We start from the raw sequence: 72,089 nt of genomic DNA on the forward strand, positions 1-72,089 counted from the left end.
CAATTTCACAATAAAATGTTTTTAAAAATTGCTTTAAAATCATTTTTTATTATTATTAGAAGCACTAGGAATTAGAACTGGGAATTAGAAACTGTTTATTTACCTTCCAACACAATTTCTTCTGAAACTATCCTTCAAATATTCTGACCATTTTTACTAAATAACTTCCAGAATCTGAAGAATAGGGGCTGCTTTATTTCATGCTATTTTTTCTGACACCGGTACACATACACATTTCTAAAGCTGTAAGTTAATTATATGCAGATTCAGCAGCTTCTTGTACATGCAGAGTTCTAGCATGGATATAGAGCCTCTCAATATGCAAGGGCTTTCCTACTCGTTTAGTGTCAGGAACACATCCCACGGAAAGCATGGAACCACCTACATTGATGGGTTGGATGCGATCAACCGAGCCAGCTGGGAACTCTCTGCATGCAAAGAAACCAGAGGATTCTGGACTGGTCCAATAATGTGTGAACAGTAATACACAGAATTATTCCCTCCTAAAGAAAACTTGCAACATCTGGACCCATTTCTGCCTTTTCTCAAATTTACAAATGGACATGTGTCATTTTAAACGACAGTACTTCAAAATGTAACAAAGATCCCAAAGAAAGCTCTCCTACAGGAGCCATCTCTAATTCCGAATAGTGCACAACTGCATCAAAATGATAACGTGTTCTATCACGTGTTTTCACCCCATAAAACATTTAAGAGTAACTATAATCCAATGACACTTTGGCCCAACTACACTTTACAGAGTCCTCAGATTGTGTCCCAATTATGCCACAAGGACTTTCAATGACATGTGAGGTGAGCGTTTTCCACTGGGAACTCAATATCCAGATGTGCAGCAGTCCAGTTTGTATCATGACTACAGGGAGAGGGTGCTTAAATTCTCTTCCCCATCTTTCCAACTTGAACTAGCCTCTGGGGGCTGCTCCTTGCTCTGCTGTGGTCTTCACAAGTACTGATGGGATACATACCGGTTTCCTCTGAGGCAATCCACAACCCCTAGGAGCCATTTCAGATCAGGAAAGCACAGAATTACCAGATGCCTGCTAATGGCATGCAGACTGCTGGTAATATTTGCAGGTACCAGCTAACGCTCATCTGATCTGTGGGCAGAAGCAGGCAGGCAAAAGGGGGGGGGTTATCTTTGTTGCCACATGATGACGTCACTTCTGGGGCAAACTGGAAGCATCCCAGCATCGCACTGCGCCAATACTCTAGCACTTGCCCAGAAACTCCACAGAGTTTGGAGGTGAGTTCTGGGTTTCACTGCAAGTGACGTTATGGCATGGTGACAAAGATCACCGCCCCACTGTAGTCGCCTCCCCTCATCTCCTGTGGGTTGCCAGGCCAACCCTAGGAAAACAGCCTGGGAAGGAGGCTTAAGCACCCTCACATTGTACACCACAGTCCCGAAATGAATCAGGCTCCTATGCGCCCGGGAATTAAGTTCACAGAAGGGGAAGGCATCACATGTCTGATTCAGAGTACTTGAGGACTGTGGAAATGTAGTGATGCCCTTAAAAAACTGGTTAGTTATAACCATGACCTTTAGAAGTTTAGTGACTGACAGGGAGAATTATTATTTTCCTCATTATGTTATTTGTCTTCTTTGCAACTTAGTTCATCAACACAAATCTCTTTAACAATTATTAAAAAAAATTTTGCAGTGCAGCAAACAGAATGAAGAACATAATATTATGCAGAAACTGATGTAATACTATTTACATTTAGTAATGGCAGCAATCAGGGCATCCTTCCCCCACCCACAAAAAACATTTTACTACAAAATTTTGCCTATTAAAAATGCATGATGTGTCTCCATAAGTGTTCGCTTTCAGCCATTTACAAACCTGTGTATAAAAAGCAAAATTACAATGCGAGTCCAGTACATCCTGAAATTAAAATGCACTTGTCATTTAGTGCTGTTATTAAGCTCAGCATTGGTTGTTTCCAAGATGAAACTTTTGTTTCCCTTCTGGCATCCAAGCTGGAGCAGGATTTTTTTGGGAGAATCCACATGAAATCATCCCTCAGTCACCCACATTCCAGAGTTTCTCCTGCTTTTACACGATTGTTCTTAAAACTTGGCATGATAGACAATTTTTTTTTTTGAAAGCTCAAAGTACCTTTGCTTGATGTGTGGATAGGAAAGTGCATATTTTTGATGGCCCTGCCCATGCAACAGCATTTTTCTTGCCTCAGGACCCATGCCCCCCCCCCACTCTTAGGGTTGCCATTTCCAGTTTGGGAAATCCCTGGAGATTTGTAGGTGGTACCTGGAGAGGACAGAGTGTGGGGAGCGGAAGAGACCTCAGCAGGTCTGCTGTGCCACAGAGTTCACCCTCCAAATTCCTCCAGGGGAACTATAGTCTGCAGATTAATGTAATTCCAGGAGAACTCCAGATCCCAATTGTTGGGTTGACATCCTCATTTCTACTGGATGACTTTTGGGGGCCTTTTAAAAAAAATATCAGCAACTGATCGATCCCTAGCAAAAGCAAGGTAATATTATAACGAAGTACTGCCTCTGTCTACAAGCTCCTCTGAATCCCCAGCTTTCACTTTTTAAAAGTAATTGTCTAGCTATTGACTTTTTAAAAGTGAAAGCTGGGGATTCGGAAGGGTTAGTAGGTCATGGCAACAGATCATTATAACACTGTTTGCTTTGACTGAGCAATTGCCCATTTATTTCTAAAGCCTGAAAAAGCCTGGTGGTGGTGATGATGTAAGGAGATGAGGATGTAAGGACAGCATGGATCGGTGTGCTTTTTCAGCAGCAGCAGGGCTATTTTTGGGCAGGAACGCACAGGAACGGAGTTTCTGCTGGGCTGGCTCCTGAGTTGGCCACGCCCAGCAGGAACTCATTAGCATAATAGGCCACACCCAACAGCAGAAACTCATTAGGATTGGCTACATTAGGGGTGTGTGGCCTAACATGCAAAGGAGTTCCTGCTACAAAAAAAGGCCTGGGTTTTGACAACAAACAAGCTAAACAGAATAAGAAGCAAAATGTGGGTGTGGCTGGATGACCACACATTTGGTAACATGGGGGGGCGGCCAAATGGGCTAATGAGCTGTGCTGTCAGGGGTGTGGCCTAATATGCTAATGAGTTTCTGCTGTTGGGTGTGACCTATTATGCTAATGAGTTCCTGCTGGGCTTTTTCTACAAAAAGAGCCCTGACAGCAGCAACAGATACACACAGCGGCCGAGAGAATCTCCACTGAGTGGAAGCAGCCATGGCTAGGGTGCCTTCAGAAGTTGTGTGTGAAGTGCACCCATGCTTCCTCTTTTTGCACTACCAATATGAAAGTTTGGACTTAATTTTAAATGTAGGTTTCTAGCCCTCACTGTTACAACAAAAAGCTCGAAGGATTATGGCAACACGATTCTAATACTTAGAAACCAGAAGGTATCAGATAAACTGTATGGTTATCACTTCTGCCCAAAAGAGCATCATAGCTTTCCTTTCTCTCTTTTTCATAATCCGTCAAGGAGGAAGGAGATGCTGTGGGGCATGTCTGGCTTAGGTAATAGCATGGTTTTATGTTCTCTCACTGCTTCATGTACAGGCCAATGTGCAAACTACACATAAAGCATTTTTTCACTACTTCTTCACAAATGGTTACAAAGAAATACATCATAGGCTCTGCCACCTTCAATAGAGGCAAGTTATGATACTGTACAGTAAAAAATATTCATCTCACTAATTGGCCCTTTGTACCTCAACAAAGGTGCCCGTGACCTAAAATTTATATATAAAACATTATTTCATACTAAAGATTATTCATCCCTGAAAACATCACTTTTTATATTTCAGATATTTTAAATCAGAAGCTTTCCTTCTTCTGTACATATCTGGTCTCTTACTGAGATAAAACCCATCCTCCCATAAATTAGTATTCTTTGTGATTTATATAAAAATACTAAATCAGTTATCAAGACATTGAAGGGCCCAGTACTCCATGATATTACTGCAAGGGAAGAGAACTCTGCACGCTTGGAAATTTCATATTCCGTAGCTGCAGAAATATATAATCACAACTGGTTGACCAGAGTCATGTTTTGTTTTTTTTCTGGTCAAGTACCTGTGGAAATGACTTTTCATCAGAGGGTTCACACATTCAGCTGTATCATGGGGCCCTTCCCTACTTGCCACAGTTCCAAAGATGTATAATGGCTGCTAGTGCTTAGCTTTCTTCAAGCCTGGAAACCGCCCTGTGGCTGCTGATTTTCACTGACAAGGACGAAGGACTTAGAACAACAATGACAGGAGACCGTTTCAATAACGATTCTACATCAGCAGGCACAAGTTATTAATTTTTAAAAATACCGTTCTTTTACCATTTTTCATAATAATGTTCGTTGCTTGCATGATTTGCAAAAAGAAAGCATAGGGTTGGATCTCATGGAGGACCCCCATGCAGAGAAACTGGGGCTGTTTTAGCCAATCCCTTCCACTACAAACCTCCAAGGCTATTCCTGGGGAGGTCCCCTTTTCCCCAGAAGCAGCATTTTGGGCTGCAGCAGGAGGGAGATTCCACTCCATGATCAGGAATCTCTCCTGTCCACAGAAATTTCTGGTGGATCCAAGCCATTGCATGAATATGGCAACATGCACAGCTTTCTTAAAACACAGCACACAGTGCTGTGAAGCTGTACCACATTTATGTGATTTGCATTCTTTACCTACCACCTCTTGAGCATTTTTTAAAAAATTCAGGTATGCAGAATAGTTGTGTGTCTAATAACCAGGTTATTAGAGACACCTCTACCACCACATGACTCCAGAAACACAAACCAAGATGTTCCGGACAGCCCACCTTTAAGCTCTTCTTAGGAATTAGTTAACGGTTGTAATCGACTGCCAATTCAAGATGTCGGACTCTACTCAGAAAAAAAGTCACCAAAATGTTTAGCATGATAGACAAATCAGCCAATTTGAACAATTCCCTTCCCATCACCATCTCAGTTGTTATCTGAAGTACAGCCCCCACTACCACCACCACAGGGAAATCACTTCTGGATAAGATCTCATCTAGCAGCCGCTCCAGCTCATCATTCACGCTTTCTAGGAGACATTTTTGTAAAGCGTACGTTATTGTTAATTCTTCATCAGCAAGGTGTTTGACTATTTCTTTTAGCAACTCCGTTCTTTTACAGTTCATTGCTTGATAGACACACATGATGCAGCAGTGGGCGGCTGTTAACATTCACTTGTCCTTTCACTGGTAATAAAGTAAGCACTTTCACTTGAATTCTGGTTCTCGTTGGGCCCTCTCAGAGGATTCTTCTCTGGAGTTGCACTTTTTCCCAAGCAGCTGTCATCATCCCCGGGATGGTCATCCAGGCTATCTTCATCATCTTCCCGAGGACGGCCCTCTTTACTATGTCGTATACCATAAGCAAAATAAATAAGGAAACCTACCAAAAAGGGGAGGAAAAAGAGTTTTTTCCAGGCCTGTCAAAAATCACACAATATGTCTATATTACCTGTGCCCAGGATTAACAGACCAGATCTCAAACACACTGTTAAATAAGGAGATCAGGGTAGTATACATAATTCTCCATCCGTTTTATCCTTAAAATAGCCCCCTGAGACAGGTTTGGCCAAGAGAGAGAATAACTGGTCCGTGGCTAACCAGTAAGATTCATGGCAGTGCAGGACTTCCCAGCCGTAGCCCAACACCAGTCACTACAATGGCTCTCAACTGAAAGTAAAAGGCAAAGGTAAAGGTTCCCTTACTCGAAAGCCAGTCGAGTCCGACTCTAGGGCTGCGGTGCTCATCTCGGTTGCAAAGCTGAAGAGCCAGCGCTGTCCGAAGACATTTCCGTGGTCATGTGGCCGGCATGACTCAACACCAAGGTGCACGGAATGCTGTTACCTTCCCACCGAAGTGGTCCCTATTTATCTACTTGCAATTTCTTGCTTTCGAACTGCTAGGTTGGCAGGAGCTGGAACTAGGGACGGGAGCTCACTCCATCATGCGGCACACTCGGGTCTCGAACTGCTGAACTACTGACCTTCCACAGCCTGCAGTTCAGCGTCTTAACCACTTGAGCCACCGCAGCTCCTCAACTGAAGGACTGAGACACAAACTCTCAGTAACTGTCAACCCAATATGGATGACAGTGAATTTAAAGCAAAGAAGGAAGTCAGATAAGGTATGGGCTGCACTGCACATCACAAAGGTGACAGAAGGGAGATGTTAGAGTTTCTATTTTCTACCACCTTTTCTAACATGTACAAGGCAATATGTATTTCACTGTGCATCAGCCGTTAGGTAGGGATCCTTGCCACATGGAAACACTATAAAAATATGTTTGTCCTTCAAACATGCAAGGCGGTCCTTAGCTAAAGGCTCAAAAGCCTTGCTCAAGTACATTGGTGAAAAGATGGGCTATGCCACTGCGTGAATGGAAAGCTTCCTCGCTAGTCCATTTTGAGATGCATAATGGAAGGGGTGGAGGGATAGTGGTATAATTAATACATTGAAAATAAATTCCTGCGGCTCATTTTCCTCTCCATTTTCTATATGCAGCTTTGGCAAGAATGATAAAATCAGTTTCCTCTTCATTTAGAGCAACTTCACACATTGGCACGGACCACTTCAACTACTATCCAACTATGTAATCGTATCGATAAGTGAAAATGCCAACGTTTTGTCACCGTATGATAAGTTCAGAAGGCGGCATTTTCCTTTGCTCAGAGGCACATCTATACCACAACCCAGCACAATGCTAGAAACCTGAGTATGTGAAGCTGCCCTTACAGTGCTACTTAAATGTTTATTCTGTGACACCTACAGCCAGGAACACTTACCAAGAGCCATCCAGATGCTAAAGCGGGCCCACGTCTCTCCACTTAACTGTACCATCAAGTAAATATTGACCAGGATACTAAAAGATGGCAAAAGTGGCAAGAATGGAACCTAGGGACAAGTATTTCACAATTCAGCACTTTTAGCGAATACTGACCATACTCATTTTGTTCATGTCCATTACAAATGCAATTAAACAGACATATCCATATACCCATATTTTTTTAAAGAAAATAATTCAATCTTCAGCAAATCCTAGCTCCTAGTACAACTCTTCCCACTCCCCAGGCCAAAGCAGAACTTGGGACTTTTGCTCTCATTATAACTGTTAGCTATATTAGGAAAACCTGGGACTCTGCCCATAACACCTGTTAAAACTATCTTAATCTCTGTATTTTTTCCCTTAATTATATTTGCATTTCACCATAATTACTTCTCACCCTTTACTTCCTGCATTTCATGATCCTTTAAATCTGCTTTTGCTTATTTTTTTAAAACCTTCTAAATAGATTGATTGTGTAGTGAGGATCTGCTCATTCCACCTGAAGAAACAGACAGTAGTCCAAGAAAACGTATGCTGCAATAAGATTCCGTTGATCTTTAAGGTGCCACAGGACTCCTGTTTATTTTTTGCAGCCACAGACTAAAAATGCCACGGAATCAGTCTCTAAAGTAGACCGAATACATGTTCTATAAAAATATGCCATAATTAACTACAGCAGTCCCTGGCACGTTTATTTTTACCATTAAAGTTCACATGGGGCTTTCTCCAAAATGTCAGAATTACAGCTAGTCACAGAACACACACACACCCCCAAAGTGTATACGGACTCAAATTTGCAACATACCATAAACGTTACTTTTTGTTGACTTTGAGGTTGCCTCCAGATGGCAAATATGACAATGGCGAGCAGTGCTGCGAGAGCTGCAAGAAGGCCAATACTCCAGAGCTCCAGATTAGCAAGGAAATTAATCCCATAGGTGATCAGAATGCTTAAGCCACAAACTACAACGGCTATGTAGGAGTTGACCAAAAGAAAAAAGAAAGATAACGTTTCAGTATTTCAAAATCTTACAAAGTCAACCCTTTACATAATATGCAAGAATTTTAGCACTGTGCTAGCTACTTTCAAAAATTAAATCGAATGGATTTGAGGTAGCTCTCTAATGCTATTTCCAGCCAGTGCGCATACCGCCCCCCCCCCCTTTTCCTCTCTCAGTCCTACACTTGAAATTGAGGATAAGCTCCATGATTGTGACTGTGCCTTGTTCCAGATTTGCTCTTCTGTTGAATGTCACCATTTCCATCCAACTTACCCAGCAAGCCCACCAGAAAGCTGACCATGGTGGCAGACTGTTCGGTTGGCAGACTTGACGGATTAATCAAGGTTAAGAGGCTGAAACTGTGCCCTTGCAGCATACTCATTTGAGATTCACTTGCCATTGATTCCCTCTCTGATCCTGCAAGAGACTCTTTTTCTGTGGAATATTTGGGTTGCTCATAATTTAAACTGGGTTGGTACCTGTACACAAATACACAAAAACAGATGTTCCAGTATCACCAGGCTCAAAGGAAAGAGAAGCAAGACCAAACCTCAGATCACGTCAATACGTTATAGTCTAAGAGCTATTTCTGTTGTGGCTCCCACTCTATGGAACGGCCTAAATGAAATGACCAGGAAAGTTCCCAATCTTCTATCATTCTCCAAAATGTGTAAAATGTTATTATTTAGCAGGGCATTTCTGTAAAGGGAAGTAGGCTGTAGTAATGTCCATGATTTTAGCCTGTTCATTGGATATTCTATACCAGTGGTGGTGAAACTTTTAGAGACCGAGTGCCCAAACTGCGACCCAAAACCCACTTATTTATCGCAAAGTGCCAACACGGCAATTTAACCTGAATACTGAGGTTTTACTTTAGAAAAGACAACCCATACATTAATTTAAGATGATCCAAACAAAGTAAGGAAAGCAATCCCAAATGCTTTCATTTACTGAAAATTATTTGGCAGAGAATTCAACACTTTAATGATGGTCTGGGCCTGGCTGGGGCGATGGCATGCATGCCCACAGAGAGGGCTCTGAGTGCCACCTCTGGCACCCGTGCCATAGGTTTGCCACCACTGTTCTATACTATTGGGCATGTGTTGATCTTCTTAATCTTATGATCTGACACCATTGCGTTGTTTGTTGTTTGCATTATGCTGTCCTTATTTGCATTGTGTTTAAGTGCATAATCCACCTTGCGCCCCAGTTAGAAAGGCAGGCTATAAACGAAGCAAATAGAAAGAGCCTTCAGAGCCACTCCGCCAGCAAAGCGAAAAACACTTCTTATTTTGTGCAGCATTTCTTCAGTAATGGACACTTGATTTAGAGACCATACAATCTATGCAGTGAGGACGCCACCTTCCCTTATCAGACACAGCCGCCCTCGTCACAAATCCTATAGGAAGGACAGAGTCCAGGCTCTCTTAATGTTGCAAGATATCCAGCAAACAAGGGAAGAAGAACAGGTAGGAGAGGCCAAAGGCTTCTTAAAATACACGTATTTTAAAGTGGGAAATAATGTAGGTGTACAAACAGCCAAACAAAAGATCTAGCTGCTCCTGAGTGCAGTGCTGCAGAATTTCAACTGTCCCTAAACATCCAAAACCACATAATCCAACGGGGAGATAAAAATCAGTCTCAGAAGTGGAATGCAGCTGGAACATCACCTCCCCTCAGCAAGGCACTAGGCATGTTTGCAGGCGACGTGAACTGGGATTAAACAGTCCGTGAGACAAATTTTCCACTACTGATGGCACATACTGTTATTGATGAATAAAGGTATCTTGATGGCAGATACTTTACACACATAGTTTAGTAGGTCATAGTCAGTTGCACAAATCGCTTCTGTCTGATTTAGACAACTAAGAGTCTGATGGTGTAATAACGATTTTTTAAAATGTAGTATAAGCTTTGGAGGGGCAGATCTTACTTTATCAGATATGTACCTAATTTATAGGTCAACCTCAGTAGTAAGGGGTGTCTGGACTGCACTGTAAACCATTTTTAAGACTACATTTAAATGATAAACAAGTGGGACTCACCTAAGAATGAGAACACAGGCCGCAACGAGAGAGTAGGCAAGAAGCGTACCAATAGACATCATGTCTACTAAGGCTTTTAGGTCAAAAAGAAAAGCCATTAGAGCTAGAAAAACCAAGACAGAATTTGTATTAAAATGCACATATTAACAAAAACGTGGGATTTTGCTACCAATAATCTATTAACATTTAATCTTTGCCTTAAGAGCAGTGAAAGTGGTTATCCAATTTGGGGGGGAATCATCCTCTGACAAACTATGGAAAATGGGGGAACACAGCCAAAATCAAAGGCTGCATCATGGTAGGATTTCATAACATTTTGTGACACATATATCTGGAGACATTTTACTGACCTAATTCCACCTTTCCTTGACCTGGATAGCCCAGGCTAGCCCAATCACGTCAAATTTTGGAAACTAAGCAAGGTCAGCCCTGGTCAGTATTTGAATGGGAGACCACCAAGGAATACCAGGGTCCCTATGCAGAGGCAGGCAATGGCCAAAACACCTTTGAATGTCTCTTGCTTTGAAAACCCTACAGGGCCACTATAAATCGGCTATGACTTGAAAGGGAAAAAAAAATCCCCCTCTGAAATTTGGCAACCTCAGTGTTTACCCAGCCAATATTACTGTTAGTTTTCATAAAAGAAAAGAACTTTTTATTTGCATAACGCACATCATAAATTTAAATGCATGCAAAACATGTAAGGGCAAAATGGACTAGGGACATTTCCTATGCAATCCATGGTAATTGTACAATCTGTGTCCTTGTGCAAATCCAATCTATTTTTACAGGGTCTGGACAGGAAATGTTCCTGGTGCCTTGTACCCATATCAGGTGTCTCTCCTTCTGTTTCCTGCAGAAAGCTCATGCAAAAGGATTTTGAACCCCCAAGCACTCATAAAAGACAGTCCCTCTTTAAACAGTGTTAAAACTAATCAAAAGTATTGGAGAGAGGAGAAAATGCCCAAATCATAAAATAGATTTACTTGGATAGACTATAAAAAATGAAATCCAATAATACTAGTGTTTTATGCAGACATAACCCTGGCTTCTTGCAGACCATAGTTTACAAACTAGAAGCCCACCTCCTCCAAAACAATTCCTTCTGTTCTCAATGTTAACATCAACGTAACCTATAATGAATGCCCGTCAGTTTCCTACCTAGCCCCAGTTTGCAAATCCACTGCAAAACATGGTTCCGGGCAGAGGTCATTTCGGGGGGGAACGCGGTTCCCCCGGGTGAGGTGCAGGGGGGCGGGGCACATGACGAAGCCCCGCTCCCTGCTTCCGGCCGCCCCGCTTCCAGCCCTCATTCAGCCAGGAGGAGGCAGGAGAAGAGGGAGGGTAAGTTGCTTCCTCCCCGCCTCTCCCCACCCCTGCCTGCCTGGAGCCAGGAAGGGCCTTGGCAGGGCTTCCTCGCACTCCCGCTGGCCTTGCAGGTCCACCGCCGGGCCCCTGATGTCAGGGGGTGTGGCATATGCTAATGAGTTCCCCTAGCTCTTTTTCTATGAAATGACCCCTGGTTCCGGGGTCCAGTTTACAAAGACACTGCATGTTGGTGCACATGTAATGTAATATGGAAATAAAGGGAAAGCTACTCTGGAGAAGGAAGAATACAATTTCCCTCTCCGTGCACATTTTAGCTTTCATCTGCGGGAAAAGTAGTTATCTGAATTTGCCCTTAACTGGCAACCTTTCTTAAAAACCTTAGCATCTAAACCTCTGAACACTGTTTAAAATGGAGAGGCTATCCATAAAAAAATTAACAGAAATGCAGTATAAAGCTTTCATGCCACATGCCTTTTGTTGGGAACATCTTAGGCAGAAAGAGATTTATTTAGGAAGTTCTTAGATGAAATTGCACCAGGGAGCAGAACTCAATGTCAGTGTTGAAAAAGGAGGAGAGTTTATCAAAGCATTCGCTTAACACTTCCTTCCTGACACATGCACACCACAGCATCCTTTAGCCCACAGGAGGAAAGCTTAGAGAAGACATCCAAGGAGTCTGACTTCTTCCACCATCACTACCACCACCACCACCACCACTACAATTCAGAATTGCTATGCCTTCTGATTAGTCAGCAACTGCATTCCTAATTTACATGCATGGGAAATTAGCAAGCAGCCTCATCTTCTCACAGGGTTATGCACATAACAGGGCTTAGGTCCCAATTAAGCAAGACCTGAATGTACCAAGCTTACCAGAAATGCACCCTGCTGTCAGCGTGGCAGCAACAGGAGACTGCCTCTTGCTCACTTTGGCAAGAAATCTAAAGAGTAAACCATCTCGTGCCATGGCAAACAGAATGCGGGGCAAAGGGAACATAGAGCCCAGAAGACTAGAACAAAAGAATTTAATTGTTCAAGTGCTACGGTAACAGTATTATTCTCCATTTCAAAACCAAACACAAACCAAGGATGGGGGGGGAAAAATTCCCGGTAAAATGCACATGTTGTCAAAAGAATCCCAATAACCAAAAATAAGATTTGCAAAACACAAAAGATTAACTAGCTTTACTCTTAAGGGTCATGTTTTATTCTTCCAGCCATAACAAAGCCCTAACTGCCTGCCAAGGAGGTATTTCTGTATTGAATCATGGGTGAGTGTGTCCATCTTCCTTAAAATAAATTAGTTCCCAGCCTCACCTGCTACAGCCCCGGACGATAAAGTAGCAACAAGCGGAGTCTTCGTTTTGGGGTTGACTTGAGCTAGACATTTGAAAAGCAACCCATCCTTCGCCATAGCATAGATTACACGTGGCATTGGAAAAATGGATCCAAGGAGACTGAATAAAAAGCAAAACAACATGCAACAAGACCAACACAACTTCATGCGATGCATTGAAGAAGCAAGAAACCGCGCTAATTAAAAGCATGTAGTACCAGAAATATAACCTAGAAACATGAGCCACTACAGTTTAGAGGCAAGATTTTCTTGAATCTTCAATCCAATTTTATGATACCTATTTTAAATATGCAAAGTTTGTCATATGTTTTCTGCCTCAGAGAGCGTCTTCATGAGATGGAGCAGCTCCTTCAGCACACAGATAATACCATGTGAGACAGGTGCTGTCTGTGGATATACCATTTTTTGCTCACAAAAAGTAGAAGACCATATAAGTTGGGTATCTGTACAACTGGACATCTGTATAGCAGAGGCGCATCTACCTGCTCCACCACTACATGAGGACTATCACTGACCCAGTAAATATTTGAACCAGGCCTACATTTCCTTGCCTGATAACAAATCACAACAGGTCTGATCCACAGTTAGCTGCCCTTCTAAAGATGGGGAAATTTAGTCTAAAAGATAGTGGTGTGGGTGGGGACAACCAATGAGCCTACAGAATAAGGCCACGAATCTTGTTCTCCCAGGTTCTAATTCATTACTTTGTCCCCAGCCCAAATTAATGAACTCTATCCACACATAGCATTACATATGTCTTTCTCTCATCATTTAAGACAGAATGTAAAGGAGACTTGTTTAAAATATAGTGCGTATTCCAGCCAATATCAATGTTATGTCCCCTTTGCAAGCATACAAAATGCAAAGTGCTCCAGTTTTCTTTTTCTTTTTGGGGGAGGAGATCTGATTTATGATAATATAGTCATCCTACGTATGACAACAATTAAAGCGACTTGGGTCTTCACTGTAGCTCTTTTGAAATGTGAAATAAGCAGAACAAATCTGGTAATACTTGCAATGCAATTAAGCTTTACTGAACCTTGGAAGATTATGTCAGGCAGCAGGAGGAAATCAAAACAGGCAACAGCACACCTGCAGTCAGTAAGTACTTGCAAAAAATAGCAGTAACAATTTATAATACATGAAATACATTAAACTTAAGTTGTATTACTGTTTTTAACTGCAGTCTCTTTGCCCAACCTATATTAGAAGGAGGTGCCATATGGTAAGTTGCATCAATTGATCAAGCCCAGTACTGTCTACTCCAGCTGTTAGTGGCTCTCCAGCGTCAGCTGCAGATATCCTTCCTAACCCAATTGCCTTTAGTCATTTAACTAAAGACATCCAGATTTAATCTGGGGCCTTCTACATTAAAAGAATGAGCTCGGTCCCTGACTTACGTTTCCAGTCCCTGCCTTACTTTCCACTTTATTTTATTCAGAGATTGCCTTCAGAGGAAAAACAAACAAACTGCGATTTGTTTGCAGTGTGAATGAGCTTCAGATTCTTGAGCTCCAACACACACACACACACACACTCGTTCTCCTCATAACAGGGAGCTGTGAGACCTCCTAATCTCCAGTTAGTTACAGTATCCTCATTAGTGAACCTGAGCAAATTAGCTGTTCTTCTCCAGGAATCAGGATTTTAAAGCAGGATTAAACTGTGGTTTAGACAACCAGGAACAGAACAAACCCATGTTTATTCAGGCATCCACATTTGGATACTTTAAAAAAACTGGAATTTTTCTGAAGATTTCCTGAAGCAAGCAGTCTTCATCAATTATAGGTTCATGAATGAGGAAAGAGGAAGAATAAAGATGTAGATGAGCCCAAGAACATGAAGATCACAGAAATATATCGCTGTTTGTTTGTGTCATCCAAGAAGGAAAACTCAATTGCTTCTGGAATCTGCGGGGGAAATGAAAAATATTCTCCGAAGTCCCTCTCTAATAGATCATAAGACGTTTTACTGTATGATCAGGGGATGGGTCCCCCCCCCCCATGGATTGTATGAGATTCAAATGAGCCTACCGGACACAATGTAGTCCATAACTTTCCCCAGACAAAACCATTCTGTCAACTATATAAATAAGAACTTCACTAAACCCAGCATTATTGTTAAGTGCCAGCACACTTTGTTTGATTCTTTAGAAAAGTCTTCCCTATGAGGACATGCTTATCTATCCACATATTAAGAAGAGGCAAACAGTCCCACACTCATCATGTAGGGAATAAAACAAAACTATTGGGGCTGGTGAGAGTGACAGAACAACTTTTAAATAGCCGAGAGGGCATTTCGACCTGGCACAGATGTAATGTTTCCAGATTCCAAACCCTGGATGCATCTATTCATAGGTTATGCCAATTTTAAACACCACAACAGCGAAGCAACCTCAGCAGTTAGTGAAATGAGGATAAGCGAAATGTTAGGATGCCCGCATAGCAATGCCAGCTCTAAATGCTAGAAATACTTCAAATCACTTAAGCCAGACTTTGGTGCATTTAAACCATATTTACTAGAAACAGAATAGGGGAGGTGTATTGGCTTTGACTGTCTTTGGGTCCCTTTCAATATAAAAGCTGAAACGATATCCTATGACAAAGTCACTCCAGGTTGCAATACAGCCAGCTTAAGTGATTTGTGGAGCACAAGTAAGACCCAGACCAAATGTAAGCTCTCAAATTATATCCCATTTTAAGTAAGCAAGGATAGTTCAGACAAATCTGGGCATAAGCGCTCACCTAGGTTCAGCCCTTCCTGACTTTACTCCCAAATTCAGTTTGGCATGTGCATTTTCAATAGCTGCGGTGTCTTGAACTAGGGCTGGAATAAGTACTTACAGGTAACTGCTGTGGTTGCCTACACCGTGACATATACTTTCATGCTAGTCAAGTGCATTCTAGACAACATTCAACAAATTGTGATGCTTGGGAACTGGCACCAGTTGAAGGAGACAGTGGACTGATAAACATAATAACTTTACTTCTCATAGTAAGAAAAAGGTGCACAGGTTGAAAAACAAGCCAACCAACCCTGGGCTACACATTCACATTCTTGCAATGCTGCCTCCTTCTACACCTCTTCAGAATGGCATGTTTGAATGTTCCCCCAGATTTAAAAAAAAATCATATAGAAATTAGGAAGGAAGCAAGGACTGGTACTTTTGCTTCAACTACCTAGCTACCTACAGGCAGGCAGCACTGGACATTCAATTATGCATTTCCCCACCTGCTTTGCAAAGAGATAGGATACCAAAAGGGCAATACTACATGACTCTCTTACATAGCTGAACCCTGAGGCCAGGATCCAAAGATCTATATGATTAGTTCCACAGTCTGAAAGATCCTTTGGACTCGTGTTTCTTGAATACCAGCCCCTCAAACCAGAATGCAAACAAGTTTTCAAGCGGTGTTTGTGATAAGATGTGGGGGGGGGAGGTCTCCTTTCCAAGTCAATTACCCAACTGCAAACAAGTCCTTGGGCATATCGGAAATGGCTCTTTGGATCCTAGGACCTTTGTATTCCATACCTTCAGCTTACAGACCTCAAGGAGCACCAAACAAGACTACAATCTTTAGTTTTTAAATAGGGGATTTCCCCCCCTCGTTTTCCCAGGTGCTTGATTAGAGGTTAAATCCTTTTTAACTTGAAAGCATACAAAAAGGATAACTGGGGAAAAGTCACAAAAGGCCACAGGGAAGGATGAGAGTCCACACTGAACGCAGCATTGCAGTTTCCTTTAACTCTGCACAGAATCAAGATTTTATTTTATTGAAAATGGAACGAACCCTAGCCCACCATCAAGCATTGTAGAAACTGTTCAGTAAATTACGCAAACTTTCTTGTATTAGTGCACAGATGGCATAACTAGGCTGTCTTGAATGCCTCACATTACATATATCGTGTTGGCTTTAATTATTCTCTTCCACTAAACATGAAGGGGGGGATCCAATCATCCTTCAAGTAGCCTTCCTCCAACCTAAGGAGACCTCCTCCTCCTCCCCCCATGGAAGAGCCATTTACATTAGTGGGAGGCTCTTTAGATTGGAAGAAAACATCAAATGTGACCCAAAAAGAAAAGGTAGGGTATAAATACATAAATAAGTAAACTTTTCTCAGTGGAGTGGTAGGATAGGGGTAGGATTTACCCCAGCATCTACCCCAGTAGCACACTGGCACGGAGTGATAACAAGCATGGACTAGCCTGAAAACTATCTTGCTCTGTGCCTAAGCAGTAACAACCTTTATTATCCATGACATCTCTCTTTAGCGAATCTAATAAGCAAATAAAAACTTCTAAAAAAATTGTTTAATGGCATTATTCCCAATAATGTATTCGTTTGTCCTTATTTTTTTACCTTGTGGATAAAGCGCACAGAGATCCCACTGCTACAAGATACTTTGCCGGTCCCCATCCAACATATTCAAATGCTACAGGGAGAGGACTCTTCTCATCTATTAAGTAGTATGGCATCATGAGAGTCAAAGCAGCTGAAACACCAAAATAGGCCATAAAACAGACCAGTAGGGAAGTTACAATTCCAATAGGTATGGCTTTCTGGGGATTCCTGACCTCTTCCCCTGTAGAAGAAAACGCACAACAAGAATTTCTCAGTGTGTGAATAAAAATATGATCAAATGTCCGTTCAGATGTCCTCATGTAGAATGAAAGCGTTCTTATAAACTAGCACATTTGTTGCAATCTTAGATCCATAAATACAAAAACAAAAATTTGAAAAGATTTACATTCTTGGCCTAAATGGAAAGTGATCAACTGTGACAATTTTTATTTGTTTTTTTTTTTTTACCAGAAAAAGAAAACCTTTTCATTCAAGATGTGCCATTTAGAGGACTATGTTATTAGCAGCAAGCATAAAGAATAAAAGAAAATTGTCAGGAAAAGGGAAATGTGGCTTTTTCCTTCTGTCTTTGTAATTTATGGCAATCCCGTATTCTCATTTCAAAGTATGGGGAAAGGTAACAAGATATTGCAATTCAGTGCATAACCCCAAAATGCAAGGGGAGTATGCAAAGTATTGAAACAAATATTTAAATCAGTGATACACACTCAGTGGGCTGAAGTGCTACACATAGCTCATGTGAGCATTGTTTCCTAAGACCCCTGCCCCATGCTTAGGCCCTTAGTCAGCAGCACCCCCTATCAAATCTTTAACCACAATCTCCCCCCCTTCCCCTTTAAGACCCCTTTCCCCCTTCTCGTCTCGTCCAGCTGGGGAAGCTGCAAAAAGCTTGTCTTTCCCCTCCCCTTTTCTGCAAAAGCTCCTTCCTGCAAAGGGGGGAGGGAAAGCGCACACTCTCTTTTGTGCTTCTTCAGGGGACTTCCGCTTCCCTTGCAAAGGGCCACCTGCTTGGATTGGCTTGGGGGGGAGGGTCTCTCTTCTTCCTTCGGCGCAGTCCAGCTTCCTGGAGACAGAGATCCATGCCAAGGCGCTGCCTTGCCCTGCCTTCCATGCTTCCTACCAGCGGTGAGCTGGAAAGGGTTCGGGCTTGCCGCACCAGACCGAAGCTGGCTGGGGTAAGGAGCTACTCCTCCTCCCCCTCTCCCTTCCTGCTCCTTTAATTTAAATATAATGTAATTTAATTTAATCAGTGCTCCCAATGCCCCAGTGCCCCCCTGAAAAAAATCCTGGCTATGGGGCTGCCCATGCTCCAGGAAAGTGGGCAATTTCATTACAACTTGGAATTATTTCATAATTACTACAGGACCAAGATAAAACTTTTATTTTAAATCACAACATGGCTTGCCCTTGATGATTATATCAAGGTTGTTCAGGTATATGGGTTTCTTGTTTGAGGGTGGGATGGGCAAACCACTGTTGAATGCTAATTCATAAAACAAAACTCAGGGTGGTGAAAACCAGTGAGGATTGTGAGGCACTCCAAAGGGATCTGTCAAGGATGGACAAGTGGGCGTCAACATGGCAAATGGGGTTCAATGTGGCCAAGTGCAAGGTAATGCACATTGGAGCCAAAAATCCTAAATATAAATACACATTGATGGGGTCTGAACTGGCAGAGACTGATCAAGAGAGAGATCTTGGAGTCGTAGTAGATAACTCACTGAAAATGTCGAGATAGTGTGTGACTGCAATAAAAAAGGCCAATGCTATGCTGTGGATTATTAGGAAGGGTATTGAAAACAGATCAGCCAATATCCTAATGCCCCTATATAAATCAATGGTGCAACCTCATTTGGAATACTGTGTGCAGTTCTGGTCACCACACCTTAAAAAGGATATTATAGCTTTGGAAAAAGTGCAGAAAAGGGCAACTCAAATGATAGAAGGGTTGGAACACTTCCCCTATGAAGAAAGGTTAAAGCGCTTAGGGCTCTTTAGCTTGGAGAAACGACAACATGATTGAGGTTTATAAGATTATGCATGGGATGGAGCAGGTAGAGAAAGAGGTACTTTTCTCCCTTTCTCACAATACAAGAACTCGTGGGCACTCCATGAAATTGCTGAGCGGTCGGGTTATGATGGATAAAAGGAAGTACTTCTTCACCCAAAGAGTGATTAACACATGGAATTCACTGCCACAGGAAGTGGTGGCGGCTGCAAGCATGGATGGCTTCAAAAGGGAATTAGATAAGCATATGGAGCAGAGGTCCACCAGTGGCTATTAGCCACAAGGTATAGATAGAGGCTCTGGGGCAAGTGATGCTCTGTCTTCTTGGTTCTTGGGGGGGGGGTCAACAGTGGGAGGGCTTCTAATGTCCTGTCCCCATTGGTGGACCTCCTGATGGCACTGGTATTTCTGGCCACTGTGTCACAGAGTGTTGGGCTGGATGGGCCTTTGGCCTGATCCAACATTGGCGTCTCTTATGTTCTTATGTAAAACTCCTAGTAGTGGAGAAAGATTACTCTAGCTGTTCAAAGGTGCTCTGGTAATTGAAAGGGTTATGTTACATATTCTTGTTTGTCTGTGTTCGGGATGATGCGCAGGGCAGACAGCAGTCACATAGCTCTTTTGGTCTATGGGAACTGCTAATGGGGCTCTTCATGAACAACCAAGTGAATACCACTGATTTAGACGAATGAAGAATCCACATCAGAATGCTTGGTAGCTTGTGCCCTGAATCATTAAGTGAGAAAGGTACTTTGAGCTGGAACATTCTGCATGCAAAGCAGGTGTTGTACCACTGTGCTATAGCACTAACATGCACAAGAACTCACTGCTATAGCTTAGCATGTATATACTACAGCTCTATAATATACAAACTGCAACTTTGAATGAGTACCCAAACTGTGTATCTTACCAGTTGTTGCAATGCAGTCAAATCCTATAAAGGCATAGAAGCAAGTAGCTGCACCAGCCAGTGTTCCTGTAAACCCATATGGCATGAAGCCACCAACTCCAAATGCACTGGTCACATTCTCAGAAGAGGATAGGTTTCTAAAAAGATACAATAAAAATACAAGAATGTCAAACAGAGTTTCCCCTCACCTACCAAGGCTACTTAACTAACAAAAAAGCAATTTCTAATGTTACCTTCTATAAATATGGATCATAAAACCCATAAATTAAGATGACTGCAAATGCAAAGTGGATAAATGGCTCTCGACAAACAAATATTTCTTATACAAACCAATATATTCTAGACTCGGTACCAAAGATAAAATTCATACATTAGTCCTTATTTGCTCCTTTACCATTTCTTCTAAATGTGAGCATTACTTCTCATGCCCTGACCTGGATAGTTCAGGCTAGCTAGATCTCAGATCTCGGAAGCTAAGCAGGGTCGGCCATGGCTAGTATTTGGAAGGGCAACCTCCTAGGAATACCAGGGTTGTGACACAGAGGAAGGCAATGGCAAACAACCTCTGAAACACCTCTTGCCTTAAAAACAAGTCTAGCTCACCACCTCGTGCTGCATAACACTAAAGAGCTAGAACTTTTGGCTGCCAGACAATCTTAGGATCTCCTGGCTATTCTACACACAATGCCAGATGATGATGATGATGATGATGATGATGATGATGATGATGATGATGATGATGATGATGACAATGACGACTTCTCATAACATTTAATGGATCAGCACCATAATTTTTGCTTATATGCGGTATAGACCGATACAAGCTCTGCAGAACCCAATGCACAATAGGCCATATGGTTTTAAACTGATGCAGTCTTCATCTAGTAATGTACAGAGATGGCCTCATTTTGACTGGCTTTGCACAGGGCTATATGTTGTCATCACAGGGACCAGCAGTCCTGGGGAATTGTTTAGCAGGCAACGTATTGATGCAAGGCAAACCCCTAGGACATAATTTGCAACCTGGACCTTAGTAAAGACTAAACATATGAACCTGGAGGGCAGTATATTTTCAGGATTTTGACAAAGCAGATGTGCAGAAGAAATAGTCTAAGGCATCTCACAAAAACTGCCTAGAAGTGCAGCTCATATCCCCTCCAGTTATTCTACTTAAATGTCTCAACATTCTCACTAACAGTGCAATCCTAAACAGATTTTCATCCTTCTAATCTAAACACACTGACTACAATGAATTTATAGAATGGTTAAGATTACTCGATAAATAACGTTCCCCCCCCTTTAGTGGCTACACAACAGTTTTAGTAATGCATCAAACCTACATTTTTACTTATTTTATGTTAACAGACCATCAAGCACACATATAATTATATGGCTCATAGAAGCAAAACAAAACTTGTATTACTGTATGTATACTGTGTAGTTTATAAGATATTCTTCAGTTTTCTTCCAGTTGTTCATGTCTCCTTTCACAAAACCAGAAATCATCACAAAGAGGAGGACCAAGATGTTAATGGCAGTGAAGACTTTATTCACCCAAGCAGATTCTTTTACTCCAAATGATAACAAGCCTATAAAAAATCAGACATTATTAATGACTACATCATAAAAGCTCTGCTTTACAACATTTCTATATGGATTTACATCTGTTACTGTTTTACAATACTTTCTCTTTATGTTAGATAGCTCCTCCACTATGAAGAAACAGACACTGTTTAAATTATAGCAATTAAAGACTACAAAACTTAGAATATTATGAGAAACAGTCTGAGACTTATGAAGGAAACATTGTAGAAGCTTAACTGATATAAAATAATAATCAATAGTTATCTGTTTATTAAATTATGTACTATTTGTCTAGGAGTTCGAGGAGATGATAGCAATTGTTTAACAAGCAATCACTGGTAGTGAATAAGAAAATAATTTTATTTATATTAAGTAGACACTGGCAGTGCTATAGAGTAAAAAAGAGAAGTGAAGAGCTTGGATTTATATACCACCCTTCACTACCCAAATGAGTCTCAGAGCAGTTTACAAACTCCTTTCCCTTCCCTTCCCCACAACAGACACCCTGTGAGGGAGGTGGGGCTGAGAGAGCTCTGACAGAAACTGCTCTTTTTCAAGGACAGCTCTTATCAGACCTATGGCCTGCCCAAAGTCATCCAGCAGGTGCAAGTGGAGGAGTGGGGAATCAAACCCGGTTCTCCCAGATTAGAGTCCTCGCACTTAACCACTACACCAAACTGGCTCCCAGATTAGAGTCCTCGCACTTAACCACTACACCAAAATGGAAGGAATAGTTTGTATACCATTCCAGAACTGTATGATATTTGTGTTATGAACATGTGATGTAGAAAACAATAAAATATACTATTAAAAAAAAAAAGATGGCTCTAGAGGCCAGTCCATACATTCACCAAGTCAGAATTTCTGTTTTGGCCCAAATTCAGGGTCTCTCAGTAGCAGCCCCATCCTATGGAATGGAATGTTAAAAGAAGGGCAAGCAGCAGCACCTTTGGCAGCGTTTAGAAGGGTATTCAATTTTGTTTATTGTTACTATTGTTTGCTGGTTCCTGTTATTATGTGTTATTTGTTGATCTGATGGTTTTAATATGTCCTTTTGTTTTATGAAGAGCATTATGGGAACAGCTTTAAGCCACTGTTTTCAGCAAAGCAGTATATGAATATTTTAAATACATAAACAGATAACAATTTATGTGCACGCAAAGACATTCAAGTCCCTCCATAAACTCAACCGCTATCTGTATTGGATATACATGTATACTATCCAGTTCCCTTAGTTCTTATGGTTTTTGAAACAGAAAGACTGTTGAAATGGGATGTATGCAAATACTACCCAATGAAAGAAAAGACATGTGAATGGACTTCTGCCCTAGTACATGCTACAGGATTGCTGGACTGCCAATGATCCAGCTGAGCCTTAGCTATATTTTAAGAACTCCATGGGTTTCTCACAGGACCCGCTGCACTGGATTACAATGCAAATTCTAAAACCACACTGCATTTGTACATAAGAAATATCCACACACAAATGCAAACAAACCCACAATTTTCCACTGAAAATTACTAGACTATTTCTACTGAAGTCTGACAACAAAGTCCATTTAAAATAGTGTTTTAAAAAGTCAAATAAACTCTTCAGTCTTAATACAAAAACCAAAGTTGGGGGGTTGGCCCCCAAATTAATCAGATTATCACCATTATAAATATGTAGTGTCGGGGGCAAAGAAACATTTCATATGATCACAATGGAGTCTTCTCTTTAACTGAAGATAATAAAATGTTAATATATCTTACCTGCCAGGAGTAATATAAGACAGACTGCAAAAAAATCTGGATACTCTGCTAGACCAGAATAATTCATTCTGAAGTAGGTTCTAAAAAAATAACCAATTTGTTTCCCAAGTAGCTCATCAAAGGTGCCACTCCATGCTCTTGCTACACTGGATGTCCCTTAATGAAATAGGAGGGGAAAGTTGTAAATGTTGCAGATCAGAGCTAGCCTTTTAAAGCAAAAAAGAGTGACAATTATTGCCTAGTAGCATTTAGTTGCATTTCTTTCAAAATATGTTAACAATTTCAAATCCTAAACCTAGACCTCTTGATGATTTTGGTCCTTCTTTAGTGTATACATGGTTTTCTATTAGGTCCTCCACTATGATATGCACTCCACTTCTCTGGAAGTCAGACAAAATGTAATTCGTGCTCCAAAATCTGGATACGGTGGTAATAAAAGGCCTGGTTTGAGATGCTATAATACTAAAGTAATAGATAATGGAAAATGATGATTTCATTTTTTTCAGTATGTCACTGAGCAGATTGAGAAACTTAAAAGAAAGAAAAAAGTATCCTTCTGAATGGCCCATGCCCATCCCTTGGGGGAAACAGCCATGAGGAAGACATTATAGGTTGGATCCAACCGCCTTTTCTGTTGGGAGAAAATGGAAGGAAGGGTCCCCTACATGGACAAAAGCCTTCTAGTACAGGGGCTGAAGTAAGGAGGAGAACTGAGGGAGACTAACTGAAAAAGCTGACTGGATCCAACCCATTGCCTGACCCACGGTGTCCTGGCTTACATCTGTTACTTCCTTGCAGCCAAGCAAATCAGTAAAGTAGGTGAAAAATACGGCTCTCCATTCATGTGAACTGGTACTGTGGATTCAGTAACTGTAACCAGAAATATTTTCCTCTGTACAGCTACATTCCCAAGATTACTTGGGCCACTCTTGAGTGGAGGCATCGAAAAGGGCCTTACATGGAATGGCAGTTCTAGAATTTCATTTCTAGCATAGCTATTGCTTTCTATACCAAGCTAACTGAGCAGTCTCCAAAATGAGTTATTGTGGCACTCCACAGGATGCAATAATACACACATCCTTTTACTACTCCATGTCTGAGTGCAAAATGAAATACAGCACCACACCCTGTAATCACACAACAGTTACAGACAGGAGGTGCAGAATAGTTCCTCTAGGAAGTATTCAGTATGCTGGATGCCAGCCAGTACATCAGGAGCCAAGACTTCTTCACCAAAACCATAAACAAATGTTTTATGTTGCTCTCAGAAAGCACAGATGTATCAGTAGTTATCTAACACATTTTTATCCCACCCTTCCTTCCGGGCAATGTACCTGGTTCTCCCTTCTACTTTTCTTCTTGCAACAATCTGGTGAGGGAGGTGAGGGTGAAAAGAGAGTAACTGGCCCAACACAAACCAGCAAGCTTCACGGCAGTTGTGGGGATTTGAACTTCCGTCTCCCAGGTCATAGTCTGATATTCTAATGACCTTCTAGTGTCCTGGCCCACTGGTGGACCTCCAGATGGCACCTGGTATTTTTGGCCATTGTGTGACAGAGTGTTGGACTGGATGGGCCATTGGCCTGATCCAACATTGGCGTCTCTTATGTTCTTATGTACTCTAAACACTGCACCACACTACTATCAGATGTTTAGGAGGACAACAGTCATCTGCTACCCAGAGTAATCTCAGGCCTGTGCACTCAGTCCAGTACCCCTAGGTGAGGCCATCTATTATCCCAAGTTGACAGCCCAAGACTGGATCCTAACAACCTGCAGAGCAAAAGTTTGAAGCCTTCCTCCAATCTAAAGAGCCTCCCCTCTCTCCTCCTTTTTTGAAATGAAAGGAGTGGGAGATTATGGCTTCTAATCTGCTAACCACAATTAAGAGGCTGGGAACGGGCCACAGGATCCTCATGCACATTTTCTCCTCCAGCACAAATTCCATTATTTCATCCTTCTCCCAAGCGGAAGAAAAATGGGTGCGGCAGGGGAAGAGAAGCCATGTCTAGATTTCCCACCCATCTACTTGGGAAGAAGGCTCAGCTTTTTGCTTCTCATACACCTTTAAAGTGCCCCACAGTTGTCAAAAGAATGGAATTCCATGGCCATACAAAGCTACAGTTGAAGGCTGGTGCATTTCATAAGTTACATTTTCCATAAGCCCAAGTATGTCCAACACTTGGCAACTCAGAAATAAATAAAATAAAACCAAAGGGACTCAGTTATAAACAGTCACTCACTTTCTAGCCAGCAACACAGGGCCTAGGGAAAGGGTAATGTATGAAAGCAGCTCACAAACCTTCAATTTACAGCTACATGTCATGGCTAGAAGTATCTCCACTCGTGTTTTTAGCAGGGCTGAAACAATTTATATTTATAAACAAGGAAATAAAGAAATACTTCTCCCCAACATCCCCTTCATTAGAATTTTAAAGACATTTTCTACAATAGTTCCATCATTAATACATACTTCACATTACATATTTCATAAATACTACATACTTGTTATTATAACTTTTAATACACCAAAGTTTGAAGGAAAATCTAGTATCTATCACGCAATAAAAGCTAATAAATATTTTATTCAAAATCCATTTCCTTGTACATTTATATTCAAAACTTGTTCTCCTTTTTCTGCATTATACTACATTTGTATACCTTACAATACATTTATAGACCATTTTAAAACTGTTTCTCATTCTAAGTTTATCTCCTGCTTACATAATAGACACTCCATCTCTCCTCAAATTTCGAGATGGATCTGTTTCTCAAATAAATTGTTAATTTCACCAGTACTGCATAATCAGCAACTTTGTTTTCACATTCTTCTAAGCTTAGACAGCCATCTGATTTCCATTTTTCTGCATAAATAATTCTAACTGCTGTCACCATATATTTAAATATCTCTTCCAAAAGTTTGGTAATTTGTTGGGCAATATTCCTGGTAACGTATTCTGAGCATCCACAGAAAATTTGAATTTTAATATATTCTGCATTTCCCTATGTATTTCCATCCAGTATCTTTTTGCTTTTTTGCAAGTCCACCACATAAGGTAAAAAGTTCCGTCTATGTCTTGACATTTCCAGCATTTTCCTTTGTAATTCTTCTCTACTTTCTCACTGGCTACCAACAGCATACTGAATCCACTTCAAGGTGCTGGTTCTTACCTTTAAAGCCCTTAATGGTCAGGGGCCCACATACCTGAGGGACCACATTTCCCCACATGTTCCCCAGAGAGCATTGTGGTCAGGGTCCCAAAATCGACTTACCCTCCTGGGACCTAAAGACGCCAGGCTGGCTATAACCAGGGCAGGGGCTTTTTCAGTGGCGGCTCCATACTGGTGGAATGAGCTCCCGGAAGAGATCAGGGCCAGTTCCACAGGCCCTGCAAGACAGAGCTCTTCCACCAGGCCTTCAACTAGGAGCCATCCCCCCAATAATTAACTGTGAGCCCTGCCTGCCTTTCGGAGTCACCAACAACAGCCTGAGCCAGCCACATAAGAAACAGAATGAGAAGCAGATCAATTGGATAGGACAAAAACTTGCTGCCGCCATTGCCAAACATCATCATAATTATTATTGCCACACCAATATGTACTAGCACTTTATATCATTTGGATTGTTTTAGAAGATTTTGTGATTGTTTTAACAGACATCTATATGGTTTAATTTTCTGTAAGCTGCCCTGAGCCTGCTTCGGCGGGGAGGGCGGGGTATAAATTTGATAAATAAATAAATAGATAGATAGATATCCGTCAGAGTAATACATCATCTGAAAAACATCTTATACCAATTCTCCCAGCAACTGACTGGCTGCGAACTTAAGTGCCTTTCCCCATAACCATTCCCATGTTTATCCCCAGATATTTGATAGGTTCAGTGGCTACAATGCATTCTGTATGTTCTTAGCATTACTGAACTATTGAGGATGTAACGCAGAGGAAGTGAGCAGACCAAGTCTGAGCTCCTCATGCACTCTCCACTGGCAGCATTACTATCCACAAAGCCTTGGCATATTTGCAGTTCCCCTTTGCTCTGCATATACAGTCTGTCATCCAGTCATCTTGGTTTTCTCCCTTGTACAATACAGTGAAAATACAGCCCTTCCTTTCCATCCCCACAGCAAGAACCCTGGGTCACACTTGGGCAAACTACTGCAATCACTAAGAAGAATCACTAATCATCCCCCTTATCTCTATCCACCACCACTGCAAAAAAGAAAAAAAAAATCACTCCCCTTACTTTATTATTGTGACCATGTGCTATCCCTACCTTAAATCCCTACATTCACTTCTTGAACTCTCCTGGATCCAGCACACACTCCTCGCCCTTACCTTCAAAGCCTTCCACGATCTGCCCTCTCCTTCCCTCCTGGACACGAAACCTCCGCTCTGACATTCAAACACACCTCTCCCTGTGTCCATCACTCCTCCATCTCTATCACCCCAACCTGTCCAAAAGCCTCCTGCTCCTTCTAATGACTCCTATGACCTTCAAGAATACTTTGGAGAATACTTGTGTGCAGGGGTCATTTCGTAGAAAAAGAGCTAGGGGAACTCATTAGCATAACTCATTAGCATATGCCACACACCCTGACATCAGGGGCCCGGCGGTGGACCTGCAAGGCCAGTGGGAGTGCAAGGAAGCCCCGCCAAGGCCCTCCCTGGCCCCAGGCAGGCAGGGGTGGGGAGAGGCGGGGAGGAAGCAACTTAGCCTCCCTCTTCTCCTGCCTTCTCCTGGCTGAATGAGGGCTGGAAGCGGGGCGGCCGGAAGCAGGGGGCGGGGCTTCATCATGTGCCCCGCCCTCCTGCACCTCACCCGGGGGAACTGTGTTCCCCCGCGTTCCCCCCCGAAATGACCTCTGCTTGTGTGATGCCATCTCTCTTACCTCCCGCCACAACCTCCCTTCCATACTGAAACAAAGACTTATGGGAGGGGGCCATGGCTCAGCAGTAGAGCCTCTATACTGCATGCAAAGTTCTCAGGTGAAATCTTCAGCTTAAATGATCAGGAAGCAGGTGATTTGAAGATCTCAGCCTTAGACCCTAGAGACCCACTGCCAATCAGAGTAGATGGTACTGACCCTGATAGACCAATGGTCTGTCTCTGTATAAGGCAGCTTCATGTAATTGGAATTCTTCCCCTACCTTCCTCTCCCTCTCCTCCTTTATGACAAATGGTAAATTGTCCTCAGGGCAGGGATCAGTCTTCTTGTACTCTAAGGAACCATGAATACTGATGTCACTATGTACAGTGCCTTGGGTCCTGAGATGCTCAGGTGGATATATAAATTACTGCAAATCAGTAAAATAAACTAAATAAATCTAGCTTGACAAACTCTTCTACTTAGCCCATTAACTCATCCATCCTCTCAAATCCCAAACCACAGCATTGTCCTCTGGTGCTGTAAGCTGCTAGGCATGCTACTGTCAACAAACCATAAAAGATCAGGTCGATTTAGAGTGCTTTCAGAAGAGACAGATCTCTGCCTTGCCCGTGCATAAAAGGGAAAAGACTGACAATTTTACAGTAGCAACTGGGAAACAAAAATCCAAGTAGACCATTGACTGCCATATTCCCCCCAACTTGGCCCCAGACTCACCTATCACATAGGACAAAATGAGATTCCAGCCAGTGATAAAAGCCCAGAGTTCCCCAACGGTTACGTAAGTATAGAGATAGGCAGAGCCGGTTTTTGGAACACGCGCACCAAATTCAGCGTAGCAGAGACCTGCCATCACAGAAGCCAAGGCGGCTATGAGGAAAGAAATAACAATACTGGGCCCAGAATCAGCCTTTGCCACTTCTCCAGCAAGGACATAAACACCTGCCCCCAGGGTGCTTCCTACGCCGAGAGCAATAAGGTCCACCGTAGATAAACAGCGGCATAATTTGGAATCTTCAAGGCTGTCCAGAGTGATGATTTTTCTTCTCAAAAGGCACCGCACAAATGACAGGGCTGGTCCACAAGTTATCATTTTGGATGAAGAATGCTGGGGGGGAAATTAAAAAGATGATCACAATAAATAAGATATGCATTTTGTTAACTTCGTATTTATTGTTGTATAACAGAAGGTACATTTCAGTGAAACTACGGCCGTTCCAACCACCAGCAAATAAAAATCTCAAAGCTTTAAGAGATTGATTTTGCTTTCTAGGTTGAGGATTGGGAAACTAGTATCTGGGTGCTACCTGTTTAATATGGAGTTTTATGGAGCCAAAAGTTTGTAAAAACTAACAGGTCAAAACTTAAACTTAGAACCGGAGAGAACATAGTGTCTTAGAGTCCCTTCCCATATATGTTTTCTCTAAATCTCAATTTTATAATGAATAGGGAAACAAAGGTAATCCAGTTTGGTGTAGTGGTTAAGTGTGCAGACTCTAATCTGGGAGAACCAGATTTAGTTCTCCATTCCTCCACTTGCAGCTGCTGGGTGACCTTGGGCAAGCCATAGTTCTGTCAGAGCTGTTCTCTCAAGGACGGTTCTGGAAAGAGCTCTCTCAGCCCCACCTACCTCTGGTTGATTCCCCACTCCTCCACTTGCAGCTGCTGGATGACCTTGGGCAAGCCACAGTTCTAACAAGAACTGTCCTTGAAAGGGCAGTTCTGGAAAGAGCTCTCTCAGCCCCACCTACCTCACAGAGTGTCTGTTGTGGGGAGGGGAAGGGAAAGGAATTTGTAAGCTGCTCTGAGACTCCGAGTGAAGGACGGGGTATAAATCCAATCTCTTCTCTTCTTCCTCTTCTTCTACAGCATCAATTTTCCTACAAAATATGTGTATATGGCTGCCCATTTTAATGTTAATCTTGAAAGTGGCTGTAAGGCATGCCATGTTTAAAAATAAAGGCTTAGAAGAAGGCATATCCATCACTACACCCAACTACATAAATGTAACCATTCAGGGTCACTATACTACCGAGGACGATGCTACTGTGGACAGTGCATACCATCTATTCCTGTATGTGTGACCCTATTTTGTAATTTCTTCATTATTTAATATGCCATGTTAATACTTATGTTTTGTTTCAGTTTTGTTATAAATGTTTACTTGGTCTTAATTTCTGTAATCATAATCCTATTACTATGCTTATTGGATGTCACAGTATACAAGACTCCATTGGCTTAGACTGTGTACTCCACCTTGGGTCTGGCCCATAGCTAACATGGGGCCCACCTGGCCTGGCCCCCTAGTGTTTCTTCTGGGCCCCTCCCCCCCAGGCTGCCCCCAAAGTGCTCCAATGTACCACTTGCACTGTACTTTCATTTAATTAGCTTGCAGGCCCCCCAAGGCCCCCTCCCCCCAAATTCCCTAGCTACAGGGCTGGGTCTAAGTGAGAAAGGCAGACTATAAATACTGTAAACAAATAAACGACTGTGTGTAAATAAACTATATAAATATAAATAAACTATATAAATAGTGTATATAAACTATAAAGAGAAATGACACCATGATATCCTGTTCTCTTGGGGTTGCGAGACCACAGGTGGTAGCTGGAGATCTTCCTCTATTACAGGTGACCTCCAGGCAATAGATATCAGTTCACCTGGAGAAAATGGCCATTTTTGGAAGGTGGAAGGTAGACTCTATGGCATCATACCCCATCGAAGTCCCTCCCTTCCCCAAGCCCCGCCCTCCTCAGGCTCCACCCCCAAATCTCCAGGTATTTCCCAACCCAGAGCTGGCAACCTTATGTCCTCTTCCATAGGTAATTTGAGTGTGGGATTTCATTCTATGCACATCCGACATAGCCTCTTCAGAGAATTTTAAGAATTTTTGCATATTTTCTCTATTGTATGTAATGAAACAGAATTTAGTCTTAAGACTATGGCCAACAGAACTATATCACTGAAGGAAGGAATACAGAATTCCTTTCTATTTCATTGCTTCCGTAAAGTAAGCACGTCTTCAAATATTGCAGATCTAATTTAGTTACAAAGCATGACAAAATGAAGTTAAGAGTATATCATCTAACATATTTCATTGTCGTAGAAGCATCTTTCTACTACATGTGTTCATGGTATACTCTCCATCTTTATTTCAGCCCATATTGGAAATACTGCTTCTAAATACTATTTAAAATCCAGTCTGCTTCCTCTTTTACTACCATAGTACATTCCACAAAACTGGTTGTTAGTTTTTATTGATTTCCTTCAATGTACATTCATTCCTGTTCTCATCTGGACAGATTTTTATTGTACCATATACTTCTCAAAAAGCTCCCAATCTAAAATTACCCAATACTTTAACACTCTTGTGTCTCAACCACAAGAGAGCTCCCTTTCCTCTTACAATTAAATGACTCTTTCGCCAGACTCGCTAGTCCTACTTCCTCCTGCTAAGAGATCTTACAAGGTCAGTGCTGTTCCAGCTTTCACCACCCAACTCAGTTCCTCCCTAACCCTAACTCGAAATAGGTAAATTCAAACCCATAATCCTCTCACATCGTCATCTCACTCCATACTAGGTATTCTCTCCCACAATGCTGCCGCCAAGTTTTCCCTTGTCAGACCTCTTCCAAACAGCCACAGTTAAGTGAGCAACTGTTACTCACTTAGAAGTATTTCAGACATCTGTTTTTAAACACAGTGATTCTGTGGCAGGGATCATATCCCATTTTTTAAGTGCTCAGAACAGAAATATTGTGTAGTGATTGCAGGAAAACCCACTTGTCCTTCTGAATGCTCTTCAGAGCATAGTGGTATGTTACAGGGTCTTCTCTAGGTGGAGTGTGTGCCCTCATTTGTGACACAGAAGATAACTCTCTCCCAACCATGTGCCATAGATTTGTGATTTTTAAAGAGTTTTTAAAAAACAATTCTTCAGAGGCGATGCATTCCTCCCACCCCACTTACCACATCAGAGCAGCTGCCTATTCCTGATTCAGAAGAGAAAAAGGTAAGCCAACCTTAGCTGTCACTAACCTGGCTCTCAAACTGTCTTCTACTTTTAACACATCGTTTAAAATGCGGTTCCTGCAGGCTTTTGATTATGCTACACCTACAGAGCCCATCTGTCGTCATTTTACATTCTAGCAGTGAAACCCTAAACAGTGTTATACCTTTGTACTGAAGTCAGTGGGGTTTAAAAGATTTAACTGTTTAGAATTGCCCCGTAAACGTGGTAAAAATGGCCAAAACAGAATTTATGAAACACTGAAAGCAATCCAAGAGAAACCCCCTTCACAAAACATTTGTTTTCATTGTTCTTAACTAATCTAATTAGATTATTCATTTATTAGATTATTTCGCTGAATGGGTTTAGGCTTTCAGTGTTAGCTTATCCTCTTCCAGCTGGGCAAATCATTTGTTTTTCTGTTTTGAAAAGAGAACATTAAACTATGCTCACGCTAGGTGGTATGTTGTTAATCTACAAAGGGAAAACATTGTTCAGAAAAGCAGAGACATTCCATAAAGGGGGGGGGGGGTTGTCAAGATATTTTTCCTGTTTATATCTTCAGTACGGATTTTAAACTCAAATAATCATTTCAGTAAAGAACCCACTTCAACAAACAGTTTCTAAATTGCTAAACCATTTATACGAAAATTAAGCCTCAGATACTATACAGATTCAAAATTAGTTTTACCAGCCTCCCACTTTAAAATACCAACTTCTTTTCAGCCCAGCCTCTACTCACCCAACAATAATATTCAACTCCTGGTTATCTGTAAACGGAGGCAGCAAATGTTCAGGGTGGTTTTACTTAAATATCTGCCTTAAAAAGTGGAAACAGTAGGTGGTGTGAAGCTGCATGCTCCGAGGGGGTGGAGGAAAAGCAGCCACAGGTGATTGGATGACACGGAGCTTACCCGGCTCTTTGCCAAACCCAAAAAGAAAAAAAAAAAGTTTTGCTATTCATATAAATCATTCCTATTATATACACAAAACATGAAGTCATGGTTACTCTCCCCCCCCCTTTAAACAAAGACTCCGTCTTCTGTAAAAACACATGCCCACAAAACTAGTTTAATACCAATACATATTTATTGATGACAGACGCTTTGATCTGCTTAATTAATAGATCAGTTATAAGCGCTCTCTGTGTGTAAAGTGTCATCAAGCTGCATACAGTTTAGGGCAACCCTATAGGGTTTTCAAGGCAAGAGACGATCAGACGTGGTTTGCCATTGCCGGCCCCCTGCACAGCAACCCTGGACTTCCGGAATGTTCTCCGTTAGCCCGGCTGAGCCTGCTTAGCTTTCAAGATCTGATGAGACAGGGCTAGCCTGGGAAGTTCTGCTCTAGTTGCCTGTAAAAAATGTTATTTGCACTATCACTCATTGTATTAGAATGTCGATGGGATGCCTATCCAGTACTGAAAGCAATGTGCTGTAGGCAGAGACCATCCCCATCCACATGATATGCATCTTTTTTAGGACTTTGATTCCTAATCCTGCAAGCCATAAATGTGCAGACGTAAGCTTCTTCATGCAAATCAAGGAAAGTATCTGGACTGAAACATCAGTTCATTAACTGAAGGGGACAAATTTTGATCACAGAGAGGAGAGTTAAGTGTACTTTGCTTTTCGAGCTTATTTTATTTCTGGCGTCCTACTGGTAGGTAAGGAGCTGCGGTGGCTCAAGTGGTTAAGACGCTGAACTGCAGGCTGTGGAAGGTCAGTAGTTCAGCAGTTCGAGACCCGGGTGCCGCATGACGGAGTGAGCTCCCATCTCTAGTTCCAGCTCCTGCCAAACTAGCAGTTCGAAAGCAAGACATTGCAAGTAGATAAATAGGTACCGCTTCGGTGGGAAGGTAACAGCGTTCCGTGCGCCTTGGTGTTTAGTCATGCCGGCCACATGACCACGAAAATGTGTTCGGACAGCACTGGCTCTTCGGCTTGGAAACGGAGGTGAGCACCGCAACCCTAGAGTCGGATTTGACTGGCTTTCAAGCAAGGGAACCTTTACCTTTACCTTTTTACTGGTAGGTAGGTAAGTAGGTAGAGGTTTATTGTATAAAGCCATTGGTCATTACAAAATACAGAATACTATTGGAACAAGGAATGAAAAACCAAAGCATTCATAATTGCCTTCAAAGCTAACTCTGAACAGCACCTTCTGCTTACTAAGTTACAACTGAGCTCATAGTTCTGTCAATGGGCACTGAACTGAAGAATTACATGTGAAAAACCTCAATAAAAGGCAGACAGTTAATCCACTAATTCTTTAAATCAGCTGATATTGAGGTTTTCTGGCACATCAACAGAACAGATTCATTTTTTTCTGAAGACAATCTTCAATGATACAAGTATATACAGGCAAAATTGCCTACACCCTATCCAACAATCAAAAGCTTCCCAAACTTTTATACTTGCACCTTTTGTAAGAAGAGTGATTCACACTTAATATATTTGGTGAAGTGTTTGCAACCTTACGCCACGATCAAAAAGCAAGAGAAAAACTCAATATAAAAATGATGCTTTGTGGAACACATCAAAAATGTCCATCCACTTTAATAGGTAATAATGTACAATTAAATGTAAATATGCTCAATGTCAAGGAGCTGCGGTGGCTCAAGTGGTTAAGACGCTGAACTGCAGGCTGTGGAAGGTCGGTAGTTCAGCAGTTCGAGACCCGAGTGTGCCGCGTGACGGAGTGAGCTCCCGTCTCTAGTTCCAGCTCCTGCCAACCTAGCAGTTCGAAAGCAAGAAATTGCAAGTAGATAAATAGGTGCCACTTCGGTGGGAAGGTAACAGCGTTCTGTGCGCCTTGGTGTTTAATCATGCTGGCCACATGACCACGGAAATGTCTTCGGACAGCGCTGGCTCTTCGGCTTTGAAACGGAGATGAGCACCGCAACCCCAGAGTCGGATTCGACTGGCTTTCGAGCAAGGGAAGCTTTACCTTTTACCTATGCTCAATGTCCAACTCATGCAAGAGTACTTTTTCCATACATATGATGTGCCTGAAATCTGATTACCATTTTGGGCTGGGGGGGCACTTCCTACCTGCTTGTCCTTCCAGTCATCAAGACTAGCCTTCTGCCTGTAATCATGGAGGTTGTGTATTGATAACAACTTCTGAGAGAGTTTGAGAAGATATCATTGCCCACAGAGCAGATGTTTATTCTGTCCTGCCATGGCCTCTGGCCAAACTGGAGTTGTGCATTTCAGCAGCATTTCAAGCAGAACCTTAGAAAAGCTGAAGTTACCTCCCAGCAGCATAAGCAACACTGATGTAATAAATGCAAATACATGTTGACATGACTGTGACAGGCACTTTTGGGGCTGTGCCCACGAAGAGTAATATACGTCTACCTCCCATCGCCTAAGCACTTCTGGAACACTTTGAGTTGTTGTTCTTTTTAGCCAGTTTGGTGCAGTGGTTAAGTGCGCGGACTCTAATCTGGGACAACCGGGTTCGATTCCCCACTCCTCCACTTGCACCTGGCTGGATGGCCTTGGGCAAGCCGTAGTTCTGATAAGAGCTGTTCTTGAAAAAGAGCCGTTTCTGGCAAGAGCTCTCTCAGCCCCACCTACCTCACAGGGTGTCTGTTGTGGGGAGGGGAAGGGAAAGGAGTTTGTAAGCCACTCTGAGACACCTTTGGGTAGTGAAGGGAAGGGTATAAATCCAATCTCTTCTTGTTCTTCTTCTTTAATTAAGTGAAAGAATACATAGGTCGGTACATAAACCTATCTTAAACCCTTTGAACAGTTCACTCGAGAAAAAGTTCCTCCCATTTCTCTCTCCTCAAATCAAGAGGATGGCAGTGGTCATACAGCCAAGAGAGCCGAGGATGGTCTGGTAGCTTGAACCTCTAGCTCTTTTTGTGGTGAGCTAGGTTTATTTCGGGGACTGAGAGAACCGTGGCTGACCCAAGATCACTCAGCTGGCTTCATGTGGAGGAGTGGGGAATCGAACCCATTTCTCCATATCAGAGTCTGTCACTCTTAACCACTACACCAAACCGGCTCTGAGCTACCCACCGGAACTCACAATGCATGCAGCGCCAGATATCAGCTCCTAAAAATCCACTCACTATGTGGATTTAGGCAACGATTATCCTCTCCAGTGTAGCGTCAGTTAAAAAAATGTTTTTCCCCTTTGATGTTCACCCATTTTTAGTGGACAATTGAGAACACTATGCTAGACATGGTATTATCGAAGAGTAATGCTTTGAGCGCTGACAGGACAAGATTCAAAAGACAGCTGCAAGCAGAAGCATGATCATACATTGCAAGAGCAATACACTTGGGGGAAAGCAAGCCCCGGGGATTTTCAGTTAGTACAATTGCCTGCACCAAACATTACCCATACAAGCTCTACCTCTTCTTGCACCACCAAACAGCTATAGCATAGTGTTGTAGTTGGACATCCTGATCCCCAAAACAAAACGAACAGGCTGTTTGACTGGGCGCACAACATTCTGTATTTCCCACAAGAAGAGTACAGCACAGCCCATTAATTAGCCCATTATTTTAATGCTAATTTACAATATACCGCCTCCTTCTATATTTTGCCCCTTGAGTCCACTCTCTGGCAACTGCATATCTTACAAGGAACAATGAGAAAAGGAGGAGAGGGAAATCTCTTGTCCCAAATCATGGGCGTCATCTTAATTTGGGAAACGAACTTCATACTTTGTTTGCCCTACAAGCAGTACCTCAGGTTTACTTAAATCAAATGCTCTTAATCACGTATTTGCTTTTAAGCAATGAAAAGCAAACAGTCACTGCAGTGCTTAAACATGTTACATGGCTGTATGTCAGAAGGCAAAGCGACTGCTTTACGTAAACCATAAGGTGTAGTTTTTGCAAAATGCTGCAATTAGGAAAAGGGCGTGAACAGTTGTTCCCCCAGACTGTCTGCATAGTTATGCAACTTAACAATTCTGCTTTAAATCTATACTTTCTGTAACTCCTGTCTCTAAGACCAAGAAGGCCATGAATAACGTAACCCGATCCCCAAAACACACTTCTTTGCAGTTAAGTGCTGCCCTAAAGCTAACCAGCATTCCTCAGTTTTCACGCTGTATCAGACTGTTCTATTTCTATAGACACCATATTCATATTTCCCTCTTTCAGATATACAAGGCAGAGTCTATTAGAAGCAAGCACACACCTAGAGACAAGCAGCAAAACTATATACCTTGTATCAGATTTCAGAAACTGCTGCAACCCCTCCCAGGCTGCATTCAGCTTTAGGTAACCGCAGTGTTCGTTGCATTTGCTCCCCCCTTCCCACCTCATGCTCAATGCAAACTGCAAAACTACTTTTCTCACAACTGTGATGGGAATTGCAACTTTGATGTAAGGAACAAAGAACATTAAGTTCTTTACTGAATCCATGACCATCCCGCTTCCACAAAACTAATCAGTGCTACAGGCAAAACCCATTCCAGGGAGCCAGTGTAGTGTAGTGGTTAAGAGAGTCAGACTCGTGTCGGAGAGACCCAAGTTCAAATCCCCACTTGTGCCATGGAAGCTTACTTGATGACCTTGGGCCAGTCACATACTCTCAGCCTAACCTACCTCACAGGAGGATAAAATGGAGGAGAAGAGAATATTGTAAGCTACTCTGGGTCACCACTGGGAAGAAAGGCAGGGTTCAAATTAAATTAAATAAGTAAATTTATAATAATACATCACATTTGTAACACTCTATTCAGATTCTGCTGTCTTGACTTTAAGCAGCAGCATACATTAGAAATTTCAGTGGCACTGTTTGTACCCCATACGAAGATGGATACTTCTCCCAATGCACTTCTGCAACAGTTGCTATTCCAAAACCAGAATTCATGTTTTCAACATAAATTCTTGCCATCACCACAATCTCTACATCAATTTAACATATTCCCTTAAAATGTAGTTCATTTTTTAAAAAAAAAACCTTTAAAAAAAGTCTTCATAACAGGAAAAGGGCTCATGTAACAGGGAGCAATTCTGGAAGCAGTGGGAAGCTTACTGCCAACTTCTGCAGAGAGCTAAATTGCAATCTTTATGCCATTGGGAAATGCTCAGTTTATTTTCACGGTGACAAACACTTGCAATCACAATAACATGATAAACACAGCAATCTCTACAGAACAATCCATACAAAATTGACTAGTTGAAAAAAAGGATTTTCTTATTCAAAAGAACAACCCCTGAGGGATACAAGGTATTTCTATATGTACCACTTTTCAAAAAGTCTCTGTTTTGTAGTAGACAACATGTGATATTCAAAAATGCTGCCACTCACCTCAGGGAGTCCTTAGAAACTCTGATTCACCTTAATTTTAGGCAGGGGGAAATGATCTTGTAAATTGCTGCCCAGTGACCCGCTACGATTTTCTAAAATAACTATAGCAGTGTACTTATCTTTGTCAATAAATACAGGAACTGCCAGAGAAGGTCACAGAAATATTTCACTGGAAGCTGCTTCAGGTCTACAGAAGGGGAGGTTTAATCCACTTTCATAGACAGAAGAGCCTAGCAGCTATATAACAGCCACCAGTAATTTAATCTGGTTTTCAACAAATCCAAAATGGTTAGAGGAACGATGACTATATATCATTCTCCAGATGTTCCCAAGCAAGTTAAAGAAAGTACTCATAATCTTGTGGGCAGTCTCAGCTCTTCACTACAACAGTGATTTTTTTAAGCAATTTATGGGAGGATCTATCCTTTTAAAGGCATAGCCCTTGAACAAACTCTTGTAGTCAAAATTTAATCAATCCATTTGCAAGAGGAAATGCTGAATATAGTAAGACTGTGGTAAGGACTGGGGACAGGAAGCAGAAGGGGGAATAAAAAGTTACAGCTAATTTCTCGTCCTTACTGAAATTACTATAGAGAGCTAGAAAGTTTAACTGAAAAGTAGATGGTAAGCAAATTTATCATACATACAACTAGCCAAAGTCTAGTGGACTAGTAAATTTATAACAACCCATCCCCCTTTTTTCCTAGTTGTCATTCCCACTTTAGTAAATTACTGGGATCTAGTTGACTGAGGACACTTTTGGTAACTTTTGTACTCTGACTCGACCCAGATTACCCCAACAGGATGGATGGCTTAGGAAGACAAATATCACAACAGGTCAAAGCAGTAAAACATGGTACAAGATGGTAAGTAGCTACGTTTACCACATTTATACATCCTGAGGGGCCAGCTGTGGGGTTCAAAGATTTCTGCCCAAAAGAGCTCGAACGATGGACTGATTTTCTCTCAAGAACTGACTCGGCTACATACCTCTTCAAAAGAAAACCAAGAAGTAAATGGCTGAATTTGATAGGAAGTGTGAACACCCATTTGATGAACATCTTTTGTATTTGACATGGTTCTCTATGGCTGCGCTTATCTCTCTTTAACAACAACAAAAAAGGAGAGGACACTGGGAAGCCCCCCATGGCAGAATAACCCAGCATTCTCTGTTAAAGGCCTTAGAACTTTGTCACAGGGAACTTCCTTGAGTCAAGAAATTTGAAGGCTCTTCTGGTGACGTCCCACTTCCCTTCCACACTGCTCCCATTCCAACCCTGCAGGACAGTGTACTGCAGTCACAAAATATCTCTGAAAACAAGCTGGAACGGAGAAGGTTGCAATTACCCCCTTAATGCCAACGTAACTGTTTGTACTACACCAACATAAAGGGTCAATACACACTTTGCGTCCTTGCTCTTTCAAAACAAATGCACTAAAATCAATTATTATGGGCCAGCATTGAATCAACACTTTCTTTCTTGGGAAAGCTCCCCCCCCCCCCACTTTGGGTTGTGTAGCAAAAAAATTATGCATAGTCACCATACCAAGTAAATTTGGATTTGTGCGTCACTATACCAAAAAGGTTGGGAACCACAGTATTGAAGTCACATGGAAATGGCCCACGGCCTTTCATACTTCTTTGAGCAACAAAGGCTCTGTAGGGGTAGCATAGGTACATTTAAATAGTCAAAATAAAACCAGCCATTCCTTCCCAGTTGCCACTTCTGCACTTATTGCATTGAGAACTGGGCCCCCACCTGCTAGTCACAATCAATGGTGCTGGACACAGTTTAAAATTTTAAGGGCAAATCTGCTCTGTTAAACAATTTTGTTTTAAAAACGGAATTTTTTCCCATTCGCTTTCAGCTTTGCATGAATGCATACCTATATGGGTGAAATAATTTCTTCATTTTACTTCATAATTCCAAGGATGCGCATGCACATACCACTGCCTGGACTGAGGTATTTTATTTTCCATTTTTATATGCAACTGTTTTACACATGCAATAGTTGGATAAAATATTTTATTCTTGTTGATTGTTTTTTAAGTGCTTCTGTGTCTCTATATGGAGGCCTGTATTCAACCATGCTTTTCTGAACATTTAAGGGCACTTTTCTGACAAGGGGGTAGAAATTCCCACCAATTCTCTTCCTGCTACACCCCACTGAGCCTCCTCCCCTCTATTTTGTTCCAGGGGGTTCTAGAGACCCTTAAGTACAGAATAAAAGGCAAAATAAGAGGAGAAATTGGCAGACACTGACACCTTCTCTTAAGTAAGCCTGTGTCCTTAAGTCTTTGGAATGTGTGGTTAGAGATAGGCCAGAGTACTTGGCTACACTCTACTTTATACAAGGGTCACCTTAGACCAGCGAGAGGGGGAGAGAGATACTGGTACTACTACTGAATTTGATTAATTATCTTAACGGGAAGTATCATTCCTTTGCAAAATTGCTAATAGAAAAGCTTGTGTGGATTGCAGGCAACCTGGCCACACCTCTTGAATGGTGGGGACTTGACAGCAGTGTTCCCGCTAAGCTGAGTTAGTGTGAGCTAGCTCACGGTTTTTTAGCCTCTGGCTCACACATTTTTGTCTTAGCTCAGGAAGGATGGCTCCAGAGCAAACTAATGTATGCAGCAGCCGAATCCCCTGCTCACAACATTAATGCCAGTAGCTCACAAGGTAGAATATTTGCTCACAAGACTCCATAGCTTAGAGGGAGCATTGCTTGATAGGCGTGTTTATTATTCATAACCATTCTCTTTGGCTTATATATCAAGCAGTGCTGTCTGTCCATATTCAAAGAAACTACTTTAACTAGAGATTCTTACATCCGACAAGCATTCAAAAAATTCACAAATTCTGTAAAAAAATATTTCCCAGAGGCACATTTTGAACAAGATAACACAAAACTATGTCCAATGTTGGACCACTCATATTTTTTTAAAAAAGACGTTCTCTGCCAATATCTCATGTTGGGAAGTCCCATTTTCCATCTTACTTAGGAGAAAGACACATAATTTAGCCATTACAACAGTTAAACTAACAAGGAGAGAGTTACCAGGGTCAAAATGGTCACTTTTTAAAATGGGAATTATACTGGGCTGTCTATTATTTAGAAGACACCAATTATTGGGTGGGATCCAACCAGCATTTCTGCTGATGAGAAAAATAGAAGGTACCCTTTGACTACCCAAGAAGGCTATGCTGGAGATCATTGGACCTGCATGGACAAAAACCATGAGGGACAAGAACTGAGCATGACTGAATGATCTGACTAGATCCCAACCACTGTTTATGACTTTTTTAGATTGAACTGACCCTCCTACTAGCCCAAATTAAAGATCTCAGGAGATATGGGTCTCCAAGGCTGCAGTCCTAAACACACTCACCTGGAAGTAAGTTCTGTTTAACTCGACATCTCTGAAAGAATGCTCACGTTGACCACTATGGAGTATTACTGTGGACCCCTGGAGCATATGCATTTATATCTCAAGAAAAACCTGTACTACTGAAATGGATTCCCTTCTATTTATTCACTAGGTCTTGTTGCTTTTAATCAATAACACTATTTTACCTCTCACCTGGTGGTTAAAGTTTCTACAGTGATCTCTTGTGCAAGACATCAGCGAACCCTTCTATTTCTACTTTAGCCTCACTTACCTCCTTAAAGAATCGCTGACAAGTTAGAAGGGATGATTTATTCTCATGAACCGTTTAGTTTTCCTGATCATGTGGCCATCATCCACCTAATCTGCATGTCTATTTTTACGCTACTTCTGGAACTCAAAGTGAAGTCTGCCTGATGTAATTACCACATTCACCTTTAGCAACATTTGGAGTTCTTTTTCACCCTTTGTATTACATTTGACTTTCCTTTATACCCAGTAACCTCTTGAAAAAAATGCATTGCCATGTCAGATTTTACAGGGAGAATGTGAAAATTACATCGACAAAGAATCCCAAGGTTTCATAAAGACTATTACAGTTAAAAGTAATATTGCGTACTACAGCCCAAGTGTAATTTCTCTGATTTGAGTTCAGAATGCATATGTTACATGAAAATTCCTTGTTTTACTGTGCTGTATTCTGTGGCATCTAGTTCCAGTTGGTATGTTTAGGACTGCTTGGTTTATCTGCAACAGTAGTTTCAACAGCAACTAGCTTCAGCTTTCTTTCACTGGTTTACAACTACTATATCTTACCTATAAAATGAAAAGAAATGTCAGTGTAAGGCAAGGTTAGGCTGATGCAGCATCCAAGTGCCTCCCAGCTGTCACAGCTCCACAGCAGCCACCCATTGGTGGGCTACTGGTGTAGGTCCCAGTGCCAGTGGGCGAGTTGGGGAGAAGAAGAGATTGGATTTATACCTGACCCTTCACTTGGACTCTCAGAGCGGCTTACAAACTCCTTTCCCTTCCCCTCCCCACAACAGATACCCTGTGAGGTAGGTGGGGCAAAGAGAGCTCTGAGAGATCTGCTCTTTCAAGAACAGCTCTGATGGAACTTGCCCAAGGTCATCCAGCAGCTACAAGTGGAGGAGTGGGGAATCAAACCCGGTTCTCCCAGATTAGAGTCTGCACACTTAACCACTACACCAAACTGGCATGGCAAGAGGTAGTTGGCTCTCTAAGCAAACCATTTTAACTTAAGAAGTTTCCCCCCCCCCCCAATCAGTGGTGGAAGGTTATGCCAGCAAAAAACATGGTGTAGCCCACAGGCACCCTTGCAAGCAAAAAATGAGAGGCACCCCACTGTCTCAGCTATACCCCAAAGGCCTGAAGGAACACAGGATGACAACTAAAGTTGCATCCAATCACCTCCTTCCTCTGCAGTGGCCAAATCCCTACCCCAGCATCCAATTGCTGCCCCCAGCCCTACAAAAAAACCCAGGCAGGACACCCCAAAACTCATTAGGTAGGGTGTGTGGCATGGGACTCTGTCTCATGTAGTGCCAGTTTGGTGTAGTGCTTAAGTGCACTGACTCTAATCTGGGAGAACTGGGTTTGATTCCCCACTCCTCCAATTGCAGCTGCTGGATGACCTTAGCAAGCCACAGTTCTAACAAGAGCTGTCCTTGAAAGGGCAGTTCTGGAAAGCGCTCTCTCAGCCCCACCTACCTCACAAGCAATGTTTCCTTTAAGCTGTGGAGTCTTGTGAGCAAAAATTCTACTTTGTGAGCCACTGGCATTAACGTTGTGAGCGAGCGATTTGGCAGCTGCATAAATCATTCTGCTCTGGAGCCATCCTTCCTGAGCGAAGACAAAAATGTGTGAGCCAGAGGCTAAAAAACTGTGAGCTAGCTCACACTAACTCAGCTTAGAGGGAACACTGCTCACAAGGTGTCTGTTGTGGGGAGGAGAAGGGCAAGGAGTTTGTAAGCCGCTCTGAGACTCTGAGTGAAGGGCGGGGTATAAATCCAATCTCTTCTTCTTCTAGAACAAATTTAGAGTCCAGTGGCACCTTTAAGACCCACAAAGGTTTATTCAAAGTATTATTGTTATTTAGTTTTCACTTTGCATATCTTGATCATCATCATGTTACATGTTAATTTGCTGTTCATTCTCTGGCTATAATTTTGAACCTTGCCTGCCATTCCAGTGTATTTGATAAAGTGTTCATGCACACAAAAGCTCATACCTTGAATAAACCTTTTGTTGGTCTTTAAGATGCCACTGGACTCTAAATTTGTTCGCCTCCTAAAGTAGTACAGTTTTTCAGGATTTGTTCGGCTTTTGTTGTTGTTGTTGAATAAAATCACAATTAATTCAAACTCTGCAAGGTCCCTTGTGATAGAATTCTCCAACAGAACGTTAACCTCTGATATTAAAAAGCAGACATCCAATCCACTTCAACACACTTAATACATAATATCCCCCTTCAAGATAATGTATAATCTCCACTCTGGAGTACAAGAAACACTTATTTATAACTGAAGCAACTAATGCCAGACAGAGTTCCATTTTCAAGATGCATTCTTTACTTTAAATAGCAGTCTTGCACTTAATGTATCAGTAACAGGGTATGAAAGACTTCCCCCCCCCCACCTTCCACCTTCCCCCTCCCAAAAGCATAGTTACTTAAAGTCCTAATTTCTTGGGAAGGTCGACAAAATATAGACATAAGGAGGCTGACGAAGCCATTCTACCACTCATTTTAACGAGGGCATGCAGTTATGGCTAAACGCTGCACCTTGTGAAATACATTAGGAACTTGATCAGAGATTTTAAAACTGGCCATGCAGTGACTGCGTCAAATGACCTTCTGTTAACCCAAACATATGTTGCAACTTTCTCTACTGCTTGAAGTATGTGCTGTGCAGAGTACAGAGCGCATAGTCTGGGCAGCCAGCACAGGGCCATGTGCTCTACATTTGACTCAGACAAGTCAAGCAAGCGTTGAAGGCTTGTCCCCTTTCCCTTTATAGGTGCAGATGCTAAACATTCCACAAATTACATACAACTTACTGCGGGTACGAAGGCCAGAGCTTCCATTCCCTGGCATTTATTTTCACCGTGCAAATTAATGTTTGTCAATGTTAAAAATAGAAAGAATAGCATAGTATTGGAGAATCAGTCTTTAGGTGGAAATGAGATTACAGACTAACTAAATTGTCAAGACTCGGAAGAAACTGTGATTGTGCCCGCTTTGCAGTTGCAATCAGTTTAATATTTTCTTCTACATTTATTTTGTCTACAAAGGACAGTTTTTCAAAGACTTGCAGGCGGCACGTTCAGGTCAGCACTGCTGCTCACAACGTTTTGTAGGTCCTGTTGTGTTCCGCAGTCAAACTAGTTTTGCCAGGTGCAGGTCAGAGTCTAAAGCAGACCTCAGAGTGTGATATAAATGTGTGCAATACTGTGCTATGGCTGCTGCCAATGCCCACTGGATATTGGCTATAACACTCATTCCTTCCCCATACCAGTTTTAGAACAGGATCTCCTTGTCTCTAATTTGCTGTTCCTGGGCAAGATAATAGAACAGTAGTAGAACTACTCCATGTCTTCCAAAATAACTCATCTGCCCCAGACTTCTTTCAGTCTGGTTTCAGGCCATGCTATGGGTATGAAGGAGGTACTGATGGCCCTAGTTTACAATCTCTGTCTGAATGTAGACAAGGGCTCTGCTTCTTTATTGCTCTTAGAGAATTTATCAACAACTTTTGATACTGTGAACCATACCTTCTTGTTGAGACATTTGGGTAGACACTGGGATTCAGGGAGGTGTTTTTGTTTGCTTTAAATCATTGCTTATGGGCAGGACCCAAAGAGTTGTTGGTGGTGACCAATCATCATTGGTGTGGGACTTGCCTTGTGGAGTTTTACTTTACCTAAAGAGATTCAGCTTTAATATAAACATTTGTTAAAAGCAAGAAACTTTTATCCAACACCACCATTTTGGCCAGTGTAGTTCTTCAGTCTCAAATGCGTCCATTCTTGTAAGGCTTAAGAAAATGAAAACAGTAGAGATGGAGCAGAAGAAAGGATTAAAATAGCATGTTATTGTTTATATAATGCTGTTCAGTAGGCAAATGTAGACTATTTCAGAATGTAGAGCTCTAAAGCTTTAGATAAATTACCATCTGCAACAAAGTCCAGTATGTCTAGGTGACCCAGGCAACTTATCTTGATAAAGTTCAGCAAGGGACAATTTTGGACATCAGTCAAGACTCAACAAGAACAGTTATTTTGTAGATTCCTTGAGGGGAGTTTAAAGGCTGCCTGATGCAACTTGATTGTCAAGTCTCCCAGGTTTTCTATTATTTTGGTTTGGGTTTTTTCACCCATTTCTTTTTAAAAATAATTTTCCCCACCATATATGCTGCGGAGTAAGAATACATAAAATATTCTGGTTTTAACTGGGCTTGATTGCCTAAGAAAATGAAGTGATTTGATTGACCAAGTGCAATGTTACAAATTCATATATACACAAAAATGTTCTTAAAAGGGAGGAGCTGAATAATTACTAGGACAAACTGTGATAATTCAGTTTAAATGAATTGTACACAATTTATGGGGCTGGATCCTGCAAATCTTTTACACTAAAGGTGACATCTTCCCTCAACACAAGAAGTTCTTCCAGAATTGCCTCTTAAACCAAGGTTAGACACCACTATTAGTAGAAAAGATGTATGGTTGTAATTGTTAATCTGTTCCTTAAATCAATCTGGTATGGAGAGCCAGTGTGGTGTACTGATTGAAGTGTCAGACTAGATCTGGGCAATTCAGGTTCCCTCTGTCAAGGAAGCTTACTAGATGACCTAGGGCTAGTCATGTACTCTCAGAATAACTTAACTCACAGGGTGGTTGTTAGGATAAAATGAAAGAGACAAGAGTGATGTAAACCACTTTGGGTCCTCCCCAGGGGATGAACGGTGAGTATAAATGATATAAATATTTAAAAAACAAAGCTACCTTTAATAACAATCTCAAAACTATCATATGAACACCTATAATTAAATAATTTAACAATACAGCATATTTTTATTGCATCCTTCTTCCATGATCGAGATTATTCTAAACTTCTACTCAGTACTCCAATGTCCTGATGAGCTTATGTGATCTGGGAGAAGTTTGACAAAGGGACCATTCCTTGTGGTTTGTATCCTCATTATTATCTGGTAAACAGACAATATATTATTTCTAGATAATGTTGGGTGCACGGAAAAGCAGACAAGACAATAATATCTTTTTTTCTACAATTTTGATGGTTACCATTGTAGCACAAACAATGGTATACAGTTTGTTGCTCCATATTTGAGTATATCGCCACTTTATATATGCATGCTTTTGTCCAAATCCAATTTTTGTCCAAATTCTAACTTTATTTCTTCTTTCATAAGGTGTTATTCTTTTCCCACATAATTATTGGCCCACGACATAGATTAAGTATATAACCATATTAGTCTTGCACTAAGACTACAAAAAGGTTCTCTTCCTTCATTATTCGTATTAAAGTTTATGATCAGAGAGCTTTATATATGCAGTCTCAGGACTGAGAACAGTGTCCATCCTTTCCTTCTTTCCTAAACAAGTTATGAAACAAAGTTCAGTGATTAAGAAGATTTGGATTTCAGATTTCACCGCATCCATGTAATCTTAAACCACAAGGTCTGCCCCCTCTTCAATAAACTGAGAATAACTATGGCGTTTGTACAAGGTTGAGGAGGAACACAAGTGAAAGTAATTTAATGTTCAAACTACAGTATAAATGATTTAAAAACCTGTAAGTAGGCCCACCTTAATACACACCATGGACAATGCTTCTATGGAATTATGGCTCCAATGCATGGTTATCAAACAGTAGCTTTGATAACCCAATCAATTTAGATTGTTGTCAAAGCTCAAGATCATGGAACTAATTTGTCTGGATATATGATCTAAAAAGACTTACAGTCTAGACTTTCCATTATGGGAAAAGGAAGGACTATCACAGGTGCACATGCGGTTAAGATTCAAATCGCATAAAGTCCTCCATTTCATTACAGCAAAGCAAAGACAGAATGTTTGCCTTATTTCTCCACACAGACTTTTAGATCCTCTGAAATCCTTTTGAAAGTTTTACACAGCTTTGGTTCAGTGCCTCCAAATTACCAGCAAGCAATATATATATTCACAATGCTTTCATTTACATTGTTTATTTTGAAGTAGCTTGGTATAAAGATATCATAGGTTTTGTCTCACAGAACAGAGACAGAAGGCAGGCAATAACTTTTTATGGAAGCAGCTTCTGATTGTGAAGGAGATTGCAAGTCTCTTTAACTGCACAGGGCTGCTACAAGTTCTACATAATTCAAAAGCTTACATACTTCACCAACAGAAGTTGGCCCAGTTAAAAGCTTACGTTACCCAATTTTTATGCCACAGTTTTATGCCAAAGAAAGTGAGGCATGACTTGGGTCATCTGTGTGCCCATTTTTAAAGCTTCATTCTTGTCTAAGGGTAAATTTTCAGAATCACATCTCTTACATTTTCTCCTGCATCCTCTTTAGCCAGACTCTTTTACATTTCATAATGGAACCATGTTTAAGATGTAGGTGAGGATTCGAAGAACCAGATCACTAGAGTCACTCATTCAAGAGAGCTTTGTTGTTGTTCAGTCGCACAGTCTGACTCTTCGCGACCCCATGGACCAGATCCCGCCAGGCCTTCCTGTCTTCTACCGTCCTCTGAAGTTTGCTCAATTTCATGTTCGTTGCATCTATGACACTGTCTAACCATCTCATCCTTTGGCGTCCCTGTCTTCTTTGACCTTCAATCTTTCCCAGCATCAAGGTCTTCTCCAGTGAGTGCTCCCTTCTCATTTTCTTAGGACCAACAGAAATCACCTATTCCAGGCAGAAAACCGCTAGTGAATGAGGGTAGATTTCCAAAGTAGAATTTTATATGATTTGATGAGAGATTTATGTATAGTACGTGTTGCTTGAAGAAAATAAAAAACAGTGACAAAATTAAGAACTCTTGTGCAACTCATACTAACGTTAAAACAAACCCCTTTAAATTAAAAGTTGTACAACAAAAATCCTCTATTTTTCTACCATTTTTGTTCCAATTCCATTCAGTGATTAAAATGACTCCAAACTGTGTTCCATGAATCACGAAAAATATTAAGAAATTCTCAGACCTTAATTTAGATACTGACATTTTGAACAACAAAATGAGGCAAATATAAACACTTCATTTTCAGCAGGTTAGTTCTGTACCACTTCTGCACAAGTGAGAAGTGCAACATCGACAGTAATTTAATGTAAGCCCTGCTCTTCTTCTTTTTTGCCTCAGTGAACTAAGTGCAACCCCATCTGTCATGGAATGGGGTATAACCAAACAGATTTAAAAAAAATCCTACTCAGACCTTGCTGACATCATGTACTTAGGCAATCATTGAGTAAACAACCAAACAGTGTAGTTCTAATGCCACAGCAGATAACCATCTTGAACTTTCAGCAATAAAAACAGAATTATGTAAGGAACTTTTAACCAAATAGATACTGGAAATGGCTACTAGGTGGTAAAAAATGTAATTATGTACCTGACAAATAGAATGGCTCTTTTGAATTGCAAGACATTGTGTTTATTTTGGAATGTCAAAAGATTAAAGTATCTTTAGGAAACTTGAAAAATGTAACAGAGATACAGATTTCTAACTTTATTCAAAATCTAAAAGCCTCAACACTGAAATACAGTATGCATTCAGTAAACACTGTCATACAGTTCATTGCCGGTTCAGAACTTCTTAAATTTGCATCGAGCCGCCCAAGCCTTAAGGTCAATGAATGGGGCCTTCTTGCGTGGACCAATCTTTTCTGAAGGTAGGAACTCCTGAGAGATCCTGTTCAATTGCTGCCCCCAGATTATGGAGCACTCCCCACCATGAGCTGAGACTTATGCCATCCCTAAAGTAAACTAGATATGTATTTATTTTGGAAGGCTTCTGAACAACATTTTATGCTTGTGGATTCTCTGCTCCAAGTTAATAGATGTTATACTGCTCTGGTTGGTTTCAGAGCCCTTTAGGGTTTGTGTATTTTTATTAATTTAACAACTGCAAGCTACCCCAGATGTCCCTAGTGCATGGGAAATTATTATTCACACTATAAAACTGTATTAATGCAGGAAAAGTGACCTTCCAAATTGCACAAAGAAAATGTAATATTTCTTGTTATGCACAACTATCTTCAACATAAAGATCCTTCTCTCAAATTAAAAACAGCAACCAAAAGACACTCTTTAAAACCTTTTATTTTTAATAATAAAATGGGAGGAACACTTCAATATGTATATCAGCAGCATATTATTTTATGGACAAGCATACACAGAGGGCACATAAAAGTTAGTTCTAGCTAACTCCCTACTGAAATTGCAAATCAGTGGGCACTGCTTCCAAACTGGACTTGGTTGCAAGTAACCTTGCTGCAGCCATTATTAGAATGCATACAGAGTTTACTCCTGTGCCATCTTTAAAGGAGAAGTGCCTTGGAGAAAGGAACTATATTAAACTTGCAGTGACAGAGGACATGGTACATTCCATGCTAGGTATTTCATTTCACTGCTAGCTTAACAGCTAGAAATGACAGTGTCCCAACAGTGTCCCATGCACTAATTGTATGTTGGACTCATATAATTTAAAAGCAATTAACCGACAAACTACAAGTACAAAAATCAGGACATAAACCAGCATTCCAAACACGTCATAAATAATGCAACTTTATGTAGGTATATACGCATATAATACCCAAACACCTTCTATGTGTTACTACTTTATATTTCCTCCTTAGTAAGCATTTTATTTTGTTGAAAATTTCATTATGAATAGAAACAGGTTGTGTTTGGCAATCTCCATTTAGTATCACAGGTTTACTTATTTCTATCCATTAGGATCTACAATGAAATCAAGAACGTCAATCCACAGCAGTGGCTGCAATAAAACATAATTATCAAGTAAAAGACTAAATATTAGTTATCCCAAATGCCCCCTGAAACAACCTGTATGAAGCCCAGAATTGAGGGAGAAAGGTAGGCCCAACCTGGAATGGAGATTCCAAGTACGTAGCAGCACTGAGCAGACCCTTCTTTGCTTGACCATTCACTACACTTCAGATAACAACCTGAATGAATAGGCGGGCTTATCTAGAGGGAGATTGCCTCTGATATCCCAGCAACCCAGACCACCTGGGACTTTAAAGATCAAAATCTGAACTTGAACAAGGCCTAAAAACCAACTCATATGGATGTAAAATTAGAACTTACAAATTGGGGACCTGCAAGAATCACAAATCCTTTTCGGGGGGGGGCCTCGCTGGGTACCCACTTATCAGCTAGCCCACCTGCCTGCCACATCAGCTCTCATTCACCCTCTCCCTCTGTCTCCCACACCAGCCCCCGGGGATGGGCCACGTGCAGCCCTCCATAAACTGCCACCACTGCTAGGAGGATGGTTGAGGCACTGTTGAACCCCCACCTCATCGGAAGGCTTGCATCCTCAGATCAGGGTTGCCCCATGGTTACCTTACATGGGGGTGACTCGCCTGTCAGCAGGAAGTCCAACTAGTACATCTGTGGGCAATGGGATGGGACTATGCTGTCTGTACTTGTGCAGCCATTTAAAAAGTGTTTGGAATTTTTCTCCAAGCCTGGCTGTCCCCCCCAAATTTGTAGAAAGATCTCCTTTCTCTGTCTATGGTCCTAATCCCTGGATTTAACCATTTTCAGATTGCTCCCAGGGCAACAGCATTCTAGATTAGCCGTTGTATCCAAACACAGCCCCATATACAGCAACCCAGAGGTGTCGAACTCATTTGTTACAAGGGCCGGATCTGACGTAAATGTCACTATGTTGGGCTGAACCATGTGTGCCATAAAACATAATGGCAGGTACAGGAGATATAAACTGCAAGAACAGCAGCTGGTAAGCTCTGAGTTGGTGTATCCTCATTGCAAGCCCTCATGCGTTGGGACGGAGGTGCAAAGGAAAACCCGCATGGGCGGACTGAACAGCCAGCAGTGCAGCACTGGGCAGATGCTCCTACACTGCCTGACTGCTGCAGACAAAGCTGTTCCGCCATGCTGAAGCCACAATTGGGGTGGCTCCCCCCACTCCCCCCTGAGCAGTCTCCAGTTCCCTCCCTTACACTAGATGCTTGCGGGCCACATAAAAGCCCTGGACAGGCCAGATCCAGCCCCCAGGCCTTATGTTTGACACCCCTGCAACAACCTGTTCTGGATAATATCCAGAAATGTAACGGCAACCAGATCCTTAAGGGTACATGTAGTATACCAGGCTAAACTGATAAAAAGTACTGCTGGATTAAACTGTCACCAGGACACCTCACATGCCGTGAACCCAGATCTCTTGCCCTATCAAAACAGATTAGATACTTAATCTGCGACCAACCTATCGCCCAACCCATAACACCTCCACCTTATCTCGATTAAACTAGTTTTCTCACCCATATCCAATTTATCAGCAATCTCAGGCACTGGCTCAGGACCTTCACAGCCTCTCTGAGATATGATGAAAAGGAAACAGAGGTGGAAGTTATGCACATGTCGATGACACTATGACTCAGAATCCCAGGATTTGGGGATCTCAACCATCCTGATTGCTATAGCAGCCCAAATGCAACTTGAATTCCATCAGTTTGGGGTTTTTTTAATAATGTCAATGCATACACAGAGTTTTTGATTTTACTTTTTGCTGGTGATTTAATCCCAAAATGGTTTTCAAAAACGTTGCTTAACACCAATGTTAATATTGTTAGGCCAAATGGAAAAGCCACTGGAAAAGAAACATAGGTATTTTACAAGTAGCTGCAAGAATGTTAGCGGCAAGTTACTGAAAACAGTCCAACACACTGCTAATTGATACATGGTTTAGGAAGTGCTGGCTAATTATGGTAATAGATGAGACTGCAGTTTACAAACAAATGAGATGGGAGAAGAAATATGAACAGTCATGCTTTACGCAAAGATGATTGTTAATCTAAATTACTGGAATTGAGTTAAACTGGAGGAACTGATGAATATTGCAGTTCTAAACTACATTTAAATGGATTTATTTATTTATTTATCTATTTTGGGGATTTTTATTCCACCCTCCCCAAACACGCTCAGGGCGGATCACAACAAATCAAGTCAAAGACTAGTTACAATAAAATCATGTTCATAAAAAACAAACAATAAAATTGGTAGCAGCAAAATAAATCTGTTGGGGCCACAAGGTGGAATCAGATGGGCCCTTTCAGCAGGTTGGGAACTAAAGGAGAGAGGCCAACTGAGGTGGATGCCCGCTGCCTCAACCAAGGGAAGAACAAACTTTTAAAAATTTAAATATGACATCACTTATTTATGTTTTATATTTGTAAGCTATGGATGTTTTTGGTCTTTGTTAAAGGAAAGTAATGTGAAGAAGGGTTGGTTTTTATACCCCACTTTTCTCTACCCTAAGAAGTCTCAAAGAAGCTTACAATCAACTTCTCTTCCTCTCCCCACAAAAGACACCTTGGGGAATTTCACATTACCCTTTTTAAGCTGTTACTGTACCGTCTTGGAGTAAACCGGTACAGGGATGGCCATTTCACACAGCCTTTCCCCTAGTGGTAAGGAGCCGTCTCTGAAGCAGTTTGGCATTTCAGACTGCGCTACTGTGTTTTCCCACCCTTTTTTGCCCGCGTGGGCGATCCTCGTCTTTTTTTAACGTTCTTTTAAGAGCGCTATAGCGCTATAACACAACACCAAAACAGCACAATAGCAACCCCACTGGAATACCTGGACTCCATTGAGATACATGAGATTGGGGGATTTAAAAATAGGAAGTGGAAGCTTGGGAACGCACAATTTGAGAGCATTTTTTTAACGCTAGCTCCTTCCCAGCTTGCAAACAGCATCCTCCTCTTGATGGCCAGCATTTCGGGATGCCATGCCTCCAGGGGGAACCTGGGTATCCCCTGTACTTTCAGCCAGTGTTCCCTCTAAGCTGAGTTAGTGTGAGCTGGCTCACAGTTTTTTAGCCTCTGGCTCACACGTTTTTGTCTTAGCTCAGGAAGAATGGCTCCAGAGCAAACTAATGTACGCAGTAGCCAAATAACTTGCTCACAATTCTAATGCCAGTAGCTCACAAAGTGGAATTTTTGCTCACAGGACTCCACAGCTAGAGGGAGCATTGCAGAGTTACAATTTATCTCCTGCCTACAGATAACAGTTCCCAGGCATATAGCGAATGCTGTGGAAGGAGGACTCAATGACATTGTACTCCATTGAAATCCCTGTTCTCCCTAGATGTAGTGATCTCATGTATCTCAGTGGTCCAGGCATTCCAATGGGGTTGTTATTGTGCTGTTTTGGTGTGTTATAGCGCTATAGTGCTCTTAAAAGAACGTTTAAAAAAAAGACAGAGATGGCCCACGCGGGTGAAAAAGGGTGGGAAAACCACATCATCGGAGGAAGCGCTACGGGGGCATTTTACACAGCATCCTGTGGCGCTTCAGGAATGGTATAGAAAATTGAACACCGCTTGGAAGCAGTTTGCAGGTAAAACAGCTCAGGAATGCTTCCCTAACGGGACGGGAGCATTTGTGTCTGAAAGGGTCAATATATTCCGTTAAGGAACTGTTACTAAAACGGTTCTGTCTGAAATGTCAGTACAGAAACCGTTAATGAACAGTTCCTGAAACGGAACATATTGGCTGTCTGAAATTCCCCCTTGTGAGATAAGTGGGGCTGAGAAAGTTCTCAGATAACTTTGACTGGCCCAAGGTTACCCAGCAGGCTGCATGTAGAGGAATGGGGACGCAAACCCGATTCTCCAAATCAGAGTCCATCGTTCTTAACAACTGCACTACGCTGGCATACATGTATTAATATTCTAAAGGTTTATAATAAAGAGTTTTTAAAAATGTAATTCTTCTTCAAGCCTAAACCCCAATTCATTTTTATAGATTACAATATATTCACTAAACTTTTTTTTTTTTGCATAACATGGGTAAATACCCTTTCATTCAAAATGAATTTTGCATCAGTATTTAATGCTAAACGAAATTCTGATGTGAACACTGCTTGTGAAATGAAATGTATTTTAAATCTTTTATCACTGTGGGAAGGTGGAATGGCTGATTCTGTTATCAGTTTTGTTCACCTTGACAGAAACACCATTGTAGTCAGGTCTGAAAGATGTGAAGCACCTTCATCAGCCCTTGAAACAGACACTTGCCTGGAAAACAATGTGCACAGAGTCCCGAATAAGAATGAATCCCCTGCCTTTTCTGACCCATAATTTCCATTTAACATGAGCTGTTCAAGACAGCAGCACCAGCTGCCTGCTTTGTTGACTCACAGCCAATTTAACACAGCTAGTCAATTTTGCTCAAATTTCTTGTCAAATGACCAAAATGTGCAAACATTTGCAAGAGGGGCCTCAATAGGGGGTGACTACACTGCCTTGTGGCCTGAGAAAATACATATTGTGCCATGTTAAATGTGCCACGCTATTTGATTCCTTCATTTCAGCTTTATCCATAGCCCTGGATAGTGACAGAACAGTTTCTCTCCTGTTAAATGGAAGGAGACGTTATGCTACCACACACGGAGTTTGGAAAGGAGGAAGTTAACACAGCGAGGACTTTGGCGTTTTCCAGACTGCCCTAATGTTCTATTTTCATTCTCCTGTGTTATTGTTTTTTCTTGTGTCCAGACAGCTTCATTAACATCCCTATGCTGTCCCTGTTTTTCCTTGCCCCCCCCATTCTTTCCTAAACTAGGTTTTCCCGTAATTCTTTTTCCATTGCAGAATGAATTCGCGAGATAGCCTGTTGCTTGGAATCTGAATATTCCCCCCCCCCACCTCGTGGATTGCCACCTAAACCCACCCAGAAAGGGCAGGTTTGGGCAGTGAGCTTTTTTTACTTTTTAATTTGCATGCCAGCATTTCAATGTTTCAGCACTGGAGAGTGCCTGTGCTGAAACAAAAAGTTCAGTCCTACTGGGAGGCCTGACACCAGCAGCCAGCCATTGCTTCCTTACCATTTCTTCATTCACACTCAAGAGCAAATTCTAGAATGTTCCTGGGCGCCATTTTCAAATACATTTTTGCAGTGCATGCAGCCAGCCTAAAAGCATGCAGTTGAAGGAAACAAGCTGTTGTGAGTCGTGGACCTGATGCAAGCCAAGTAAAGGAATTCAAAAATGTGTGTGAGGGAGAACAAACAACAGAGGATGCTCAAACGTGGGGGGAAATGCAACCAATAAGAAGTGCGAGACGTACACCAGGTATGACTCTCAGGTTTGGAGTGGTGGGCGGGGGAATGTAATTGTAACAGGATTTCTCTGGCTCCTTGAGGCAGCTGAAGCACTGCAATTCTTCAGCGCAGTGCAAAAAAATGCATTGTTAAGAAAGGAACATAACGAAGCAACAGCTGAACAACCACTAACGGGTTGATGAAAAGATGAATAATCTACTGAAAAACTGGCTCCTGGCAAGCTACCATCTTGCTAAATAGAGAGTTGTTCGGTGCTGGTTGCATATAAGAAAGAATTGCAAGGTTTAGGATGGTAGCCAACCAAATGACTGAAGTCAAACATTCCATAAAATAAAGAATGTCAAAGATCCATCAATATGGTTGCCCAAGACCCACAAATGTCACACTGAGCTTTGGTGGCACTTCGGGCTACAAGACACAGTGTGACATGGGGATACGGCTCCACTTCTCCTTCCCAATTTGGGGCTTGTTCGTAGCTCAGTGAGGTATTTTGCTGCATTCTGAGTGAATCTGAGGCCATAACGCCATCAGGCAACCCTCTTACCCTTTCCAGGGCTAGTACTGTCAACGCACTAGGCAGCAGTGGCATAACTGTGCACCTCCTATTAAAATACACAAGCTCTCAGACTACACAGATAGTGGTCTACATTTTAATAGTTTCCCTGCTTCAGCTGTCTGAAAGCATTTCCTTGTTTCCCAGCCCCAGAGCAGCCAAAGACACACACATTTGGGGAGTAGTCTCCCCTTGAGTTATAACAACCATAACAACATTAAAGTAGTCCTGCATGGATAGCATTGCTATGTATTTACCTTTATTTTTAAGAAGTTCTGTAACTACTTGGGTGTAAAAGGTAAAGGTTCCTTTGCTCGAAAGCCAGTCGAATCCGACTCTAGGGTTGCGGTGCTCATCTCCGTTTCCAAGCCGAAGAGCCAGCGCTGTCCGAAGACGTTTCCGTGGTCATGTGGCCGGCATGACTAAACACCAAGGCGCATGGAACGCTGTTACCTTCCCACCGAAGTGGTACCTATTTATCTACTTGCAATTTCTTGCTTTCGAACTGCAAGGTTGGCAAGAGCTGGAACTAGAGATGGGAGCTCACTCCATCATGCGGCACCCGGGTCTCGAACTGCTGAACTACTGACCTTCCACAGCCTGCAGTTCAGCGTCTTAACCACCTGAGCCATCGCAGCTTGGTTGTACTCGTGAATAAATGAAAGCGAAGAACCCTTTTTGTTCTCATTCCTATGCATTTATTATTTGCATTAAACAGCTCCTTTTAAGAACTGCCTACAGCTTCTAGAAGTATGTAAGAAATTATAATTTAATGTAATCTTTTGTAATTAACATAACAGTTGCTACAATAAATTAATACACACATTTGACCATTATTTAACTAGACCTGAGCATATTCAACCAACCAAGATTTTCTGACCAGTCAAATGGCCAACCCATGACTATTTAAACAGCATATCCTTAATTCATACCCATATTGCTTCTGTGCCCAGGGCAGGTGCTGTTCAGGGTGGACAGGCCACTCAACACGTTTGCCAGAAGCAGAGTTCGAAACCTGAGATGTTAGGAAGCACCCCTCACCAAAGTATGCAGTGACATGAAAACTTACAGATCCTATTCATTTGTCACTATCACAGACACATAAAATAAGTGCCTCAGTAAACCCTTAGTACTAAGCCACATTCTCATTCACTCTCGACCATTTCAGAGCCATTCAGCATGCATTAAGTTATGGTGGAGTGGAACCAGATGCAGAAAAACATGGTAACCCCTTATGGAATTTATATCCCACTTTCTCAGATCAGGGACCCAAAGTGGCTTTTCACATCACTCTCCCCTCCTCCGCTTAACCCTCACAAGAACTACCATGTGAGGGTAGGTTAGGCTGAGAGGTTGTGACAGGGACTAAGGTCAACCAGTGGGCTTCCATGGCTCAACAGGGGACGTGAACCCGGCCGTCCCAGGTCCTAGTTCAACGCTTTAAGCACTACACTAGGCCAGCCCTCTTTTCGTCCCTGTGACATGCAGTAATAGAAACAAACACCACATTGTGCATGACTTCACACACACACACACCCCCCACAGCTCACAATATGGAACAGGAGTGAGGAAATACACCACAAAATAACACCCTGTCACATATCTATTACTACATCATGCATAAGAAGAGGCGGGAGAACCTGGGGTTGCCATTTTTGGCAGCAACCCACCATTCTCCATCACACCCACTTCACAATCACAAAGTGACCCAGATCAGGTTATGAAAGTTACCCCTTTTGATGACTGAAATTTCATTCCTTTTTAGATTTCAAATGTCTTCCAGCTATTTGGACTATTGAAATTCAAATTTATTACGGTCAAGACAAGCAGGGTTAAAATACAACTTTAACAACTAATACATAAAATTTAAAACCACAACGCTAATAAAATTCATACTTCAGCCTTCAGCCTTTTCTTAGACAAATGGTTCCGCTTTCTAAGAGGCAGTGCACAACACCTTGCCACCGCATAAGACACAGGTTTTTGACTGTCTTCTAAGAGGTATATCCGAAGAATTTCAGGGTTGGCCCGGCAGTTGGTCCCCTACCTTGACCGCGATGACCTGGCCACAGTGATCCATGTGACGGTCACCTCGAGGCTAGACTACTGCAACGCTCTCTACATGGGGCTGCCTTTGTCGCAGATCCGGAAGCTGCAGCTGGTGCAGAATGCTGCAGTCAGGCTGCTGATGGGTCTTTCTCGGAGGGACCACATTCAGCCTGTGCTGAAAGCGCTGCACTGGCTGCCGATAGTGTACCGGATCCGCTTCAAAGTGCTGGTTCTTACCTATAAAGCCCTATATGGCCAGAGTCCAGCCTACCTGATGGACCGCCTTGCACCATATGTTCCCCCAAGAACACTACGGTCGGGGGTCCAAAATTTGTTGGTCATCCCGGATCCCAAGGATGTTAAACTAGCTGCAACCAGGGCCAGGGCTTTCTCAGTGGCGGCTCCTACCTGGTGGAACGGGCTCCCGGGGGAGTTCCGGGCCCTGCAGGACCTTATGTAGTTCTGCAGGGCCTGCAAGACGGAGCTCTTCCGCCAGGCCTTTGAGTAGGAGCTGCCACCCCATTATACCACCACCGTCAATGTATCTTAAAGGATGCAGCAACGAGGCCCGAGGAAGAACCGGGAAACGGTACAAGATCTGATGCCGTCGTCATTGGACATGTACATTAGGGGAATACCATCTGGAACTGTGGAGTTACCATCTTGGACTTAGGACATTAGTAATGGATTGAGTACTGTGGTTTTAATGTTGGATGTTTTATTATGTTTTTATATGTTTTATATATGGCATGGCTAATGGCCTTCCCTTGTTAGCCGCCCTGAGCCCACTGGGGAAAGCGGGATATAAATATGAAAAATAAATAAATAAAATCAACATAATATTGTAATGGCTTAAATCTAGAAAGTAAGGGAATAAGTATCTGGAATCTTTCTTCTTGATAATATTCACAATGTAAGAGTATATGTGCAATTGATTCAACCGTGTTACTCAAACAAGAACAACATCGTCGCTGCACAGGCTGTTGAGAAAATCTATTCTGTACGACTGCAGATGGGAATGCATCAAAACGTGCACCTGAGAAAGCCCACCCGTACCTCTCACAGGTGATATCTGAGAGGCATGAGGGTACTGTATAACTTGGTCCTTTTTGCAAACTCCTATGGCTTAAAGGAAGTATTGCCTCATCGTTTTGGGACTCTATGGCCCCTGCCACACGGCAGAAAAAAACACGCCCAAAGTGCGGCTTTTTAGAGACGCACCAACAGACATCTGTCGCGCGGGGCACATATCCCGAGCCGCCGCACAGTTGCTCCCCGGCACGATCAGATGCCGGGGAGGAAGCCACCGACGGGAGACCGAGGCAGCCAGCTGCGCATGCGTGCGCATGCGCAGTTCGGCCAGGAGCCTCAAATGCTCCTGACGACGGAAGCGCCGGCGATCCCACGGCCGCGCTTGCTGCGGCGTTTCAGGTAAGTCCTTCTCTTTACTTGGTGTTTTTTTTGCTCCGCAGCACTGGGCCGTAGGGACGGATCAGGGACGGGTGCGCGCCGATTCCCAGATGTTGCGGCTTTTGTCAGTTAACCTTTGAGCAATTAAAGCTTCCGCTTTATTCATATTTGGACTATTACAAGCCCCCAAATCATGTCCACCTGGGGGGCTGGCTAAAGTCAGTGGCTGACAAATTTTGGCTGACATCTGCAACTGGCCGAAGTTTGTGATCGCCAAAACCCAGTGACATCAGCACCCAAAGTGCCAGTGAAGTTCACCGAAATCCCTCTTCTCAGATGGACATGGTGGCTTGTCTCTCTTGCACTAACTTCAAAAGCGCCAGTGAGGTTTCTTGCTTCTTCCCAATGTACGTCAAGGAGAACCTGGAGACATGCAGGCAGGGGCTGCTGTCCCTAAATTAAGAAACAGTTCACAAAAGCAAACACAATCGTACACCACTGACTGACATGCCTAAACGGAGGTTTCAAAATGGAAGCTTCACTCTAAAAGGGGGGGGAGTGTCATCATCCCTTACAATTCACATTGCCTACACACACACCCCAAAAATGGGGGGGGGATTCTGTTGCAACAATTTTTTCAGCTGCCAGTACAACAGGCTTTGATCAAGACATGCTATTCCCATTCTGTATGCACACAATTATATTTAAATGGATATAGGCTAGTAAAATGGGTGCAAAAAAAGACAAGAGACAGAGAGCAGGTTTGCTCCTTGCTAAAGTCTGAAATTGCTTTACAATAATCTTGGGCAAGAAAATGGTCTCTCTTCTCTCCAAGAGATGTTTTCAGTTGAAGCTGAACATTCAGGTGTATGAGACGGCCTGGTACTTTAGATGAAGACCCAAAGGATTCTTTTCTGTGGCATGTACGTCAATGAATTCCTAACAGAGGTCTTGCAATGAATGGCACACACGGTCATGAGCTGTAACTATAAATATATGTGGTTACCAGCTTGCACCAGCTCAACCCAGAATTGCCCCCAAGCTGTCCTTTACCCACATCTGTAACAACTGATCAGAGACTGCAAAGTCAACAAGCAGTTTTGAGGTTGTCAATTTATGGAGCACATCTTCCTTCTACGGCTCCTGGCAAGGGGAAATCCACAATTCAGGTTACACGCTGCAGAGTCCCACTGTCAACTTCAACAGGACTCCTCTCCCAACTGTACTTCAGAGCAAAGGTTTCATAAAACAAACCTTACAACTTTTCAAGCACCTGGTGCACCATACAAAGCCAATATTTGCTAAAGGATGTGGCAATCCGGTCACCCCTCTCCCTCCCCCCCCCTTGCCTTTTTACCAGCTACAGGACAAGCAAACAGGGCAACTTTTTCCTTGGCACGAAGCGAGAGATGGGTGGGAAACAACCACACTTGCTAAACTTTATCCTGCCCTGCAAGCCAGATAAGGAAGAAGAAACAAGCAGCAGCCTATATAGCACCTAGCCGCAAGAGGGAACGCAGCACAGTCGCCAGCATGAAACAAGAGCCGGGCAATGACATCCCCCCCCCCCAACATACAGGGGATCTCTCCAAGAAGCCTGTTGTTTGCCTTCAGTTCTATTGAACGCTTTGTGCTTACCAGGAAGGGGGGGGGGGAGACCGCCGGTCATTTAAAAAGCCCCGTCCTTGAATACTCGCGCCCACCCCACCAGTGTTCCCTCTAAGGTGAGTTACTGTGAGCTAGCTCACAGGTTTTTAGCCTCCAGCTCACACATTTTTGTCTTGGCTCAGGAAGGAGGGCTCCAGAGCAAACCAATCTATGCAGTAGCCAAGTTGCTCGCTCACAACTTTAATGCCAGCAGCTCACAAAGTAGAGTTTTTGCTCACAAGGCTCCACAGCTTACAGGGAACATTGCGACCCCACCCCTGTGCTTTGAAACTGCAAAAGGCGCTCTCGCAGCCGCCGCCCCCCCCCCCCCCCCGCCGCGGGCGCGCCCTGTGTCGGCGGACCCGCCAGATTTCGGCAGGGCGCCCACAGAAGGGGGCGGAATCGGGAAAGGGGGAGGGAAGAGACTCCCACTCACTGGAGCTGAAGCGCGCGAGCTGCTGCTGCTGCGGCGGTGGTGATGGAGAAGGAGGAGGAGGACTTTTGGCGAGCAGGAGGAGAAGGCGGTGTTGGTTGGTGGTGGACTGCCAGGAGGGGACCCTGCGGCTGGCCCAGGCACGCACAGACAGCAGCAAGCCCCCGCGGTCAGAGGCCGGACCTGGCAGTCTCCCGCAGAGATACCACGGAGTCCAAGCCCCCCCCCCTCCACCACGTGGGCAGCCTGCCTCTCTCGTAGCCCCGCCCCGCGCCTGGCTGGCTCGCCTTCTCACGCCCCTCTCCACGGGCAGCTCTCTGCACAGGCCAGCCCGCCCACTCCGTCTGGCCAATGAGAGGGGGAGGCGGTGGTGGCCACCCGGCCAGTGGAAAGGACGGCTTTCTCCTAAAAGCGAGGAGGGGGTGGGGGTTGAGGTTCGATTCGAAGATGATGCCGGGAGGGCAAAAGCGTTTGCCTGGAGGCCGTTGCACTCGCACGATCTCTCGTCCACCCGTGCAGCGCCACGTGCTCCGCGAAGCACTGGCAGAGCGACCGATCGTTGCTTTGGACGGGTTATCCCGGGTTAAACGAGCGGGGGCCAGCGCAAAGTGTCAGGCGGTTGCCGCCATACCATCATCTTTTGCCCCAGACCGCCTGGCGGCTGAACGAGACCCCAAAGTGAATCGAGCAAGTCTGTTTGATAGATATTTTAAAGCGATGGGGCAACTGTGGGGTGCAAGCTGTGTTTAGTGCAAATCCGATCTAAATTTGACTGTCGTGGACCTACCTTTCAGGGCGAGTCTGCATCTAGCATTCGTTCCGCGTTTTCTCAAGTGCAGCTCAAAACCACGGTGAAATATCTCAACGTTGTACGTTGTACTGACTGCAAAGTCACCCCTTGAACAGCCATAAAACGACCATAAATCTATGCAGAAGGTACCATAAAATCCGATGATCAGAGGAAGCTAAAGCCGCATGCAGTGTGGAGGCTACCATAAAATCCGATGATCAAAGAAAGTGACAGTAGCATGCAATGCAGAGGAGAATTTCTGTTCCAGTGTGGCTTTCATAAAACAAGGGACAAGCCAATGCGGAATCAGCCTCAGTAAGGCTGCGGTCACACACACCAAATAATCCACTTTCCAACTGGATTTTGCCAGCTGACACAGTAAAATCCAGTCAGAAAGTACATTGAAAATGGGTTATGTAGTGTGTGTGACCACAGCCGAAGTATGCATAGAATTGGGCTAGTTCAGGGGTGAGGGTGCTTGTGACAGGCTGCCCTCTGATGCAGGGTATACAGCCTTCGGTTTAAACTCTGCTCATTTTAGGGTTGCCAGCTCTGGGTTCAGAAATACCAGGATATTTTGGAAGTGGATCCTGAGGAAGTTGTGGTTTGAGGAGGGGAGGGACTTCAAGGGGGTATAATGCCATAGAGTCCACCTTCCAAAGCAGCCATTTTCTCAAGGTGAGCTGATCCCTGTTGCCTGGAGATCAGTCACGATAGCTGGAGATCTCCAGCCACCACCTGGAGGGTGGCAACCTGAGTCCATCTACTTTTGGGGAAAAACTTTTTAAAAATATAGTTGCTGGGGAGCTCTGTCTCCTCAGTTGTTGCCCAGTTTCCCACATGCTCTGCAGCAACTTCTGTACGCAGATAAGTTAAAGACACACATCCAATTGGTCTAAAAATATTTCTCCATTAGAACTTCAATCAGTTCTTCAAATGGTGCAACCAACTTAGAAGGATTACGGTGCTTATTCTCTCAGTCAAAATTCTTCTTGTCCTGAGAAATCAGACACAAGCAGACTGCCAGTGTTTAGGCTGGGAAGGCTTCATCCATAGCATTATAATCCTTTCGAGTAAATCTTGCTCAGTGTGGTAAAAACCTTTGATGTACTTCAGATTTTAACATACTTTCCCCTCCCTTCTAAATGCCCTCTCAGGGATTCTATACAGCAGCATTAAAACAAAAAATCCTGTTACTCCCTTATGTAAGTTGGAATTCTGTGCCTAAGCCCTTTCTCATTTTCTGTCTGAACTAATCAGTTTATCCCTTTCTAAAAAGAATCCAGAAAAACCAATGCTGCTTCTTTCTAACCAGTGGTTTAATTCCCCTTTCATCTGTGAGACTGCAAGCAATCCCTTAGGAATTCATTCTCTGTTCTCCCTCCAGTCACATTTCATGCCATATTTATCACTATTGGTTTTTTTCCTCTAGTGGGAGAGAATCTATGCTTTTTCTAGCATTGTTTATTAGTATTATAAAAGGGGAGACCTGTAAGGACTCAAGGGGAAGGATAAACCCCCCAGCCCCCTTCTCAGATCTCGCTATGCATCTTCTCATCCTTTTCCTTCACCCACCCTCCTGTCCGATATCCCCCACACACACTCCAACCTGCTAACTTGGTCACTTTCCTTCCCTCCTCGTGCCTTCTTGCTCAGTCTTCCTTCTGCCTGCCCTCTTCCCTGCCTGCCTATCCATCTCTCCATAGAGAGCCAGCTTGGTGTAGTGGTTAAGAGCCGCAGACTCTGACCTGGAGAACCGGGTTTGACTCCCCACTCCTCCACATGCAGCCAGCTGGACGACCTTGGGTCAGTCACAGTTCCCTCAGAGCTGTTCTCTCAAGAGCAGTTCTCTCAGAACTCTCTCAGCCCCACCACAGGGCGTCTGTTGTGGGGAGAGGCAGGGAAGGAGATTGTAAGCCACACCGAGACTCCTTCAGGTAGTGAAGAGCAGAGTATAAAAGCAACTCCTCTTCATAGTGGCCAGTATGCAAAGGGAAGGAGAAGAAGGGAAGTCAAACTGGTACCAGTTCCAATTTCTCCTCCTAGCCTTCTTCATGGGGCCACCACATAGGGACACCTGAACTCTATGGGTTGGATCCAACCAGCTTTTCCAGTGATACAAAGAGTAGGGGGGGGGTCTCCTTAGACCATCATCATAGGACAAAAGCCATGTGGAAGAGGAGCTTTAACTAGCAAAGGAATTGGTATAAACTGAAGAAGCTAGCTGGCTCCAGTTTTTTGTGTATCTGCTCATGTGCAGCCATTGTGCTTACTGTTTTGTTGTGTTTTTACTCCCACCATTTTCTAAGAAAACAGATTTTTTTTCCTTCTTATCCAGGGGGTTCCTCTGTGTTGGCATAACCTTAAATTGAAGCCATAGCTGACCACATTGTGCAGATATTTTTAATAATTCATGTACCACAGCATAATCAAGGAGATTAACAATATGGCAACAATACAAAAAGAAATCTCAAGCTTTGAAAGATTAAACATCAAGCGTGACAAGAAAAGTGTAAACCATCCCACTGGCAGCAAAGTTTGCAAATAAAAGTAAGCTTTCTTAAACTTCCAATGTTAGAGGAGCAGAGATATCTCTTGACTCATCTTCTGTGTAGGGTGCTCCTTAAGGGAGGTGCTGACACTGCTGTGTGTTTCCAGTCAGTCTCACCTCAGAGAAAGAAAGAAAATTAAGCACAGCATCATCACCTGCTCTCATGGGACAAAGAGAACATGCATTTTAATGTATGTGACACCTAGGTTGTTTAAAGCTTGAGGAGGGATGGCCAGCATGTTGAACTAAAGTCACATAATAAGCCAGTGCACATTGATTGGTTGAAGAAGGACTCCTGTTAAAAGCTGAGACACAGCATTTTGCAATATCTGAGATGTTTTCTAAGGCACACCCACCCAGATAATTTTGCCGCAACCTACAAGGGAACTTACAAGTACTTAGATTTCAGTACTCAGATTCTTGTTAGCAGGGGTCATTTCATAGAAAAAGAGGTGCAGGAGCTCATTAGTATAGCTTATTAGCATAACTTATCTGCATATGCCACACACCCTGACATCACCAGAAGTGTGTCAGAAGGCAACACCCGCCGCTCAGGCTCCACTGGACTGTTTTGGACTGCTAGCTATTGGGAGGTGGGGGAACGCGCAGATCTACCCTCACAGAGGAGGGAGAGCTTGTACCTGAAGGCGGTAATGAGGGCTCTGTAAAAACATTATTATTGCTGGTTAGGGGCTAGCTGAGGTTGAGAATTAGTGGTTTACCTAGTGGGTTCATAGCACACACTCTCTTAGCTATTACACAACAGCGCATAATTTGTAACGTTTACAGGCCGGTATGCTGAGCCAAAATGACGCACACAGGACATCTAGGGTGAAAAAAATCACACCCCAAGGTAAAGCGTTCCTATTAAAACAAGGCCGTATCTGTTTAGCTGAGCCTCTTCCACCCCCTTCTCCACCCCCTGAGCAAATGTTATATTCAGAATCAATTATGTCTGTGAAGAAAAAACAAAACAAAACCAACACCCAGGACATCTCTTTCAGAAAAGAAGGCAATGCCCTCTAGGGCATGATACAAGTCTATTTGGCAGGACAATGAGATAAATCTTACTTTGGATTCCTTGGAATACAGGTAAATACAGCTGTTATTATCCAGGACAGTGTGTCCTTTCACTTTTTCTCAGTATACCCACCAGGGGTCATTTCGTAGAAAAAGAGGTGCAGGAGCTCATTAGCATAACTCATTCGCATAACTTATTTGCATATGCCACACCCCCTGACATCACCGGAAGTGTGTCAGAAGGCAACACCCACCGCTCAGGCTCCACTGGACTGTTTTGGATTGCTAGCTATGGGAGGGGGGGGGACGTGCAGATCTGTCCTCACAGAGGAGGGAGGGCTTGCACCTGAATAAAAATTGGTCTTAAAGGTGCCACTGGGCTGTTTTGGACCGGGGGGGGGGGTGGTTTCTGCAGCTTACCTGGATGCTTCTTGCTCTGACTGAGGGCTGCTGGAAGCAGGGGGTGGGGCTTGTTGCATGTGCCCGCCCCCTGGGCTCTTTACTGCCGGAGCTCCGCTCCTGTGCGCTCTTGCAGGAAATGACCCCTGATACCCACACTCTGGGGCAAAATTATCAGACAAAACCAGTTAAAACAAGTTAAATTACTTGTAAAAAGAAGCATCTATTTATGACCACTGTCTGCCATCCATATAGCATGAAGCATGTTAAATCTTTAAGACATCACACTTTTTTGATACCTTAAAGACTTCAGTGGAGCAATCATACTTTTCTACTACTCCATTCTGGAGTAAATGGGTTTCTGACTGTGGAAGGGAATACCATCTTTAAATGCCACATAAAATAATAGCTGTGGTTGTCATTGCACTTCATTTATACCCTAGTTTTCTTCCCAGTGGGGACTCAAAGGGGCTTAACAACATTCTCCCCTTGTCCATTTCATCCTCACGACAACCCCACGAGGTATCTTAGGCTGACTGTGTGTGACTGTCCCATAGTGACCCAGCAGGCTTCCATGTCAAAGTGGGGTTTCAAACTTGGGCCTCCCGGATTCTAGTCTGGTACTCCCACCACTACATCACACTGATAATAAATTCTATGAGCTCAGGAGAGCTTACTTTACTGTAAACCAATTATCTGTAAATCTCACCAAAGATTGAAATCAGTTCTAGGAGATTCAACAATGTGTTCAATCATTTGTACGATTCACAAAAGTGGGTCTGTGTGAAAGCAGGGTTATTTCTCCAGTTAGGTGTTTATTTTATTTTCTGTTCCAAAAAGGCATACAAATTATTTATTCCCAGAGAAAAGGAGTAAGGATAGGATTCCACAGATGTATAGTCTGGATGTGTTTGCAATTCATGGCATGTTTTACAGTTAAACATACCAAGAGTTATATAAAAAGGAAGCTTATGCGAGGGAGTAACAGGAAAAGTGCAATTACCCTCTCTCCAGAGACCTCTCATACAACAGTAGCGATCTGTGAACAGCAGATGCCTTAAGCAACTAGGTATTTTAAGAAGTATTCTGAACGCAGTACCACTGCCAACAAAATCGAACATGCTCATCTTGGTTTATATTTATCGATTTTAATCCATTGCTTATGAACTAACTTTTGTTGCGTCCATTGCTTGCTACGTGTACATACCATATCTGTGGTGGTGTGGCAAAACATCCAAGCATCTGCTTATAATTTCAGATCGAATAGCAATGTTGGCTACCCACATGCTTAAATGTAAAGACAGCAAAGCTGAGCAGAGCTCAGGGGTCGTTTCGTAGAAAAAGAGCTAGGGAAACTCATTAGCATAACTCATTAGCATATGCCACACCCCCTGGCATCAGGGGTCCGGCGGTGGACCTGCAAGGCCGGCGGGAGTGCAAGGAAGCCTCGCCAAGGCCCTCCCTGGCCCCAGGCAGGCAGGGGTGGGGAGAGGCGGGAAGGAAGCAACTTACCCTCCCTCTTCTCCTGCCTCCTCCTGGCTGAATGAGGGCTGGAAGCGGGGCGGCTGGAAGCAGGGGGCGGGGCTTCGTCGTGTGCCCCGCCCCCTGCACCTCACCCGGGGGAACTGCGATCCCCCGCGTTCCCCCCCGAAATGACCTCTGGCAGAGCTCATGATGAAACTGGGACTGAAGACAGACTGAACGGTGATACCATCCTTGCGTAGGGATCATCTGTCTATATGGGGTTTCAGGTCAGCGTTAGAACATCTGCTTTGCATGTAGAAAGGTCCTAAACTCAATCCTTGGCATCTGCAGCGAAAAGGATCAGAGGGCAGGTGAGACGAAAGACCCTTGGCTGCACTAGATCCACAGCCTTCCTGGTGGTAGCCCTGCACTCTAGAATGGAATGGTGGAAAGAGTACATAGGCCACCATCTCTTGCTAGGTTTAGGAGATTGTCAAAGGCCTCTGTCTCAACAGACCTTGCACAAGCTAATTGACAGAGCTTTTCTGGCACGCTGGTTAAAAAGTATTGAATTCAACGAGTGTTTGAATTATTTTAGAGATGTCCTGTATAGGCTGTCTTTTACAACCAAGGTCAGGACTTATCATATATGGAACAGGTCTCACATCTCCCCTATGTTGTATCTCTTATTCTTGGGATTAACAGTACAGTTATTTTCTACAGCAAGCAAACATGCTTTCAACTGGCGACTGAGCATAGCTGTGGGGCGGGGGGGGGATCGTGAGAGACTGATCAGTGAGACCCAATCAAGACAGGTTTGTGGAGGTGGTTTTTTTGTTTTTGTTTTTTTGCAGGATAAAGCTGCGATTGGGAGCATACATGCACTGTTCTTCCAATTTCCCTATGCTTGGAGACTTAAAAGAGATTCTCAAAGGAAAAGATGGCCAGATATAGAACTCTAAGCAACCCAAGTGTCCTTAGAGAAGCGTGTATGACTATATATATTAGCAGCATTTTTCCCCCCAAATGAAATCCAGCATCTGTTGAGAATGGTGGGAAGTAAGCTGGTTGAGTTCCCAAGATCCCCTCCTCCCCAACACAAGGGAAACCAGAAGGTCAATAAGACAAATTCATCTCACTGAAAATGAAGAACTGTTTCTTTCCAAACACTCCCCAAGGAAAATGTTTATTGTTTAGGGCTTCTAATGGTAATGGGAAAAAGCCATGAACAATGATGAATTGTTGTATGTGCGCCTTCTGCCAGCAGATGGTAAACTGAGTAACAAGGCCTGGTTCTACTGGTGACCATATTTGGAGGGAAATGTGTCTAAAATGGGGGTGGGGAGGTTTCAAAAATGATGAGATAAATGGCCTAGATTTGAGAAGAATTTTTCAGTGCTGGTTTTAGCCTTAAAGCCTCAATAGAGATCTCAGCTGTTATCATACAGATAACATATAAGTCAAGAGACACATATTTTAACCCATGAAAGTTTTAAATTTATTAAAAATATTTATTCAAACTATTTCTGTCCCACTGTTCTCCTGATCAATGGGATTTAAGTTTATTTATGTTGTTTATCGTTCACCATTCTCGCTTGGACTCAAGGTGGATTACACAGAGTAAGTCAATACAATTAACGGATAGGACATTCAATAAACAATGTAATAGGATTAGGGTTGTAGAACCAATCAGAAGTCTAAACACAGAACTGAAGCAAAACATATGTGTTAACAGGACACATTAAATGATGCAAAAATTACACAGTAGGGTTCTAGTTTCAGGAAGGTATTTCCTTCAGCAAGACCACAGTCCCTAATAGTTTTTTTCAAGTAACTTTGCAAATCATTTACTACAATCTTTTTTACGTCTCAGCCTGCAAGTACACACGTTTATCATTTTAGCTCCTAGCTAGTTTCTGGTTTGTCCCCGTTTCTTCAACTTATTCTGGCCACAGAATTCTGGAATATTGCACAAGTGCTATGCCTCCACAGGCTTATGTAACTGACAGCAAACAGTGGGTTCATCTGGCACATGACTGTACAAATGTCTCATTGGGGTTTGATCATTCCTCCTGCAGCCACCTGTTTCTCTCACCACCATCACAGATGGCTCCATTGCTTGCACAAGGGCAGTGCTTGGAGTCTGTTCTCTCCCCAAAAGAGGATGAAGGACAATGGTATTAATGCATGTTTGGTTTTAATATAGGCTCCAAGAGTGTAAAGGACAAGATTTGAGAAAAACCTCCTAGCACATTTTAACAGCACTAAACTTTACAAATAATTGGACAATAGTAAAAAGCCCAGTAGCACCAAGCTTTATTGTAGCATAAGCTTTCGAGAAACACAGCTCTCTTCATCAGATGCATGGAGGATATGAAGAAACTGGCCAGAGATATATATAGGTGGTAAGGGGAAAGGGGAGAGGATGCAGAAAGTGTCATGTAAATGCAAACCAGTTGCAAAAGTAATTAAAAAGGTAGAATGCACAATCCAGGCTGGGTGTGACCCCATCTTTCTGTTGATGAAATCTGCATGGAATACCTGAAAGGCAGTTACTGGTTTCTGGATATTGCCATATTTTTTTAATGTCAGATTTGTGTCCCTTTATTCTTTTGCGTAGAGGTTAGCTGGTTTGTCCTATGTGCAGAGCCGAGGGGCAATGTTGGCACATGACAGTATATATCACATTGGAGGATGAGCAGCTGTAAGCACCAGAGATTGTGCAGTTGATGCCATTGGGTCCTGTAATCGTATTTTCTGGGTAGATATGTGGGCAGAATTGGCATCTGGGTCTGTTGCAGGGTTTGGTTCCTTTGTTGGTGACTCTGTTAGATGGCTCACGGTTGTTAGTGAGAAGTCATTTAAGGTTGGGGGGCTGTCTGTAGGCAAGGAGAGGTTTTCCACATGGGGTTTGTTAGAGAGAGGCATCATTTTCTAGGATGGGGGGGGCATAGATTACTGATGATATGTTGGACTGGTTTGAGCTCCACAATCTCTGGCTCTTACACCCAGCCTGGATTGCGCATTCTACCTTTTTCATGACTTTTGCAACTACTTTGCATTTACATGGCACTTCCTGCATTCTCTCTCCCCTCCCCTTTCCACCTATATATCTCTGGCCAGTTTCTTCATACCCTCCATACATCTGATGAAGAGAGCTGTGTTTTTCAAAAGCTTATGCTACAATATAGTTTGTTAGTCTTAAAAGTGCTACTGGGCTTTTTACTATTTTGCAGCAACAGACTAACATGGCTAACTCCTCTGGAAACAATTGGACAGTCTGCCTTATGAAAGGTTAACCAGGGCTCTTTTTTGTAGAAAAAGCCCAGCAGGAACTCATTAGCATAATAGGTCACACCCAACAGCAGGAACTCATTAGCATATTGGGCCACACCCCTGACAGCACAGCTCATTAGCACATTAGGCCGCACCCCCATGTTACCAGAAGTGTGGTCATCCAGCCACACCCACCTTTTGCTTCTTATTCTGTTTAGCTTGTTTATTGTCAAAGCCCAGGGGCTTTTTTGTAGCAGGAACTCCTTTGCATGTTAGGCCACACACCCCTAATGTAGCCAATCCTAATGAGTTTCTGCTGTTGGGTGTGGCCTATT

At 42.7% G+C, this 72,089-nt stretch overlaps 1 protein-coding gene across 3 annotated transcripts; it reads right to left on the reverse strand.

The window, feature by feature from the left end:
* Nucleotides 1–3,136: 3,136 nt before the first annotated feature.
* SLC7A2 (solute carrier family 7 (cationic amino acid transporter, y+ system), member 2) lies at nucleotides 3,137–38,611 on the reverse strand. 3 transcript variants are annotated; one of them, XM_015409250.1, is made up of 13 exons: nucleotides 38,412–38,611; nucleotides 32,869–32,946; nucleotides 28,835–29,225; nucleotides 23,229–23,384; nucleotides 21,316–21,481; nucleotides 19,893–20,029; nucleotides 16,972–17,194; nucleotides 12,127–12,263; nucleotides 9,925–10,027; nucleotides 8,153–8,358; nucleotides 7,684–7,850; nucleotides 6,838–6,946; nucleotides 3,137–5,438 (listed from the first exon to the last, which is right to left on the reverse strand). In XM_015409250.1, exons 3-13 carry the CDS (start codon nucleotides 29,208–29,210, stop codon nucleotides 5,221–5,223), a joined length of 1,998 nt encoding a protein of 665 aa, XP_015264736.1. In that variant the 5' UTR covers nucleotides 29,211–29,225; nucleotides 32,869–32,946; nucleotides 38,412–38,611; the 3' UTR covers nucleotides 3,137–5,220. The 3 variants fall into 3 exon arrangements, with proteins under 3 accessions (XP_015264736.1, XP_015264735.1, XP_015264737.1); XM_015409249.1 differs by having other exon boundaries at nucleotides 32,869–33,046; XM_015409251.1 differs by lacking the exon at nucleotides 32,869–32,946.
* Between the last annotated feature and the right edge of the window lie 33,478 nt (nucleotides 38,612–72,089).

Source organism: Gekko japonicus, unplaced genomic scaffold (assembly GCF_001447785.1).
Source record: "Gekko japonicus isolate JY-2015 unplaced genomic scaffold, Gekko_japonicus_V1.1 scaffold308, whole genome shotgun sequence".
NCBI lineage: Eukaryota > Metazoa > Chordata > Lepidosauria > Squamata > Gekkonidae > Gekko > Gekko japonicus.

Bases quoted from the DNA above. Each gene is read 5' to 3' on its own strand.
- SLC7A2 (XM_015409251.1), bottom strand. From the start codon at position 29,210: ATGATAACTTGTGGACCAGCCCTGTCATTTGTGCGGTGCCTTTTGAGA. The intron at 20,030-21,315 runs GTAATACAAGTT...GTATCTTTTTAG, and splicing joins AACTACACAGTATACATACA to AAACCTATCCTCTTCTGAGA. The intron at 17,195-19,892 runs GTAAGATACACA...TTTCTTCTACAG, and splicing joins TGACTGCATTGCAACAACTG to GGGAAGAGGTCAGGAATCCC.